The sequence below is a fragment of the Oncorhynchus tshawytscha genome, linkage group LG24 (assembly GCF_018296145.1).
Source record: "Oncorhynchus tshawytscha isolate Ot180627B linkage group LG24, Otsh_v2.0, whole genome shotgun sequence".
Classification (NCBI taxonomy): Eukaryota; Metazoa; Chordata; class Actinopteri; order Salmoniformes; family Salmonidae; genus Oncorhynchus; species Oncorhynchus tshawytscha.
In genome coordinates, this window is record NC_056452.1 from 13,917,993 (window position 1) to 13,979,716 (window position 61,724).

General features: G+C 42.5%; 1 pseudogene; it reads left to right on the top strand.

Moving 5' to 3' along the window:
* Window positions 1-28,985: 28,985 nt before the first annotated feature.
* On the top strand, window positions 28,986-59,562 carry LOC112223251 (annotated as a pseudogene).
* The last annotated feature ends 2,162 nt before the right edge of the window (window positions 59,563-61,724 follow it).

Below are 61,724 nucleotides of genomic sequence, written 5' to 3' on the forward strand. Positions count from 1 at the left end.
CTCATTCATTGAATCAGATTGGTCATTCATCACAAAGCCCACTGATATTGCCAACAACTTGAATGGCTTTTTCACTTGCAAGATTTGCAAACTTAGGCATGATATGTCAGCAACAAACGCTGACACTACACATCCAAGTATATCTGACCAAATTATGAAAGGCAAGCATTGCCATTTTGAATTCTGTAAAGTGAGTGTGGAAGAGGTGAAACAATTGTTGTTGTCCATCAACAATGACAAGCCACTGGGGTCTGACAACTTGGATGGAAAATTGCTGAGGATAATAGAGGACGATATTGCCACTCCTATTTGCCATATATTTAAGCCTACTAGAAAGTGTGTGCCCTCTGGCATGGACGGATGCAAAAGTAATTCCGCTACCTAAGAATAGTAAAGCCCCCTTTACCGGCTCAAGAAGCCACCAAATCAGCCTGTTACCAACCCTTAGTAAACTTTTTGAGAAAATTATTTGACCAGTATACAATGCTATTTTATAGCAAACAAATTGACAACAGACTTTCAGCACACCTATAAGGAAGGACATTCAACAAGCAAATGATTGAGGATTGGCTGAGAGAAATATATGATAAAAAAGATTGTGGGGGCTGTTTTGTTAGATTTAAGTGTGGTTTTTGACATTATCAATCATAGTCTGCTCCTGGAATAACGTGTGTGTTATGGCTTTACACCCCCTGCTATATTGTGGATAAAAGGTTACCTAACAGAACATAGAGGGTGTTCTTTAATGGAAGCCTCTCCAACATAATCCAGGTAGAATCAGGAATTCTAAAAGAAAAAGAAACACACACCTATTAAGACGAGGTGCTGGCTAGCGGAGTAGAAAACTTGAAAATAAAAGAGAGCCGCACACTCTAGGAGCTCAGATGCAAACATTTTTGCATCTGAGCTCCTAGAGTGTGCGGCTCTCTTTTATTTTCAAGAATCAGGAATTCCCCAGGGCAGCTGTCTAGGCCCCTCACTTTTTTCAGTCTTTACTAACGACATGCCACTCACTGGCTTTGAGTAAAGCCAGTGTGTCTATGTATGCGGATGACTCAACACTATACACAGCTACTACAGTGACTGAAATGACTGAAACACTTAACCTCCCTGGGATATGTGGGACGCTAGCGTCCCACCTGGCCAAAAGCCAGGAAAAATGCAGAGTGCCAAATTCAAATAAATTACTATAAAAATCAAACTTTCATTAAATCACACATGCAAGATAGCAAATTAAAGCTACACTTGTTGTGAATCCAGCCAACATGTCAGATTTCAAAAAGGCTTTTTCGGCGAAAGAAAACGATGCTATTATCTGAGGATAGCACCTTCATAAACAAAGAGAGAACCCATATTTCAACCCTGCAGGCACGACACAAAAACGCAGAAATAAAAATATAATTCATGCCTTACCTTTGACGAGCTTCTTTTGTTGGCACTCCAATATGTCCCATAAACATCACAAATGGTCCTTTTGTTCGATTAATTCTGTCAATATATATATCCAAAATGTCCATTTATTTGGCGCGTTTGATCCAGAAAAACACTTGCTCAATGTGACTACAAAATATCTCAAACGTTACCTGTAAACTTTGCCAAAACATTTCAAACTTCTTTTGTAATACAACTTTAGGCATTTTTTTAAATAAATAATTGATCAAATTGAAAACGGGATGATCTGTGTTCAATACAGGAAGAAAACAAACTGAAGCATGCTTTCTGGTTACGCGCCTCTATCTAACAGTACACTTCAAGTGACCCTCGTTCAAGATGGCCGTACTTCTTCATTACACAAAGGAATAACCTCAAACCATTTCTAAAGACTGTTGACATCCAGTGGAAGCGATAAGAACTGCAACAAGGTCCCTTAGAAATCTGGATTCCCAAATGAAAACTCATTGAAAAGAGAGTGACCTCAAAACAAAATATCTGAATGGTTTGTCCTCTGGGTTTTGCCTGCTAAATAAGTTCTGTTATACTCACAGACATGATTCGAACAGTTTTAGAAACTTCAGGGTGTTTCTATCCAAATCTAATAATAATATGCATATCTTATCTTCTGGGGATGAGTAGCAGGCAGTTGAATTTGGGCATGCATTTCATCCGGACGTGAAAATACTGTCCCCTGTCACCAAGAAGTTAAAGAGCTGCTGTTAGTTTCAGGGTAGTGGCATGGAATAAGTTATTCCTAAATATTTGAAAAACTAAAAGGATTGTATTTAGGATAAATCATTCACTATACCCTAAACCTCAACTGAAACTTGTAATGAATAATGTGGAAATTTAGCAAGTTGAGGTGACTAAACTGCTCGGAGTAACCCTGGATTGGAAACTGTCATGGTCAAAACATGCTGATACAGCAGTAGCTAAGATGGGGGGGAAGTCTGTCCATAATAAAGCACTGCTCTGCCTTCTGAATGCACCAAGCTGTTTGTATAAACTACTAGCACACGGCTCAGACACCCATGCATACCCCACAAGACATGCCACCAGAGGTCTCTTCACAATCCCCAAGTCCAGAGCATACTATGGAAGGCGCACAGTACTACATAGAGCCATGACTAAACAAAACTCTTTTCCACATCGGGTAACTGATGCAAGCAGTAGAATCAGATTTTTAAAAACAGATAAAAATTCACATTATGGAACAGAGGAGACTGTGAAGAGACACATACACAGGTACAGACACGCATACGCACACAAACGTTAGCACACACGTACATTGTAATATTGTCGTATGGTGGTATTATACATTTTGTATTGTAGATATGTAGTGGTGTAATAATGTTATATGAAGTAATGTTGTATCTTTTGTTTTATGTGTAATGTAAGTGCCTTAATGTGTTTGGACTACAGGAAGAGAATGGGTATCGCTAATAAATACAAATACAAAATACAGATAAGGAGGTTAGGGGCTCACAACAGGTGTTGTGTGATTGATTCTTCAAGTTACTGATCCGCTACAGCAAATCCCATAAGTGAGACATCTCAGTCATGTTCTCATAGAACCAGGGTTACGCAAGTAACCCTAAGTTCTGTTGCTTTGAAACCAGCCTTAAAAGTACTTTTGACATATTCTTATGATATTATGTTGTTGACACAGCACATGCAGTTTTACACCACTTGTGGTATAATAATCCTGTGTAGGGTATAACTTCCAAGATGGCGCAGCAAAAATACCTGTTTGTTATCGTCCCGTGTAAGTATTGTCTTTTTCGTATTTCTTTTGTATACATTTCAATGTCTATTTTCCATTTTCGAAATAACTATACATTCCTGCAACCTGCCTCACCCAATGTGGTACAGATCAGCTTGTAACGGCTCTCGTTTGTTGAATGAAAAGTGAACCAAGACACAGCGTGAAAAGTGTTCATGATTTTAATATTCAAAAACACTCAAACAAAATAACAAACGTGAAAATGAAAGCGAACATTTCTGTCAGGCGAAAAACAAAGAAATAGAAAACATAGACTTTCCCACCTGAGTCACACCCTGACCTAACCAAACATAGAGTATAATAAGGATCTCTAAGGTCAGGGCGTGACACAGCTATTTCTTTTAGACCTTATAACTGGAACCTCCATCAGAAGCTAGCCAGCTAATTAGCTACTAGCTATTTAGTCATTGTTAGCCTCTGCTAGCGGTCTTTACCTTTAGCTCAGACTCCTGCTGCTTTAGCCTGGATAGCCCGGATAATACCTGCCAGTCTGCACAGAGCGATACCAGCCCTTAGCATATTGGACTGCTTTTTTCCACTACATCACCGGATTTCTGCCGCAAGCTCTGGACCATTACATGGGATATTCGAAAGTTAGCTGGTTGCTACCGAGGAGCTATTGTGGCTAACGACCTTGTCCAGAAGCATGCACCAGTTAGCCCCGAGCTAGGCCAATTTCCCAGCTACCAAACGAAGTACACCAACTACAACACTTCTCTTGTCAATTGGCCTGGACCCTTTGTCGACACGGAGCCCGCCGATCCATCACGACTGGTCTGCTGATATAACTCGGCCGATGTGTTCTCAACCGGGCTCTGCGTCGTGGATGTTTGGTGATGATCCATCTGCTAGCTCCGGCCTGCTAGCTCCCTGAACGCCGTGTCTCCCGCTCGCTCAATGTAATCGAGATACCGAACGGTTCCCCGTTTCATCTAGTGCTGCTCATTGGACCCTATGGTCACTCGGCTACACAGCCAATGCCTGCTGTACTGTCCATTAACACGGCACTTCATTTTGTTTATCTGTCTACCCCAGCATCAAACTCAGGCCCTGTGTGTAGCTAACTGACCCTCTCTACCCATTCATCGCCATATACCCGTTGTTTTCCTAGCTGTTTACCCGTTGTCGTCTTACCCGTTGTTGTCTTAGCTCTCCCAATCAACACCTGTGATTGCTTATGCCTTTCTCTAATGTCAATATGCCTTGTATACTGTTGTTTAGGGCAGCTCTCATTGTTTTATTTTACTGCAGAGCCCCTAGTCTTGCTCAACATGCCTCAGATAGCTACTTTGTCCCACCCCCCACACATGCGGAGACCGCACTCAGAGATGCAACCTCTCTCATCATCACTCAATGCCTAGGTTTACCCCCACTGTACTCGCACCCTACCTTACCCTTGTCTGTACACTATGCCCTGAATCTATCCTACCACGCCCAGATATCTGCTCCTTTTATTCTCTGTTCCCAACGCACGAGACGATAAGTTCTTATAGACTTTAGCCGTACCCTCATCCTACTCCTCCTCTGTTCCTCTGGTGATGTAGAGATTAACCCAGGCCCTGTGTCCCGCCAGGCGCTCTCATTTTGTTAACTTCTGCAACTGTAAAAGCCTTGGGTTCTTGCATGTTAACATCAGAAGCCTCCTCCCTAAATTTGCTTTATTCATTGCTTTAACACACTCCGCCAATCCAGATGTGCTAGCCGTGTCTGAATCCTGGCTTAGGAAGGCCATCAAAAACTCTGACATTTCCATCCCCAATATTTCACTGGTCATCCCCAAAGCCAACACCTCCTTTGGTCGCCTTTTCTTCCACTTCTCTGCTGCCAATGACTGGAACAAACTGCAAAAATCACTGAAGCTGGTGACATATATCTCCCTCACTAAGTTTAAGCGTCAGCTGTCAGAGCAACTTACCGATCACTGCAGCTGTACACAGCCCATCTGTAAATAGCCCATCCAACCAACCAACTACCTCATCCCCATATTTGTTTTTGTCTTTCTGCTCACCAGTATTTCTACTTGCACATCTATCACTCCAGTGTAAATTGCTAAATTGTAATTACTTCGGCACTATTGGCCTATTTATTGCCTTACCTCCTTATTTGCTCACACTTATTTACACACACTGTATACATATTTTTCTATTGTGTTATTGACTGTACGATTGTTTATCCCATGTGTAACTCTGTTGTTTTTGTCGCACTGCTTTGCTTTATCTTGGCCAGGTCGCAGTTGTAAATTAGAACTTCACCTCAACTGGCCTACCTGGTTAAATAAAGGTGAAAAAATATATATATTTAAAGAGTGGAGGCTGGTGACGTGAAACATTTAGGAGGATGGAAGACCCACAGTATAGGCGCGGACCAAATGGACACGACAAAGGTTGTTTCAAAAATCATCGAAGACAAATTATTGTAGAACCCTTTCCTGCACCCTCATGAGTGGAATGTTATTAATATTTGTAATTTCATAATTAAATCAACATTTAAAAAAATGTAACTCTGAAAATCATGTCAAATGTCCATGTGTGAAGTGTATACTTTTGTTTCAAAGTAGATTTGTTTACGACTACCAAGAAACACTGTCACCCTGATTTAGCCCACTGTAGTAAAAGATTAACATGAATTGTAAAAATTCTATGGGGAATGGAAATGAGAGGGCTACTGCACAGGGTTGGAAAGGGATCACAGCAGTGATTGAATGAGGTATTGAGGCATGAGTTGAGGTGTTCAGAGGCTTCAGTGCAGGACAGGCTCATCATCGATGAATGGTGTAGGAGAAGAGCTCGACTCTTCAACTAAGGGCAGGACAGGATTTTCCTGGGGAGGAAAAAACAACAACAATACAGTTAGACAAAAGAACTAATAATGAGTTAGTTCAAGCAAGGATTAAAATCACCTTAAAATAAACATAGCAGACACATGCTATTACAACAGAGCCATCTGCCATTTGGGCAACAAATTTCTCCATAAAATTAAACTCAGACATCTAAAAATTCACAAGGTCAAATAGACTTCCCGAGAAACGTTCCTGAATAAAGCCCTGATCATCCACATAACCGATGATGACTGACAACTGCGAGCGACAGCTGATGTTTGTTGTATCTTCCATTTGCAATGTGAAAAAGAATCACTGATTCAACCTCTCTTTTAATCTCACTTTTAATGGATGATGCAACGGAAGCCATCAAATCATTCTGAATTGATTTCGACATCCCAGAGAAGACAGTAGAAACTTCCATATGCTCAGCAAGTAAAGCATGGTAACGTGTAATTACCTCTGCAAGCTCCTTGTAGTGGCCAAGTGTTAGCTTAACTTTCCCTCCCGTAAAAGCCAACTCTTACATGCCCGAAAATGCAGTAGTGTTGATGAGCTGCTTGAGACATCCCTGTTTCTTCTTACCTTGCCATTGTGTTGCGCAGTTTGAATACGCAGAACTTCTTCCAGTACATGATTAATGCAGCTTTTTCCCAGAAGCTTGAATCTGATGTAGACTATGTAAGGGGTTCCTTAACAAAATTGTCGTTAGTGTTAGCTAGCTATTCTGGCAGAGAAAGCTACACTCTGCTAGCTACTAAAATTAGTGAGACAAATTTAAATAAATTGATCTCATTTTAAATAAAGCTCTAAAACCAAGAAAAATATATATAAATCTACCTCCTCCAACTCCTGTAGTTTGAACAAACAAATTTGAATAGAATAATATCCTAAAATCCTCAGCTATCCATATTACTATCTCAATTTATCCAACAATGTCATCAACTCACCAAGTTTCTAAATCACACATGCGTAGTACTAGGTTCATTCTCTGATTCTTTGATCGGATGGACAACATGTCAGCTCATACTGCAAAAGCTTTGATTGGTTGGAGGACATCCTCCAAAAGTCGACATAATTACTATATAGGTCTATGAAAAGTGGGTGAGGTTTTCTTATAAAATCAATGTAGCCAGAGAATGGAAAATAGCTGTCCTCCGGTTACACCACGGTGATACCCTAGAGGGTGCTGTTGAGACTACTATAGACCATCACAAAAGTTTTAATTAGGTATTTGGTAACATGTGAATATATTTAGTATAGTTTTATCTAAAACTGTTAACTTTTTTCTGTTTTATAAATTTGGTATTTTTCTAAAATTCACTAAGAAGGATGGTCCTCCCCTTCCTCCTCTGAGGAGCCTCCGCTTATGGCAGTGGGGTTAACGTGACAGCCGAGTTGAGACGTTCGCTCCTAGTTAGGCAAGCTATGTCAAGCTATGTACATTAACAACTTTTTGTCTTGTGATAAATAATCTGCCGTGCTTTGCATCAGAGCCCTATACACCTACTCTTGTAAATAATTGAAATTGAAGTGATTAAGTCAACCTCCAGTGAGTGACAGATGTAGGATTAGCGTAGCTGGCTTGGGTTGTGGTGAGCTCAGTGAGCGAGTGACACTGGGATCACAGGGTCTGGAGAAGAATCAGCTCATGGAGTTATGTAATGCGGTTTGGTTGTGTCGATGAGAGGCTTTGGGGGGTTTTGGGATGTCAGTGTCACATGTATGGGTGAAGCTGCCATATGTTGGATTACTGGTGGATAGTAATAATGGATACATACGGTATCACATGAAAACAGCCCTCTATGATGGTAACTGCAAGACATAGTCAGTGAGGTTCTGTGCATGATAGGTAGCACACAGAGATTCAAAATGGCTATCATCACAAAATGTTAATAATAGCTGTCATGCTCCTTCAAAGTTCAAGCAATGTTGTAACATGGATTTGTGTTGCAGCATGGTAAGGGTGCACGTGCACGACATGGGAGAAGATAAGCTCTTTTGTAACTGAGACTAATGAGTCAAGGGTCACTTTAATTTCAGATATGTCATACACATGCCACTCTGAAAAGCTCGGACCTAAAGGACTTATTCATGGTTAATGTATCAAGAGTAATCGTAAGGGTTACAAATATACTCTCAAATATAAATGTTTGTTTGAACTTGCAATGTCTATTCCAGGGGCAGCTTTAGCAGTTTGGGGGTGCGTTTCAAAATGCTGTTAAAAATGAAATATATAGGCCATATACAGCTGTTTTTAACACTTGTGCATCACAATTCAGTCAGTGAGGGCCCCCTGGGCAGCTGGTGCCTGTTTCAATTGACACCTATGAAACATAGCAAAGTCTGCTTTTGGTCCATTCTACTCATTCCCCTTACGCATATAGAAGTTTGATGGTGCTGGGAACCAAACATGGCAGAATATTACAAGAAAAAAAGATTGAATGTGTTCTTAATATTTGGCTATTTTGTTAAGTAAAGAAACTCAACCAGAATAACATTTGAAAAGTGTCATTTTCTTCAGATTCCAGCATGTTCCTAGCTGTACCCCCTGTGACTGGAAAGGCTTGAATTCAAATAGGTCTATTAGCAGCAGTCTGAGCCCCTAGGGTGAGTGTGTCACCACTGCCCCGGCCTCTCCCTTGACACCCACGCCACGGTCCCTGTGAATAAAACCCATTACAGTTTTTTCCAAGCAATTTTTGGATCTGTGTTGAAAAGTATCTATAGCAATGGTCAAATACATTAGCAGAACATCTGATGATTGTCTTCCCTCAGTACCGCTTGCATATCTTAAACCACCTTTTGCAAAACTTTAAATACAAACGTCATCAGTAAATTCACTGATAATGATGACTATATGTGAGATTTAAAAAAATGGACAGATTGTTTCTCACACAAGGTTATTGTTGCACACACAAACTTCCCTTATTTATAAGATGTATATGTTTGGTTGTAGGCCCACCTCTTTCAAAATGTGTTAGCTGGGGCTGGGGTGTGTCACCAATCAAGCCCCCGAGCGCACAGGAGTTGAAAATTTACTGACCTAGATTAGAGATAAAACTAGCTAGTTTTAGAATGTTGTGTTGTACAACAGCTGACTAAAGACAGGGCATTCAGATCAAGACCATGACATGTGCAGTTGAATGTTTCCATGGTAACGGTGTTGCTTAATTTCATGATGAAATTTTAAAACAAAGTTGCCACTTGTGGAAAACGAGTGTCATGAAATACATATACCAGAAACAGGATACAGTTTTAGACTTGTCAGAAATGTCAGCAAGCCAGGCTAACTGTGTACAGCAAAATAGCAAGCTAGCACTCTTTGGCTTGCTAGTTAATGTAAACTCACCCCATTCCGTACAAATGTGCGCAACCGCGACATTCAAACGAGGCTGCAAAGAAAAATGATGGGACTGTAGTGACTGTGTTGACTTCAACATCTTGGGTGTGAACTACGTTTCTATTCAAGCGTTGATCGACATGGTAATGGCTCTATAGTAATGGAGAAAAATTTGAAAAACTGACCCTCCGTTACATCGTGACGTGTCATGCCATAACGTACAGCACGCATAAAGCAACTATTTCTGTCTTACAATCTCTCTCCACCAGGTGTAGCACTTCTCTCATCGTTTAAAAACAAGAAATGGACAGTGACAGGGTAAGGGGGATACCTAGTCATTTTTTGCATCATCACTGTAAGCGATCGTCACTCTCAAAGCCATTGTTTACTTCTGAAGATCACTTTAGCACCGCCCTAAAACCCGATTCATATTCGACACAAACCTTCAAATAGGTATGTAATGACACATTATATAAACTCTTTATAGTGTTTTATTTACATTTTAGAGGCGATAAGGTGATAAGTTGGACAGATCGAGTGAAAAAAAGGCATTTTCCCACACATCTCTCCTTCCCACTACCACGCATTAGTTTCGCTTCCCCACCCACCATTTTTAAAAAGACCCGAAGGAGCTCATTGTCTTCTTCAATCATGCAGAAACGGGCAGCGTGGAGGTCTCGGCATGAATTCTGTTGGAAAGGGGAGAAATTGTGCTTTACAATGGTATTGACATTACAGTTGATCTGGATGTATTACGTTTTTTGGGCACTAAAATAAGGTCAATTGTACTGACCAAGGCGAGTGAGTTTACGTTAGTTGCTTTGCTGAACACAGAACGTTAGCGCACTGCTCTTTGAATGGCTAAATGGACCTGTCCCGTCGCAAGACTTTGACTAAAGTTGATATGTTGAATCTCGAATACTCCAGCCAATGACATTCTAAAACTAGACTGTTCAGATCAAACAAACAGTTGCGTGGTTTCTCATATGTATCTGAACTGGGCTTTGTGGCTATTCCGTGCCGGTACGCTTGTATGAACTGAAGTAGCTAGCTAGCTAGCCAATATTAACATGGTTTTCAGACCACAAACATCAGAAATGTAATAAGGTCAGGTAGCGTTGTCACATAAGATCGCTAGTTATGGCTAACTAGTGAAGAAACATTTTATATGAAAATGAAACAAACCAATGTCGAAGTCTGCTAAAAAGCTACTAACCAATGTTAGCTAGCTAATACAAACTATTGGACGTGTATCTTGAAAACAATCAAAACAAGTAATCCAAAATACTACTCACATACATATTTACAACCAAATAGCAACATTTCACTTTATATCTAGAAAGATACATAGCAAGCTTGCTATGTCTTACCTTTTCAGCAGGAAAAAAGTTCAAGTTCTTTCCCAAATTTCTGCCTGAGAACCGCTGCATCATTGCTGCTGGGTCAGGTCGTCAGGCCATTGCGTCTGCAAATGTCTGTAAGCTAGCTAACTCCACTAGCCATTAACCAAGTGTTGGCCATGGGCTAAACTACTAGCTAGCGATCACACCCCCTCCTCACTGACGGAAAGCACGCCACTCATTGTGCGTGCCACAAAATGAATATACAGTGCCTTGCGAAAGTATTCGGCCCCCTTGAACTTTGCGACCTTTTGCCACATTTCAGGCTTCAAACACAAAGATATAAAACTGTATTTTTTTGTGAAGAATCAACAACAAGTGGGACACAATCATGAAGTGGAACAACATTTATTGGATATTTCAAACTGTTTTAACAAATCAAAAACTGAAAAATTGGGCATGCAAAATTATTCAGCCCCTTTACTTTCAGTGCAGCAAACTCTCTCCAGAAGTTCAGTGAGGATCTCTGAATGATCCAATGTTGACCTAAATGACTAATGATGATAAATACAATCCACCTGTGTGTAATCAAGTCTCCGTATAAATGCACCTGCACTGTGATAGTCTCAGAGGTCCGTTAAAAGTGCAGAGAGCATCATGAAGAACAAGGAACACACCAGGCAGGTCCGAGATACTGTTGTGAAGAAGTTTAAAGCCGGATTTGGATACAAAAAGATTTCCCAAGCTTTAAACATCCCAAGGAGCACTGTGCAAGCGATAATATTGAAATGGAAGGAGTATCAGACCACTGCAAATCTACCAAGACCTGGCCGTCCCTCTAAACTTTCAGCTCATACAAGGAGAAGACTGATCAGAGATGCAGCCAAGAGGCCCATGATCACTCTGGATGAACTGCAGAGATCTACAGCTGAGGTGGGATACTCTGTCCATAGCACAACAATCAGTCGTATATTGCACAAATCTGGCCTTTATGGAAGAGTGGCAAGAAGAAAGCCATTTCTTAAAGATATCCATAAAAAGTGTCGTTTAAAGTTTGCCACAAGCCACCTGGGAGACACACCAAACATGTGGAAGAAGGTGCTCTGGTCAGATGAAACCAAAATTGAACTTTTTGGCTGCAAAACGTTATGTTTGGTGTAAAAGCAACACAGCTCATCACCCTGAACACCAAAAACATGGTGGTGACAGCATCATGGTTTGGGCCTGCTTTTCTTCAGCAGGGACAGGGAAGATGGTTAAAATTGATGGGAAGATGGATGGAGCCAAATACAGGACCATTCTGGAAGAAAACCTGATGGAGTCTGCAAAAGACCTGAGACTGGGACGGAGATTTGTCTTCCAACAAGACAATGATCCAAAACATAAAGCAAAATCTACAATGGAATGGTTCAAAAATAAACATATCCAGGTGTTAGAATGGCCAAGTCAAAGTCCAGACCTGAATCCAATCGAGAATCTGTGGAAAGAACTGAAAACTGCTGTTCACAAATGCTCTCCATCCAACCTCACTGAGCTCGAGCTGTTTTGCAAGGAGGAATGGGAAAAATTTCAGTCTCTCGATGTGCAAAACTGATAGAGACATACCCCAAGGACCAGCTGTAATCGCAGCAAAAGGTGGCGCTACAAAGTATTAACTTAAGGGGGCTGAATAATTTTGCACGCCCAATTTTTCAGTTTTTGATTTGTTAAAAAAGTTTGAAATATCCAATAAATGTCATTCCACTTCATGATTGTGTCCCACTTGTTGTTGATTCTTCACAATAATACTTTCGCAAGGCACTGTAGGGGGTTCTCAGGCAGGCTAGGAGTACACTATTGTTACTGTTTCATCACATTGGATGAATACTAGTGATTTGTTGGAGCTTTTGAACATACATTTTTTTTAACATATTGCAGCTTTAAGTGTTCTGTTCACAAAATATAACGAAGGTTACATATTTTTCTCACGGTAATGTGAGCTATATGGATCACTCCAATATATTGTTATCACTCCACGGTAGAGATGAGGATTTACAGATTTACTCCCTTGTACACCTGTGTCATGGCTGGGATCTGCCAATATATATAGACCCCATGGCTGCGACACACGTTCTCTACATCATTTGAGGTGCCTCTAGCACCGTAGAGGATTGGAGTGATCCATATAGCTCACATAACCGTGGTTACATACATAGCCTTTGTTATGCTTCACTATATTGGATCACTCCAATATATTAGTATACCCGTACCAGATTTAGTCGGTGCTAGAGGGACCTGGCCAGTCAGCGGCGAAGTCCCAGCGCGGGACCGACACGCAGGGGCCGTCAATGTGGAAGGGGGGTCCTGGCACTGTCCCCGGAAGGGAAGACGACGCCCAGGACCACTGAACCAACCGCAGAGGGAGGTGCCACATTTAACCGATAGTACCTAGCAAATGTGCAAGAGGAAGCCCAGCTAGTCGCAGCGCAGATATCAGTGAGGAGCACTCCTCTCAGTAGAGCCCAGGACATAGCCACACCTAGTGTTGAATGTGCCACCACAGACATCAGCACTGGCCTGCCTGCCAGGTGGTATGCTGTCAGTAATCGTGTTCAAGATCCAATGAGACAGCCTTTGCTTTGATAACCCAGACCCCAGGACACTCTCACCATAGCAGACAAAGAGCTGGTCTGTTGTTCTTACTGACCGTGTCCGCACCACATAGGCAGCCAGTTCCCGCACAGGGCACAGCATGCCGGGGTGAGGCCCTGACTTCCCCCACCACATGCCTGTCTGACATAACCTTCGGAAGGAATGAAGGATTGGGGCAGAGAGATATACTCCTCCCACCAGGGTCCATACAGTAGCACTCAGAACTTACTGAAAGAGCATGGATCTCACCCACCCTCTTCATGGAAGTAATCGCTATCAAGAAAGACACCTTCATAGAGAGGTTTTTCAGGAAGGCAGACACCAATGGTTCGAAAGGCGGCTTTGCCAAAGCTGCCAAGATCACATCCAGATCCCAGCTCACCATTCAGCGGGTCCTAGCTGGACGCAGGCAACGAACCCCCTTCATAAACCTAGAGACCAAGGGATGGCGCCCCACTTGCCTGTTCACGCACCCCACATGGCAGGGCAAATATAGCTTCCAAATACCCTCAGTGTAGAGACTGCAAGTATTGAAGGACATACTGCACCCCGCATGACTTGGGCACAACCTCAATACCAGTGCACCAAGAGCAGAACAATCGCCAGCGCAACTGGCATGCCGCGGTTGTATCCGGTGTCCTTGTGCTCTGCATGGTGTACATTACACCCTCCTGTAGTCCTAACATGGACCATTGGTGCCATTCAGGGGCCAAGCCCACAGACTGAGGCGGTGTGGTCTTGGATGCCACAGAGTCCCCCCGACCTGAGACAACAGGGACAGGAGAAAGCTGAACCAGGGTGGTCTGGGCCAGTATGGGGCCACCAGCTTTAGACGATGCTCCGCCATCTTGGTCCTGTCCAGCACAGCCTGGATCATGGGACAAGGTGGGAATGCATGAAGCTCCAGCCCTGGCCAATCATGAGCCAGAACATCCAATCCCAGCGGCCCTGGGGCTCCGACATGTAGTACCACAGGGGGGCAGTGTGCATTCTCCCGAACTTGTCCCACAGGTGCTGCACCAACTGGGGTTGTAGGCTCCAGTCACAAGGTGGCGGGCCCTCCCTCGAGAGCATATCCGCTGCTACATTCAGGATGCCATGTACATGCACTGCGCGTAGAGACGCTAGACATCCCTGAGCCCAGAGAAGGAGCTCCTGTGCCATAAGATGGAGGCGGGGGGACCTCAGTCCACCCTGATGGTTGATGTAAGCCATCACTGTGGTGTTGTCCATTCTCACAAGGACATGTTTTCCCTTCAGATGTGGAAGGAAAGACAGAAGGGCCAGCAGTACAGCTCAGAGCTCTAGTGTATTGATGAGCCTGTCCCTCCAAGGGGGTAGCCAACAGCCGCTGGCCAACCTGTCCTTGGTCACACCACCCCAACCGTTCTGGGAGGAGTCTGTGCTGACCAACTCTCAGCATCTCCGTCCCGCCTGAGAGAGAGGAGCGACAGCGCCACTTCAACAATTCCCTGAGGCACTGTGCGGTCACCCGCAGCTGGCGGTGACGGTGACGCTTCGGGTGCAGCCGGTGGGAGTTGAACCACTGTTGAAAAGGCTGGAGATAAAGCAGGCCCAGGGGAATTAGCAACAAGGCCACCGTCAGCAATTCCAACAGGCGTTGTCATGTCAGGGAGGTTACCATCCGCCCCTGCCAAAAGTGGTCGGGGCAAGATAAGATCGCCTGAACCCTTCTGGTGGGCAAGCATGCTCTCATGAGGATTGAGTCCAGTTCCATGCCAATAAAGACCACCCTCTGGGTGGGCATCAGGCGACTCTTCTTGATACAACCGCAGATGTGGGTCAGGAGCATGTCTCTGTCTGACAGGACCTGGGTCCTGGTCGTGGCACAAATTGGCCAATCATTCAGGTAATTGAGGATCAACAATCCTCGGGACATGAGTGGTGCCAGGACAGTGTCCTTGCACTTTATGAATGTGCTGGGTGCCAAGGAGAGACCGAAGACAAGAACCATGAATTCGTAAGCCGTTCCTTCGAATGTGAATCAGAGGTACTGCCAATGAGCTGAGTCCATTGAGCTGGGTGAACAGGAACATGGAAGTACGCACCCTTAGGTCCAGCGTCACAAAACACTGGTCCCTGTACACGGCCTGCAACACACTGGCTTTGGACAGCATGTGGAACCTCAGTACCTTCAAGTACCCATTGAGGTTGCAGAGGTCCACAATCGGTCGAAACCCTCTGTCTCTTTTTGGTACCACAAAATAAGTGGAGTAGAACCCACTTAGCCATTCTGTCGTCTCAATCCTGCGGATGGCACCCTTGTCCAAGAGTGAGGAGATCTCCAGCCACAGGGCTTTCTTCAGGGGGGTCAGCAACCATGGTGACATGAAGGCCCCTGAAGGACGGGGCCAGAATTGGAGTTGGTACCCCTTGAGCATTGTAGACAACACCCACGGGGACTCTCCACCCTCCTCCCACTTTGCCCTTTGAGACCGGCCACGCTGTGCCCCTCCCCGCTGTTGTCCCTCAGCCCGAGTTGATGGGGCAGGAAAGGGACCCCACTGTCATTCGTGTGCAGGCGGGTGGCAACGGTCTGTCTGCCTGAGGAGGTGGAATGAACCGTCTCAGGGTCTCCCTGTCCCTACGAACCTCTCCTGCAAGGCCTCGCAGAACTCAGCAGAGATGGGGACAGGTGGAGAATCATCACTGTCCACCAGTTTGATGTCCAGTGCAGTGGCTACCCGACTGATTAGGCTCCTCATAGCCTCTCAAGCCGCTGGGGGCGATTAAGCCCCGCTGCCGGCTTCTGATGGCCTGTCAGCCTGGTAGCCCCGCTCACGGTGGAGAACAGTGCCAGCATTGTCCCCCAGAATAATCCTATCACTGGCCAACAGGGAACAGCTGTCGTCGCCTTCGAAGCTATCAACCTCCTGACGCAGGGCATGCACCCTCCGTCCAAGGTGGTCCCAGCAGTTTGCCTCCTGCCCCCATCCAGGACTGGCATCAGCTATGCTCTACCTGCGTTGGCTCCCGCCACACTTCCTGGGAGGGGTACTGGGCGCAGTACAGGGACCAACAGCTCGCTGGCGCACCACTCCTAATGGAAGGAGCTCGTCTCCAGCCTGAGCCCGAGCCTGGCCACCCACTCGCGCATGGCCTCCAATCGCACTAGGGGCAGGAGTTCTGAGAACACCACACAAAACAGGCATCCAGTAGCACACTCCACCGCCCTCCCTGCGTGGCTCAAACCCAGGCAGTGCATACACGAGGTATGCGGATCCCACCATCACACCTGTCACAAAAGCTCAGCCAAGCCAACAAGGCCAAGGAGCATGGGTCCGACGCCCTGGGAAAGCTTATGTCATGACCCGCTTGGAGGTATAGGAACCTGGTGAAGGATAAACTATCCAGTACCTCTGCAAAAAACAGGGAAGACACGTGTGGTAAAAGCAGGCATACAAAAAAACAGCAACCAGTTAATGGATTGGATTTTTATGTTATTTATTTTATGCCAACTGCAATATTACATAGCCGTTTAATATCCAAGCAGTAAAAACAGCATCATATGATGGAGTAACCCTGTTAAGGAACTCCAAAGCTAATGTCTCGATATAGTGAAAAGCCCACCATGATACTCTTACACTCTGCAGGGGAAAGACCAAGAAAGAAAAAAACCTGCATGGTAATTAGCAGAGAACCAGCCGTTTAAGCAATTCAGAACACACACATAGAACAAGCCAGTTGGCAAGTTGTGTAAGGTAAATTACAGTTTGTGGCAGCAAGAGCCACCATACTAACAGGCTGACCACACCGCTCGCATCACGTGCGTTGCAAAATAAATTTAGAAATCTGTGTTATTCAATTATTGCAGCCACACTGCTTGAGTGTCTGCGTTGCCAAGGGCTAAAATAGAAATGCATTCTATTTCTGACGCAGATCGTGCTGCAAGTCCTGCCTCTCCCATCTCCTCATTGGTTTATAGAAGCAGGTACCCACGTGCCATCTCCTCATTGGTTATACTCACGTGGGTGACTGAAAGACGAACGAGGTCAGTGGCGGTAATGCACCTAATTTATGAAGGTTGCCAATTGCAATATAAAGTCAAGAGAAGAAAAAGCCTGGAAGGAAGAGAGTTGACTAGAAACGATTCGGTTGACCATTTTGTGGGTGGATTAATTGGCGGAGTAGAGGACCTTGTGCATTTCAGGTAAAATAACAACTCAATGTTTATATCCTAGGACAAATTAGCTAGCACAGCAAGCTAGATAAATAGGACAACTTAGCTAGCAAGTGCAAGCTAGCTAGCTAAATTGCCATAAAGGTTTAATAATGCTTTTTCGACCTGTCCCCAAATTAATGTAATTGGTTCAGAGTTAGTTTTGATATTTTAACCTGCGTGTCGTGATCACGTTTGGTGTGGGGGGACAAAATAAATGTATGCACGATGGCGTACGAGCACAGCCGGTTTTGGTTCCATGTAATGGATGCACACAGAGTCATAGGGTCGCTTAGGGTCCCAGGAACTCAGTCAGGGTCTAAACTTACTGTTATAGTAGAATGCAAAAGGTGCAATTTTTCTCTTGTTATGTCAGTCGCTGACAGTCACTCAGGCATGCAGGGCCCTGACATCCAGTGGGCCCTGTGAGAGCTAAACTCATGACTATGATTATATTTCCATTATTAGCAGCATCTAGGCTGTCCACTTTGAAGAAGCTGAGACAGAATAGCTATATAAGGAATGGAACATATAGGACCAGGGCCCTGCTACCATTTTAACCTATACAGCTGTCAGATGTGGGCGTTAAGTAGCAAGAACTGAGATGGAATGATGATGGAGAAAGGTCAAGGGAAGCTATTTTCATATAGAGGGAGGGGACTCTATACGTTATGCAAAGACAGAATCCTATAAAGGCAGGACTCTGTAAAATGAGAATTTAGTCTTCTCCATGGAGGGGCTTGGCTCCGTTACATTTGTAATAAAGTCTTTCCATGGAAGGGCTCGTCTTTGTTACTTTGTATTAAAGTCTATTTTGAATTCACAAGTTCTAGTAAGAGTGTTATATTTCTGAGTCAATATCAGATACACTCAGATATCATACACTCAGATATCATTAACATGGCAGTAGTCATAGCAAAATGTGTAGAATTGCAGGAAATCAGCTGTAAAACTTAACCTTTTTTCTCTGCCCCATGGCAAAATTTGTAGAATAACATGAAATGTGTCATGAAATTGTCACACTCTGATCTGTTTCACCTGTCTTTGAGCTTGTCTCCACCTCCCTCCAGGTGTCGCCCATCTTCCTCATTATCCCCAGTGTATTTATAGCTGTGTTCTCAGTTTGTCTTGTCAATCTGTCTTCTTGCTTGCTCAAGTTCTGTTTCCCCGGTTCTGACCATTTTGCCTGCCCTGACCCCGAACCTGCCTGTCGTTCTGTATCTGCCTGACTCTGACCCGTTTGTGAACCTCTGCCTGTCCTGAGCCTGCCTGCTGTTTTGTGCCTTATTGACTCTGCCCTGGATTACGGACCTCTGCCTGCCTTTGTCTTTTGCCTGCTCCCTATTTGAGTCAATAAACATTGCGTTAATCTTTTTGCAGGCAGTAGTGTTCTTTTGATGAATCTACTTGTATTTATGTTTTGAGAAGGCAACTACATTTTGAAAACGCATTTACTGTTTTGCACAAGGCCCCAGAGTTGTGTGTCTTGTGAACTCTGTTTTGAAAATTGACAATTGTTCCAAAAAAATGCTTGTAAACAATTGAGGAAAACTGTAATTAACATACGGAGGCTGCTGCCTGCCATGTGACCATCCCGGCCAAGAAAAATTAGCCCGCAGCTGGGGAACCATACACTGAGACCTACTCCCCAATGTGTACCTGCCTGGCCCTCCCCTTTATATGTTTCCCCCCTGTTTTTGAGGCACCCAGAAAATATGTAATCAGGTTTTGACCATTAATGCACTAAAAAATTCCTACTATTTTGCTGAAATTGTGAAAAAAATTGAAAGAGTGAGGATGACCCCCAAGGGAATGTCAGCCCCTTCTGTGGTCCAAATTAGCATATCCACACACACCCCGGCCAGCTGGGGGCTTTCATTCACATACTATGAAACAAGGAACAACCCAACAACACACACATTCCTTTCAAGAGAGGAGGCTGACTGACTATGGGAGCCAGAGTGTGTAGTACATTACTGTACAGTCAGCCATGTTCTGTGTGCCTGCCATATAGGTTAATTAGCCCCACATCACACTCCCAATGGTTGGGGCTCTGGCAGGGGCTCTTGGTGACAGTAAAACGATGGGCAGTCGTGTTGAAGAGGCTATATAAAGCACTACCATGTCAAGCTGTACGGCTCTCCGGCCGCTTTCATTGCTCAAAGTACTCGCTATTAGTTACCAAGATGATATCACTGAGTGATAGAGACTTTTAGCTCGGAGGTCTCTAGCTATTCAATCAGCCTACCTTCGCTTTTAAATACATTAATAGAACATTCTTCCACTGCAAATCCACCACCTTGTGAACAGTGTTTGATGCCAGAAGGCAAGATGGATTATTATCATATGTACAATTGCATCACAATTAGGCCTAACCTTTATAAAGCCAACATTACTACGTGGTAAACATAGCCCTGAATCCAGGGGCCTTGCACCAAGGTAGAACAATATTATCAATATATTCTAACATGAGAAGCATTGGCCAACTTTATCACAATGAAATTCAGTATCAATGGTTTCTAGAATAACTTTAGTTAGCTCTATCTTAGCCTAGTATAGTGCCCTGTGTGGTGAAGTCATGAGAAAAGACCAGCAGCTCTTTGGTCTGTCTGGGAGGGAACTGGCATCTGTCATCAACTGCTCTAATAGCCCTTTCACTGGGAGAGAGCAGGGATTTGATTCTCATCTCTTTAGCCCTCCATCCACCCCTCCCTTCTCTCCATCCATGCCAGCTGGAGTAGCATCTTTCTATTACTGATATCACTGTGTCCCAATTGGACACAGGCCCTTCTCCGGCCGAGACAGAGTCTCCTGTGTAAGGCAAAATGGGGGCCATTGTAGAGGGGGGCTCTGGGGAAAAGAACATCCACACAAAGACAGGCTGGGTTGGAGGCGTGGGGTGTTCGGGGAGACAGCACCTCGTCCAACCTGTCTGGCTATTCCCCTTTAAGCCAGGCACAACAACAACCAGGGAAACCTGACCTCACAGGACACCTCACTTGTGTGGGAGGTCCACTTTCAAAACATAGTCATGATAGGACTGATGTTATTACCCTATTAGTGATAATCATGATGACATGGTATCATGTTGAAAAGAAAATAGTATAGTATGGCACAAGCTAATATAAGCTAAAAGTAGCCAGTAACCCTCAAGATTGTCAGTCAAATGGAGTTTCAGCGTCTTGCATTTAATGGCATGCACGTCACTACCTTTCAACTCCAATGGTTTGTATGGTACTAAGGGCACTTAAGGATGGGCCATTGGCAGAACTTTAATATGGCGCCTGAGACTGGCACACAGAGGACATTGCTGCTGACAAAGACAAGTGAAACTGGAGACACACAGTGACAAGTCCCCATTGCTACAGACAAGGACCTTACTGAGAACCCCAAAAAATGAATGACCCTATTACATAAGAATTTCTTTCTCAAGTCATTTATTCTCTTTGGTAATCTAATGTGGTATAGTTACATTATGTAATATGTCAGATAACACTTGTTGTTCTTAGATTTTCCAACATTAATTTAACTAGTCATGGTCTAACGGCGGTATATTCAAAACACCCCTGAAGGGGGGCAGTAGACCTATTGTGGCATTTTCAGTGTCATATGTTAAACCATTAAATTAGTAATTGTGTATCAATATCAGCTGTATTGTTATTCTACACCTAACCTATCCTCTGAAGATTTGTTCGCGTTCCAAGTTCTCAACTAAACTGTGACAAAGGAGCGCAACATAAGTGTGAAAGGCGTGACATCTAGTGGCGAAAATTGGCGGTTTGAACGAAAGTAACCAATGGGCCTGTTGTTTCATCAAAACTGTCTCTCTTGACCAATCAGTGTATACGATGTTTTTCTCGTAGTTTAAACAAAAGATGGCGTTCATTGTCTTGTAAATCCAACATTAGGCTACATTTATCTATTAAATTCATATATTGTCGACGTTTCATGTAAGTATTTATTTAACTGGTTATTTATCTAGCTAGCTACGTATCATAGTCTTCACATTGAGTATGCCAAGGCTCTCGGTGCAAGCTAAAACAGTAAACTACTGTTTTACTTTGCTGTGGAAGACAGCTTGCTAGCTAGTCGTTGTTACTAGGTATGTCTCAAATGTACATTGCAATACGTCAACAACTTTCCTGCAAACAGTCTACACGGTGAACAACAAAAACCTATCTAGAAAGGCACTCTGGGTACGGTAGTTTCATACTAGTAACGTTATGTGCATGATGCATAATTGCTCTGGTAAATTACATGGCGTTATAGTCTTTCTAAGTTCTTCAACATGACCTTTCCAGAATTTTGTTTAGTGATGGCTTCAATATACTGTTGTTACTCGCCAAATAGTGAAAAGCGACATCTCACCAAAGTAAAGATGTCGGTAGTGTGTGAACGACCTGTTATCTGTTAGCTTCGATCCCAACTAAGGATTCTGAGGGGACATTGCGTTGGTAGCGTGGTAAGTTTGGAAATTAAACTTTTGTTCTCGTATTGTATCCCGTGTTATAGAGCAGCTTTTCAGGAACACAGAACACTTTTTTCACGAGGATATTACTTATTTAGGTCAAGATAAGGTGGTCTTAGTCCCTTTCGGAGACACTCTGACAGCCAAATACATGAAAAAGTGAATCGATTCTCACTTGCGATGCCTTTCGTATCACATCAAAATAATTTCACAAATGCAAAATACATACTTTGTACACTGTTTTAACCAGCTTTATCCCAATTGCAGCCAACAGTATTTTTCAGCGACCACACGTTTCTGGCGGCCTTCCGTTACAGACGGGTGTTCAGAGCATTTCAAATAGCTAATTAACACGCGATGTGAGATGGCAGTGTGGGAACGCTAACCTTAACCCTATAAAATTGTGTATCAATTTAACGCTGATATGAAGGATAAGGTCCTTGTGCCTACAAAATCAGGTGGGGCACTTTATAAAACTCCCCCATACAAAGAGGCTTTCCTCCAATGACGTAAGTGTAATGGAATGGAATTGAGTCACGATCAAGAGCTAGGACTTACTATGAGATATCTTCTTTTCAAGTGATCAGAAAAGGCAGATAGGTTAGCGGACAGGTCAATGATTCCCATGTCAATAAGAAACCAAATCATCTGTCTGGAATCTTAAATTCCAAATAAAATTGTATTTCTTACATGCTTCCTAACCACCGGTGTAGACCAACAGGGAAATATTTTCTTTCGGGCCTTTTCCAATAATGCAGAGTTAAAGATAAAATAAAAATATAAATAGTGACACAAGGAATAAATACAGTGAATAATGAGTAAAAATAACAACATGTCCTGTATACAGGGAGTACCAGTACCGAGTCGATGTGCAGGGGTACGAGGTAACTGAGGTAGATATGTACATATAGGTAGGGGTAAAGTGACTGGATAGAGAAGACTGAGTTGTAGCAGCAGCAGCAGCATATGTGAAGCAGTAGCAGCAGAGTGGGTGTGGGTAGAGTCCAGGGTGTGCATAGTCAGTGCAAAAGAGTTAGTTAAAAAGGGTCAATGCAGGTAGTCCAGGTAGCCATTTTATTAGCTATTTAGCAGTCATGTGGCTTGGGGGTAGAAGCTGTTTAGGGTTCCTGTTGGTATCAGACTTGGTGCACTGGTACCGCTTGCTGTTCGGTAGCAAAGAGAACAATCTATGGCTTGGGTGGCTGGAGTCTTTGAGGCCTTCCCCAGACACTGCCTTGTATAAAGGTTCTGGATGGCAGGGAGCTCAGCTCCAGTGATGAGCTGGGCTGTATTCACCACCCTCTGTAGCACCTTGTAATTGGGTGTCTTACCATTGCTGTACCAAGCAATGACTCAGCCAGTCAAAATGCACTCAATGGTGCAGCTGTAGAACTATTTGAGGATCTGAGGGCCCATACTAAATCTTTTTTTAGCCTCCTGAGGGGGAAGAGGTGCTGTCGTGCACTCATCACAATTGTGTGGCTGTGTGTAGACCATGTTCATTTCTTAGTGATGTGGTCACCGAGGAACTTGAAGGTCTTGACCCGCTCCAGTACAGCCCCATCGATGTGGATGGGGGCGTGCTCGTTTCTCCGTTTCCTGTAGTCCACGATCAGCTCCTTTGTCTTGCTGACATTGAGGGAAAGGTTGTTGTCCTGGCACCACACTGCCAGGTCACTGACCTCCTTCTTATAGGCTGTCTCATTGTTGTCGGTGAGCAGTCCTACCATCGTCGTGTCATCCGCAAACTTGATGATGTTGTTGGAGTCGTTCGTGGCCACACAGTCGTGGAACAGGGAGTACAGGGGGGGACTAAGCACACATCCTGAGGGGCCCCTGTGTTGATGTTCAGGGTGGCGGAAGTGTTATTGCCTACCCTCACCGCCTGGGGGCGGCCTGTCAGGAAGACCAGAATCTTGTTGCAGAGGGAGGTGTTCAAAATTCAACACTTTGTCCAATATCTCAAGATACAGTGGTCATGTTGTTATATTTTCAGGGCTGATATAGAACACAGAGATTATTCAAATAAAAGTAAAATACACACACCAGGGGTGGTAACAGAGTAGATATAACTGGGATTTTCGTGAACAAAAAAGCAGAGTTACTATTTACCTATTAGTAACATTTTGTCTGTATATATCACAGGTATGTTGTATTTTTAGTAGCCCAACTGATTAAGCCTAGAGAGACAAATAATACCTCCAACCTTGTGCCCTTGCCACCTGCATGCGCACACAACACACACATTGCTTAACACAAGACACAAACTTCTCAGCATCTGCACACATTTACACAGCACTCCCACCATCACACACACCAGGTTTAGAAAAGCTGATAAAACTTACTGTTAACTTCCCCAAAAAATCCTATTGGAAAATAATGCTTTTTATATTTATTGCTGGAAATACCAGTGCATTGAAATACATTTGACCATCATGCTTATTGATCTATAGGTTAATTTGCATAATGTAGTGGAATTAAATTGTGCTGTGTGTATTTTTATCCAACACAACTATCAGCGCACAGCATACAGAGCCTGTTTTGAGCACGATTTCTCCTGCAGCTCCTAAACTGGTTGCTGCTGGAGTAAAATGTGTGCTTTTATAACCTCATTCATTGCGCAACAATTCTAAATGCAATCGCATGATAAAAAAAAAACGTTTTGGTGCATGATTAAAAATACCTAGTATTGTTATTGCCTCCTATTTACCATTTCAGTGCAGGCAACAAGCTAACAGCGCATCACCCACCACTTTACAATGAGAGCTGGGGGCAGTATGCATTTTGAAAACATACTTAATTGTTTGAAACCTGAATGTTTTATTTATGAGGCATGTTTTACCTTTATTCAAAGTAGCCTATAGGGAAAATCCGACCATGGAAACGTGGAGGCAATTATTTTATAAAGACTTCATAGTGAGTTTCTAGTTTGATTAAGCTTAGGCTACAATTTATCCTACAATTTCTACAGTTCTGCTTGCCCGTTCTGATTTTAATTTACGCATTTTCGTGGAACACCTTCATTTCATTAATAACGTTTTCGTTTCTCAAAGTCATTGTCACGTGGTTAGTCATACAAATCTGACTTAAAATGATACAAATCAAGAAGTTAAAAGTCAACTAATGCGAGATCATCAGCCTCTACCGTATGGACACATTGTGATCCGTTGGCGGCTAAATATGTTAACTCGTAGCCTATAGGCCAATGCAGTATTGCTTTTTCACACTGAGGATTGGTGATTATGGAGGGGGAGTTTGATGGAAAGATTTTGCAAATAGCTTACTTTGAGAAACTATAGTTTTAATATATTATCATTTGCAATGGATGTTAAAACCTCTTTAAGCTAGGGGACAGTATTTTGATGTTTGGATGAAAAACGTGCCCAAAGTAAACTGCCTATTTCTCGGGCCCAGAAGCTAGAATATGCATATAATTGGCAGATTAGGATAGAAAACAATCTAAAGTTTCCAAAACTGTCAAAAAATTGTCAGTGAGTATAACAGAACTGATATTGCAGGAGAAAACCTGAGGAAAATCCATCCAGGAAGTGCTGTTTTTCTGAAACTACACTTCCATTGCAATCCTCCATTTAAAGGGATATCAACCAGATTCCTTTCCCTATGGCTTCCACAAGGTGTGAACAGTCTTTAGACATAGTTTCAGGCTTTTATTCTGAAAAATGAGCGAGAATGATCACATTGTGTCAGTGGATAGCCAGATGTCTTCAGATTTATGCATGCGCGCGCCTGGAGCGAGACCTTTTCTTTCTCTCTTCTATTGAAAATGCTACCGTCCGGTTGAAATATTATCGATTATTTATTGTATAAACAACCTGAGGATTGATTTAAAAAAAATGTTTGACATGTTTCTACGAACTTTACGGATACTATTTGGAATTTTCGTCTGCCCGTCGTGACCGTATGAGCCTGTGGATTTCTGAACAAAACGAGCTAACCAAATGGAGGTTTTTGGATATAAAGATAATCTTTTTCGAACAAAACAAACATTTATTGTGTAACTGGGAGTCTCGTGAGTGCAAATATACGAAGATCATCAAAGTTAAGCGATTAATTTGATTGGTCACGAAAGTCAGAAAAGCAATCTACTTTGCCTGCTAGCTGTTTGTGATGCTTTGTCTGCTGAGAGCTGTCCTCACATAATCGCATGGTTTGCTTTCACCGTAAAGCCTTTTTGAAATCTGACACACCAGGTGGATTAACAACAAGTTGTGTTTTGGTATATTGCACTTGTGATTTCATGAAAATGAAATATTTTTAGTAATTTAATTTTAATTTGGCGCTATGCAATTCGTTGGATGTTGACAAATTATCCCACTAAAGGGATCTGTGCGCCAAGAGTAAAAAAACAACAACCTCTCCTACATTTCTGTGCAGTGGTGGAAAAAGTACTCAATTGTCATACTTGAGTAAAAGCGAAGATACCTTTTTAATAGAAAATGACTCAAGTAAACATGAGTCGCCCAGTAAAATACTACTTGAGTAAAAGTATTTGCTTTTAAATATACTTAATTATCAAAAGTAAATGTAATTGCTAAAATATACTTAAGTATCAAAAGTACAAATAAAAGTATAGATTGTTTCTTATTCCTTATATTAGGCCAACCAGACAACACAATTCTCTTGTTTTTATTTATTTATTGATAGCCAGGGGCACACTCCAACACTCAGACATAATTTACAAATAAAGCATTTGTGTTTAGTGAGTCCTCCAGATTAGAGGCGGCAGGCATGACCAGGGATGTTCTCTTGATAAGTGTGTGAATTGGACCATTTTCCTGTGCTGCAAGGCATTGAAAATGTAACTAGTACTTTTGGGTGTCAGGGAAAATGTATGGAGTAAAAAGTACATTCATTTTCTTTAGAAATGTGATAAAGTACAAGTTGTCATATATATAAATTGTAAAGTACAGATACTCAAAAAACGTACTTAAGTTGTTCTTCAAAGAATTTTTACTTAAGTACTTTACACCACGCTCCCTCAACGTCATCAGGACAGAGAAACCAGACACATGCTCATTGCTCACATGGCGCACTCCGAACAAAAGACAATGAAAAAATGGACACATCTCGTAAATTATTGTTATGAAATAAGCCAAAACCAAATGTAGCAGGTTGGGAACTCTGCAAACAACGTTTCCACTCTGAGAACGAGAATGGTAAATGACTGTAATTAATATATGCATTGACAGAAATGAATGTGCCCAAAATTGCAGGCTTCCAAAAAAGGTATTGGCCTATAAGCTTGTGATTTGAAACAATCCACAGCTATTTGTTTAAAGAAGCTAATGATCCTTGATTCCTTTGTGGCTAAGTCATGCTTTCTGGTGAAGTATTTGATTTGTTTCTGTATAGAAAGGAGTAATTACACTGTATCGAAAGAACAAAATGTAAACGCAACATGCAACAATTTCAACAATTTTACTCTGTTATATTCATATAAGGAAATCAGTAAATTGAAATAAATTCATTGGGTCCTGATGTATGGACCTTTACTGGCCCAACGCTCTAACCACTAGGCTTTCCGCCCCAGTAGCCATTGAAGGTGAGCATTTTCCCTCTGAAGTCGGTTACAATGCTGAACTGCAGTCAGGTTAAGACCCTGGTGAGGATGACAAGCACCAAGATGAGCTTCCCTGAGATGGTTTCTGACAGTTTGTGCAGAAATGTCTGGGTGGCTGGTCTCAGACGATCCCGCAGGTGAAGAAGCCGCATGTGGAGGTCCAGGGCTGGCGTGTAACCACGCTCCGTAACCACGGTCTGCGGTTGTGAGACCAGTTGGACGTCCTGACAGATTCTCTAAAACGAAGTTGGAAGCGGCTTATGGTAGAGAATTTAATATTCAATTCTCTGGCAACCGCTGTGGTGGATAATCCTTCAGTCAGCATGCCAATTGCACGCTCCCTCAACTTGAAACATCTGTGGCATTGTGTTGTGTGATAACTGCAAATTTTGGAGTGGCCTTTTCTTGTCCCCAGCACAAAGTGCACCTGTGTAATTATTTTGCTGTTGAATCAACTTCTTGATATGCCACACCTGTCAGGTGGATGGATTATCTTGGCATATGAGTGCTTTAACCATATTTAATAACACATGGTAAATAGAAGGTATGTCATCTTTGTCAGATTGCGTCTCTTTATACGCAGAGCCAGGATGAGAAATGGCATAGCGGTGGTTCCAATAGGGAAGCATATGGAAATAAGTGTGCAAAAATGCTACAAACAGAACAAAAATATAAGCGCACGATGTAAAATGTTGGCCCCATGTTTCATGAGCTGAAATAAATCACAGAAATGTTCCATATGCACAACGTATTTCTCTCATATGTTGTGCACAAATTGCTTTACATCCCTGTTAGTGAGCATTTCACCTTCTGCTACCATTTCTGTCAAGCCGTCTTCTTCGCATACAATTTGATGCATATGTTCGATAAATCCACCGTATGCACCACACAGAACGCACTGCAACTGCCTCTTCAATACAATGCTGCAAGGCAAAAGCAGCGTTCCATTAGAAATGAATGTACTTCTGGTGTACCAAAACGCAATGACGCTGTAAGTGTGATGGAGGCGTTGGTTGCTGTTAGCTTCGTCTTGCAACTAAGGGATTCTGTTGGGATACAGAACCAGAATCCCTTAGTTGCGGTCAAATAAGCTAGTTCTTTGTGTGTGCAAGGTGTAACTTATCCAAAATAAACTACTTTTGAACACTTTTTCTGTTTACCGCCAGACTACTTCTGGTTCATGTTCATGCGTTGGATCTGCACTACGAGCTTCATTGAGCATCCGACGCTACATGCATGGGCTAGCATCAAAGTGAGCCAGCAGTGTCACCAGGCACAACTTTGTGGCTACAGTTTCACCAAGACGTACATAATGGAGCTGATCCATCTTATGACATTTTCATATGCTAAAAACTCTTGATTTCCATGTATTGCATGTGTTTGATAATGTGTTTAGCTCTTGTCGGTATGAAGGTGGTCAATTTGAAACAAGCCATACTCCAGGCTTGGAAGGAGCCTAGTCCCATGTGGCTCCCTTTCCACCTCAACCTGGCAGGTCAGCTGACTTGTGTTGATCATCCATGTAAATGTATGCGATGTGGAAAGTAAACAGTTAATTAAAATGATTTCAGGGTATGAAATAAGTCATTTCTTTATTTCCCTATGTTCCAGAGGCTCTTATGGAGCAGGCAATGATTGGCCCTTCTCCCAACCCGCTCATCTTGTCCTACCTAAAGTATGCCATCAGTTCCTGGGTATGGTTGACATTTTGAAACCCATCGTTTATCCTATACATAGCGTCAAAATAGACATATATGATCTGTATTCTTTGGTTGTAGCGATATTAAAGGGTTAATCTTCATATTCTGCACATAGTAGGAAAGGCAGTGTTCAAGATTGGCTACTGTGCTTGATTTATTATGCACAATAATTACAAATGGAAATGTCTTTCCTCAGATGGTGTCTTATTCAAGTGTACTCTTAGCCATCAGTTTGGCCACGTTTTTATATCTTTCTGGCTAATACCAACTGTCTGACCACTACTAGACATGCATACTTTCATCGGCTGACAACTTGTCTGACAAATGCCCCTGTTTGATGATTTCTCCAGGGAGATCTGTGTCAAGTCCCTGTTGTAGATTCTGGACATGTGCTCCCACCGTCTCAGGTGCACATCCTTTCATTAGTCCTTCCTTTAAATTGGGCATTGGTGTTAGCCCTGGAAAAGGTTTATCCTGGCTCTGCGTATAAATAGATGCAACCTGACAAAGATGACATACCTTCTATTCACCATTTGTTATTAAATATGGTTAAAATACTATTCGGTATGAGTCTGCTGCTCGAATAATTTTCTCAGGGCTAAAGAGAGTGAGTGCATTTCTGATGTCAAGTCACCTTTTCATATTGAAAAATAATCTGCAGAATAATCCCAAACCTCAATTTGCATGGTAGTGTGGTTGCTGACAGGCTGTGCCTGGTACTGCGAGAGGCTCGGGGAGCTGGGGCCGGCGGCCGGCACTGAAGCCAGCCATAGGGCCTGCCAGGAGAGGCTAAGGGACCTGGTGAACAGCACCAAGAACAGGGCCCTGGTCCACATCGCATGCCTGGAGAACCAAGGTCAGTCAGCAGCTACGGAATCTTCTAAGGGATTTTCCTATCACTACCTGTGCTTGGCTGTATATTATTGTGATTAAACTGAAATGACAGCAAAATATTAATATTGTTGTTGTAGCATTTGATTGAATGGATTTCATTGGTATTGTTAGAGTTGCGTAAATTTGAATCTGGTATCAGGATAAATATAACAATGAGTCACTGATTTTATACTATGTATTTTTTTATTAGCTAAGTAATAAATGGCAAATGCAACTTTCGTATATACGGGCTCACTGTAATGCCACGCAGGGCAGAACAGAGAACTGACAGGATGTACATAAACAGTTGTTCTTATACTGTGATAGTTCCAACGCGTCTGTTGCCCTGTCTATCACAGTAGAGGCTGGGCGTGGTTTAAACTTGCCCAGCCTATCGCAGGCACTCCCCACCTCTTGGCGCTTCTTGGAGTCCTCCCTCCGTCGATGTATAGATCCTTCCTGTTCTGGTATCACCCCCTAGTTATAACAGTTGCTCAGTTCCTGCTATTGTGTTGTTCAGTATTTTTCCATCTCAGTTAAACCTCGTGATGACCACCCCTCCCTATCACAACTTTGTAAGATACAGCAAGTCACACCATGTGCTCAATATTGTTACATACAAACACAAGGACAAAGCATCTGCTGGGCTGTTATCTACAGTTTTGCAACATGCAGGTCACACCATGTTACTCAGTTCTTGTCACACACAAACAGGCAAGTAGCAAGTAGTTGTTTAATCTCATAATGATGCTCCAGTGCACAAATGCAGACACCTCATACAACCAACATCAGATAATATTTAATCATATGCTAATGGCTATAATGTAAAATACAGAATCCAACAGTATGTTTAACTCCACATCATATCTGAGGGCTTGGCTCCGTCCATTGTATGTGTATTCTTTCAGTTAGTAGGATAAATCTTACTTTGTCTTATACCGATTTTCTGCTTTTCCCCTGATATGTTTTAAAGGCCTCCTAGACCAATGTGGAGCAAGCTTTTCTCAAAGTGACAGAGGGCCTCAGCAGTCTAACCAATCAGACACTGAGAGGCAAGCTGGAAGTGTGTATTTCATTGGTTGAAGAGGTGAGAATGTAGCACTTTTGGAGCAGAAGCCATTGCCTTTGTAAACAATAATTGAAGCCACAATGGCTGTTTTTTAAAAATAATCATCTGACCTATCTTCCCCCTCAGTATTCCTACGATAGTGTTGGAACAGTCCGACCCCCTGCATCACTCATCGTTCCCCTCGGTCCACGCCTTCATCATGCTGGAAGGTACCATGAACCTGACGGGGGAGACTCAGCCACTGGTGAAACAGCTGATGATGATCAAGAGGGTGCAGGTGAGCCTTGATTGGTCTAGAGCACGGTTTTGTAAATATTGGTCGGGACCCAAAGTGGGTCCTGGCCATGTGAGAGGTGGATTTCGAGTAGTGAGAATAAATCTATAATCGCACACTATTTATACTTAATTTGGATCATGGGAGGACAGTCAATTTATAATTTGGGTTCTTGAACTGAAAAGGTATAAGAACCCCTGGTCTAGAGTTAACGTATGCAAAGCATATGCAAGTTTCACTTTAAATTGAGGTAAAATTGTAATTCAGTTTACTTCCTAAATTGAAATGGAATACTGACCCCCCCCCCATTGTGGTGCGTTCCCCTGTGCAGCGTATCCCTGCGCCACTCTTTGTGTTGGAGATCTGAAGACATGTTTCACTGGCCTCATAGTCACCAGAGGGCACTGAAGAGCTGAAGTGGACCGCCTTCACCATCCTCGAGGTACTTCTCACAATGAAGGCCGGATAGTTACAGGATGTGAATGTTTTATTTTCCTTGGAGCCCGTGAACCATCTCTCATATCTAGATCCCCCCCAGGTTCTCCTCAGACTGAAGAACTATCCCCAGGGAGAGATTGTACAGTACAGATATAGTGACTGAGTTATTCTTGACATCATAACAATCAATGGTTATAATGTCTGTTTCAAGTTTATTTACAAGTAAAAAATACATTGGTCATATTACTCAATCACCACTGAATGAAATGAATGTAGGCTAGTGAATACTGCTGGTCTAGTCTCTGTCAATCTGCAGCAGGACTTCATGGACGACGTGAACATTGCCTTTAAATACCCTCTGAAGCTCACACCACTGCTGGACATGGCTGACCAGCAATGCATGTGAGTGATCCAGAACATAAGAAGCATGGTATCATGTTTTATGCCATGGCATTGTTGAATTCTCGTTTCTGATTGGCTTGAAGGGCATGCTAGAGCGTGCATTATTTCCCTATAAAGCACAGTAGAATTCAATGGTTATAGTTATTGCTTACATGTTCCAAGTGTGAGCTGCTTTTGAAAGCAAAAGTCGAATTTCAAACATTGTTGAATTCGATTTTCATAATAGCAAGTTAGGACTTATGGTTTGGTTAGCTAAATAGCAAGTCTGTTTGTTGGTTACCAAAGCAACTAATGTAGCTATCTAGTAAACATGCTAGCTACTTCAGTGGATGTTCAACACATTTCTACCTGTAAATTAACACATCTCTAGTGGCAAATGTGTTAATTTATAGCCATGTAATAAAAGGGATAATCAAGGGAAAGGAGATACCTAGTCAGTTGCTCAAGTTAATGCATTCAACCGAAATGTGTCTTCTGCATTTAACCCAACCCCTCTGAGTCAGAGAGGTGTGGAGGGCTGCCTTAATCAACCTCCATGTCATCGGCGCCTGGGAAGCAGTTGTTGTTGGCAGTTAACTGCCTTGCTCAAGGGCAGAACCTTGCCGGGCTCGGGGGTTCTACCTAGCGACCTTTCAGTTACTGGCCCAACGCTCTTAACCGGTAGGCTATCTCCCCCTTTCACACATTCCTATCACTACCTCACTGTCTGTCTGTCAGTGTATTTTTCTCTCTCTCTCGTGTAACCTTCGGGGTGAGGACAGGGTGTACTTCCCACGGCTGAAGACTGCAGAAAATGCCAACATCCAACCCAGGCCTCATCCTGTGAGCCGAGCCCACCGTCACCAACATCCTCAAGGTCCTCCTTCTCCCCATGCCATCCCTACCTAGCCTTAAAGTCAGCAGGGTCATGATGTTCACCAGGAGGTCCATTGCAAAATGTGTTGCTGCGGTGTGTTTTAATGAACACAACGCTGACTTTTACCCGCTACTATATCCCTGGATTAGTACTGATGATAAGACCGTTAGTTCACCTTGTCATGAAGTCATATCACACTGTCATCACTGTATCTGTCTTCCCCTGTTGTGTTAGACAGTGGACGTAGACCACTCCCAAGTCTCCAGGGGGCTTGCTGGTTGTGCCGTGACACATGCTGTCTGGAAAAAGCCTGGACCCCCTCCTGGCTGCATATCGCGGCCACGGGAAAACTCACATCCTTTGCCCGGATGTTCATCAAGTGAGACAGACATCAACATACTGACATGTATTATATTAAAGTCCATTAGGACAGTTCAATCCACTGTATTGACAGACTCAAATTATGTTACTGTGGAGAGTCTTAAAGATGCAATCTGTAATTTGGTATTGGTTACTCCAGCCCCATTCCTCAGCTTAATAGCAAACCAAGTGGCGGGGCAGCCGTTTTGGTTGAAAAACTAATTACGGATTGTGGCTTTAAAGTCCAAATGGGAATGTCCAAATGATGGAAGAGGAACATAATGTTTGCAGGAGATGATTTATTGATGCTCTGTCTTTGCTCTTCAGGCTGAATGAGTTTCTGAAGCACTTCAGTGGAGAAGGATGTGAGTACATGAGTTAAGAATGTTTCACAGTTCCAGTGTTACTGAGTATGGGACTTTTTGAATGAGATTTTACATTAATGTTGAAGACATGCTGAGTGTGGGAGCTGTTGAAACCAATTTAATATTAACATTGGGCACTATTTGTTCTATCTCGTTGCTGCTAAGACGGCCTCGGTGCGAGCCCTGCTGTTCGACATATCCTTCCTCATGCAGTGTCACGGGTTGCAGACCTATGGATCAGAAGTTGGTCTCACACCTAGTACTAATGCTATCTATCATAGGGATGTAGGTCAGTATTCATAAAGTGTCACAGAGCAGGAGAGCTGATCTAGGATCAGGTCCCTCCTGTCCATGCCAAATAACAATTACACTTATCCTGAAGAGTTTGCATCATTGTCCTGCTCTTTCAGCACAACACCACTAGGTGGCCAACCACCCAATAGCTTTCTGCCTGTGCTGTCTGTGGCACAGCTGCAAGCGGCTTTGCCACATTTATATGATGTGTAGTATGATTCATGTAACATATGTGTCATGGTCAGAACCTGGTCCTCATATAAATGGATGTTATGTCCCCCGCTCCCTATTATTATATGATATGACTCCATGTTGCGACCCCTCAAGGTGATCCTGTCGGACCTCAGCCCCTCAGAGGAGAGCAAGACCCTGAACCCAGACCACCCCTGCTTTAGGATGGAGTTGGGCAAGGTGGAGAGCCTGGTGGCCCTCCTCAACAATGCCACTGAGCTGAAGCTAGTGTGAGTGATATTTCACTCTAGGGTCAGAATCAGACTGGCTTTGTGTTTCTCAGCTGCTGGGTGAAAAAGGAGGAAGGAACAAGCCCATGCTATGGTTAAAATGTTGTTCCCCATGTTCATTTTTTTTGTTTTTTTTTTAATTTATGAGCGTAATTTAAACCAGTGAGTCCTTTCTGCACCTTCTCTTTTCCCTCCTAGAAATCTTGGCATGACTCATTGTTTTCCTGAAGCTGTACTGATTGTTTCGTACCGCTGTGTGTGTCAGTCAAATGAAGTGGCACGAAATCTGCCTCAGCACACCTGCAGCCATCTTGGAGGTGTTGAATGGCATGCTGTATGTGGAGGCCGTGCAGGTGATTCCAGTATTGTGTCATGGTCTATTTTGCTCTCGAAACCATGTCGACAGTTAACCGTTGAACCACAAAAGTGAACTTGCTCTTGCCGTAGTGGAAAATGAGTCATAGCATATGACTGCTGGCATTATGACTTGAGGTTGCATGTGTGCTGTTTTTAGTCCCTTCCTCATTTAAACCATTCATAAAGTTAGGTCATTTGTCGTATGAGTGGCCTGGAAGCATGTTCAGAGTTCACACACAGTCTAGAAGATAACAGACAACATTAAGGGCAAGGTGTGCATCATGGCTATCTGTGCTGTGGCCTGGCTGGTAGCCCATGTGAGGATGCTGGGGCTGGACGAGAAGGAGAAGCCCCAGACCATGATACGTCAGCTCATGATCCCGCTGTATGAGGAGAACACACTGCAGTTCTACAACGAAGGGTACACACACACACACACAGATGGATGCTCGGTACACACACACACACCAGACCCGGGTTCAATACATGTGTATTTGATTATTATTTAAAATTTATTTTCTGTGTGATTGACTATTTTCAAATAATGTGGCCCAAATCAACTACTATTGGAAGTATTTTCGAATAATTTCCGATAAATAAATAGCTTACTATTTGATAGTATTTTCAAATACCATGGTTAAATGCATAGAAGTTCATTTGAGTCAGTCTTTTTGAGTGTTTTCAAATACATGCCAATACTTTCCAAGTGTATTTCTAAATACTTTCCAATATTCAACTACATATTTGTCTATTCAAATAAAACATATCTGAATACTTCAAAATGTACAGTACCTGTTAAAAGTTCAGACACTCAACTTTTTCATTCAAGGGTTTTTCTTTTATTTTGACAATTTTCTACATTGTAGAATAATAGTGAAGACATCAAAACTATGAAATAACACACACGGAATCATGTAGTAACCAGAAAGTGTTAAAACAAATCAAAATATATTCATATTTTAGATTCTTCAAAGTAGCCACCCTTTGCCTTGATGACAGCTTTGCACACTATTGCCAGTCTCTGAACCAGCTTCATGAGGAATGCTTTTCCAACAGTTTTGAAGGAGTTCCTACATATGCTGAGCACTGCTTTTCCTTCACTCTGCGGACCAACTCATCCCAAACCATCTCAATTGGGTTGAGCTCGGGTGATTGTGAAGGCCAGGTCATCTGATGCAGCACTTCATCTCTCCTTTTTCAAATAGCCCTTACACAGCATGCGGAGATCATCCTTTCACCTACTCTGCGTCTCACAAAGACACGGCGGTTGTAACCAAAAATCTCACATTTGGACTCATCAGACCAAAGGACAGATTACCACTATACTAATGTCAATTGCTCGTGTTTCTTGGCACATGCAAGTCTCTTATTCTTATTGGTGTCCTTTAGTAGTGGTTTCTTTGCAGCAATTCAACCACGAAGACCTGATTCACGCAGTCTCCCGAGTGGCGCAGCGGTCTAAGGCACTGCATCTCAGTGCTAGAGGTGTCTCTACAGACCCTGGTTCGATTCCAGGCTGTGTCACAACCGGCCGTGATTGGGAATCCCATAGGGTGGCGCACAATTGCCACGTCGTCGACCGGGTTAGGGTTTGGCCAGGGTAGGCGGTCATTGTAAATTATAATTTGTTCTTAACTGACTTGCCTACTTAAATAAAAATAAAAAAGTATCCTCTGAACAGTTGATGTTGAGATGTGTCTGTTACTTGAACTCTATGAAGCATTTATTTGGGCTGCAATCTGAGGTGTAGTTAACTCTAATGAACTTATCCTCTGCAGCAGAGGTAACTCTGGGTCTTCTTTTCCTGTGGCGGTCCTCATGAGAGCCAGTTTCATCAAAACAGTTCAAAGCTTTAGCTCTGTATGGATGTTGCCTGTAATCGATGGCTTCTGGTTGGGGTATGTACGCACGGTAACTGTGTGATGTGATGCAGATACTGGGATGAAGATGTTGTCAATGCGCTAGTTAATGAAGCTGGTGACTGTGGTAAACTGCTTAATGTTTCAAATGAATCCCGGAACATATTCCAGTCTGCTAGCAAAACAGTCCTGTAGTGTAGCATCCGCTTCATCGGACCACTTCCGTATTGAGCGCGTCACCAGTTCTTTTTGAGATTTTGCTTGGAAGTGATTTGCCAAATGGAGGGTGAGGGAGGGCCTTGTAAAGAGTAATCTAGAGTTTTGTCACCTCTCATTGCACAGTTTTCTACTGTGTTATTGACTTGTTAATTGTTTATTCCATGTGTAACTCTGTGTTGTCTGCTCACACTGCTATGCTTTATCTTGGCCAGGTCGCAGTTGTAAATGAGAACTTGTTCTCAACTAGCCTACCTGGTTAAATAAAGGTGAAATAAAAAATAAATAAATAAACAGGTGACGTGCTGCCTCTCGTTCTTCAGGTCGGCAAACAGCTGGAAGAAGTAGTGCGGGTCCGTTTTCATCTGGAGCATGTTGCCACTCATCAGGTTGAGGAGGGACAGGCAGCGGTCCCAGGAGATCTCCCTGACGGTCTACACCAGGAAGGGTCTCAGTGGGTAGGAAGTCTCGTTACAGGAGTAAGTCCGGTAGAAGCAGGTGATCACAACGTCCTGCAGCTGGTGCTCTGTTGCCACCTCCAAGGAGACCACCTTGCGACAAAGCATTAAGACAAAAACCACGTTGGCCGGGGCGAGGGTGCTCTGGTTCCCCCAGCCATGGCCAAGCAGGAAGCGGTCCACACTCTGCAGCCACAGTCCTGGGTCATTGGGACAGGTTCTGGAGCCGGGAGCAGTGCTTGCACAGGAACTAACCCAGGCAACACAGTGGCTCGCCAGTGGAGGCCTGGACCATCACCCTCTTGGGTGTGTCAGGGCCACAAAGTGGGAGCCTTCTTGACCTGCGAGGAGGTGTTGTCAGAGCCCTTTACTAGGTCTGGGGTGCTCTGATCCTGGGTGAGAGTGGACAGGTTGGTGCATGACTGTGGCTTCTCCAGATTCTCGTTGTTGAGGTGGATCATGTTGTTTTGGTTGTTCTAGTTAGGCAGCACCTTCTTGGAGCACTTTTTCCACTTGATCTTGAGCGAGCGGCGCTGCATCTGTTCTTGTCTTTGGTGTTGTTGCTGTACTGAACTGCCATGTCGTGCCCCACTACATTTTCCCACTTATTCAACACCGTTGTGCATCGACATTAGGTTTATGTGTGTTCGTAAATGTGAGAAATATAATACAATTGATTTGTTCCTGTCTTGGCTAAGTAAATGACTTCTGTGTGGCTGCTAGTGCTAGCAAGCCTATTGTGTTGCATTTCAGTCTACAGTGTATGAATAACGTGTTTGCTGATGGGTTTTGCATTGATCTACAGTACCAGTCAAAAGTTTGGACACACCTACTCATTCCAGGGTTTTTCTTTAAAACTATGAAATAACACACATGGAATCATGTAGCAACCAAAAAAAGTGTTAAAACAAATATATTTTAGATTATAGATTTTTCAAAATAGCCACCCTTTGCCTTGATGACAGCTTTGCACACTCTTGGCATTGTCTCAACCAGCTTCATGAGGTAGTCACCTGGAATGCATTTCAATTAACAGATGTGCCTTGTTAAAATGTAATTTGTGGAATTTCTTTCCTTAATACGTTTGAGTCGATCAGTTGTGTTGTGAGGGGTGGTATACAGACGATAGCCCTATTTGGTAAAATACCAAGTCCATAGTATGGCAAGAAAAGCTCAAATAAGCAAAGAGAAACGACAGTCCATCATTTCAACCTCCGTAGAATCGGTCCCCCCCCGATTAACATGTTTTTTTTCTTTAGAATGTTTTACCAGTGTGACGACCCTCCCACTCTGTCTGACAAATTATTTATCTTTGCTCTTGTTTTCCTTAATAGAATGTAAGTAGGCGGAGCTGGGAGGGTCATCAGCAACATGGGACACACCTGGGTCCTGGTGTGTCCCAGGATAAATGCACCACTTCCCCATTCATTGAGGAGACTCTCTCCATGTAGACACAGATTTTGGTTGTGGCATTTTTAGTGTCTGTTTGCGTTGGCACCTTTCAACACCCCTCATTATCATTTATGCACGCAACCACTCACTTACACTACTGATTACTGACACACATGTCATTGTTAATTGTATTTAGTTTACTTAAGGAATAACAAAATATATTTATTAACTTATCTCCATGTTGTCTCCCTTTTTTGTTACGAACTTTGAGCTGGTTCGTGACACCAGATCTAATGTGATGTATTTTCCAACATTAATTTCACATTTCCACAAGCTTCAGTGTTTCCTTTCAATTGGTATCAAGAATATGCATATTCTTGCTTCAGGTCCTGAGCTACAGGCAGTTAGATTTGGGTATGTCATTTTAGGCAAATTTTAAAAAGTGTCCGTTCCTTATTAAGACATGACGGTCAGTCAATCTGGAAAACGGGAACAAAAAGTTTCAAGTGAGGTTGCAAAAACCATCAAGCGCTATGATGAATTGACTATGATGAAACCATCACAGGAAAGGAAGACCCAGAGTTACCTCTGCTGCAGAGGATAAGTTCATTCGTTACCAGCCTCAGAAAATGAAGCCCAAATAAATGCTTCATGGAGTTCAAGTAACACACATCTCAACTGTTCAGAGGAGACTGCATAAATCAGGCCTTCGTTGTTGAATTGCTGCAAAGAAACCATTACTAAAGTACACCAATAAGAAGACTTGCTTGGGCTAAAAAACACCAGGAATGGACATTTAGACTGGTGGAAATCTTCAAGGCACACTTAACCAGCATGGCTACCACAGCATTCTGCAGCGATACTCCATCCCATCTGGCTTGCGCTTAGTGGGACTATCATTTATTTTTCAACAGGACAATGACTCAACACACTTTCAGGCTGTGTAAGGGATATTTGACCAAGAAGGAGCAGGATGGAGTGCTGCATCAGATGACCTAGCCTCCACAATCACCCGACCTCAATCCAATTGAGATGGTTTGGGATGAGTTTGACCGCAGAAAGAAGGAAAAGTGACCAACAAGTGCTCAACGTATGTGGGAACTCTTTAAAGACTGTTGGAAAAGCATTCCGGGTGAAGCTAGTCCGGAGAATGTTCAAGAATGTGTGCAAAGGGTGGCTACTTTGAAGAATTTAAAATTATTTTTGGATTTTAACACTTCTGGTTACTACATAATTCCATATGTGCTATTTAATAGTGTTGTCTTCGCTGTTATTCTACAATGTAGAAAATAGTCAAAAATAAAGAAGAAACCTTGAATGAGTAGATGTCAACCTTTGACTGGTACTGTATGTCCCAGAATGTCTGTGGAAACTGCTTCTGGTGCACATTGTTTACTCCCTCTATTTGAAATGGGAGGGGGAAATAGAAAACAGTTCATGTCTCAAGCTCACTGGAGGGATAAATGCACTACAAACATAAATTGCCCTTTTCATGTAAAGCTCAACATGCAAAACTTTATTGATACGACATGGCGCTGGAGAACAAGGCTGACGTTTGATGTATTCCTAACCAATTGTCTTTTTTTTTGTCTTTGCGTTTATCTTATTTTGTACATAATGTTGCTGCTACCATCTCTTATGACCGAAAATAACTTCTGTGCATCAGAAATGCGATTACTCACCACGGACTGGCAGATCCCTTTTTTTCCTTTTAACGAGTCCGACGAGCCCGACTTGAGTTTTTTACTGCTTCCCCAGGAACAGGCCCAGATCCCCATCATTTGTGTGAAGAGAAGGCAGAGAAAAAGGGGCCAGAGGGCGAGCTGCCTTCTGAAAATTTGTAGGCGATTGTATAAACCCCACTTCCTTCCATTCTGCTAGCAAATGTGCAATCTTTGGAAAATAAAATTGATGACCTACACGGAAGATTAAACTACCAACGTGACATTCAAAACTAATCTCATATGCTTCAGGGAGTCGTGGCTGAACAGAACAGTGGCATCTGGTAAGACAAAGGGCGGCGGACTATGTATTTTTGAAAATAACAGCTGGTGCACGATATCTAAGGAAGTCTCAAGGTTTTGCTCACCTGAGGTAGAGTATCTCATGATAAGCTGTTGACCACATTATCTACCGAGAGAGAATTTCATCAGTATTTTTCATAGCTGTCTACATACCACCACAGACTGATACTGGCACTAAGACATCACTAAATGAGCTGTATTCCACCATAAGCAAACAAAACGCTCACCCAGGCGGCGCTCCTAGTAGCCGGGGACTTTAATGCAGGGAGCTTAAATCCGTTTTACCAAATTTCTATCAGCATATTAAATGTGCAACCAGAGGGGAAAAAACAATGGACCACCTTTTACTCTTATTATTCTATCCTCCTGATTCCTGCTTACAAGCAAAAGCAGGAAGCACCAGTGACTCCATCAATAAAAAAAGTGGTCAGATGAAGCAGATGCTAAGCTACAGGACTGTTTTACAGCACAGACTGGAATATGTTCCCGGAGTACACCACATCAGTCATTGGCTTCATCAATAAGTGCATCGATGACGTCGTCCCCACCTTGACTTTACGTACATACCCCAACCAGAAGCCATGGATTACACGCAACATCCGCACTGAGCTAAAGGCTAGAGCTGCCGCTTTCAAGGAGTGGGACTCTAACCCGGAAGCTTATAAAAAATCTTACGAACCATCAAGCAGGCAAAGCGTCAGTTTGGGATTAAGATCGAATTGTACTACACTGGCTCTGACACTCGTCGGATGTGTCAGCGCTTGCAAAGCATTGCAGACTACAAAGGGAAGCACAGCCGAGAGCTGCACAGTAACATGAGCCTACCAGACGAGCTAAACAACTTCTATGCTCGCTTCGAGGAAAATAACACTGAAACATGCATGAGAGTACCAACTGTTCCGGGAAACTGTGTGATCACGCTCTCTGCAGCCGATGTAAGACCTTTAAACAGGTCAACATTCACTAAGCCGCAGGGCCAGATGGATTACCAGGACGTGTACTGCAATCATGCGCTGACCAACTGGCAAGTGTCTTCACTGACATTTTCAACCTCTCCCTGTCTGAGTCTGTAATACCAACATGTTTCAAGCAGACCCCCATAGTGCCTGTCCCCAAGAACACTAAGGTAACCTGTCTAAATGACTACCGACCCATAGCACTCACGTCTGTAGCCATGAAGTGCTTTGAAAGGTTAGTCATGGCTCACATCAACACCATTATCCCAGAAACCCTAGACCCACTCCAATTTCCATACCGCTCTAACAGATCCACAGATGATGCAATCTCAATTACACTCCACACTGCCCTTTCCCATCTGGACAAAAGGAACACCTATGTGAAAATGCTATTCATTGACTAGAGCTCAGCGTTCAACACCATAGTGCCACAAAGCTCATCAATAAGTTAAGGACCCTGGGACTAAACACCTCCCTCTGCAACTGGATCCGGGACTTCATGATGGGCCGCCACCAGGTGGTAAGGGTAGGTAACAACACATCCGCCACGCTGATCCCCAACACGGGCTCCTCAGGGGTGCGAGCTCAGTCCCCTCCTGTACTCACTGTTCATTCATGACTGCATGGTCCAAGCACACCAAGACAGTTGTGAAGAGAGCATGACAAAACCTATTCCCCCTCAGGAGACTGAAAATATTTGGCATGGGTCCTCAGATCCTCAAAAGGTTCTACAGCTGCACCATCGAGAGCATCCTGACTGGTTGCATCACTGCCTGGCATGGCAACTGCTTGGCCTCCGACCGCAAGGCACTACAGAGGTACTGGGCCGTACGCACTACCATCACTGGGGCCAAGCTTCCTGCCATCCAGGACCTCTACACCAGGCTGTGTCAGAGGAAGGCCCTAAAAATTGTCAAAGTTTCCAGCCACCATAGTTATAGACTGTTCTCTCTGCTACTTCACGGCAAGTGGTACCGGAACACCAAGTCTAGGTCCAAGAGGCTTCTAAACAGTTTCTACATCCAAGCCATTAAACTCCTGAAAATCTGATAAAATGGCTACCCAGTCTATTTGCATTGCCCCCCCACCCCCCTTTTACACCACTGCTACTCGCTGTTGTTATCATCTAAGCCTAGTCACTTTAATAACTCTACCTACATGTACATATTACCTCAACTAACCGGTGTCCCCGCACATTGACTCTGTACCGATACCCCCCCTGTGTATAGTCTCACTATTGTTATTTGTTAGTTATTGTTATTTTGTTATTTTACTGCTGCTCTTTAATTACTTGTTAATTTTATTTCTTAATCGTTTATTTTAAAACTGTGTTCTTGGTTAGGGGCTTGTAAGTAAGCGTTTCACTGACCACCTGTTGTATTCGGCATATGTGACTAATAACATTTGATAACACAATCGCATTGTGTCCACATATGCCGCGTTCATGTGCTAGTCGTAACTAGGAAACTCTGAAATTTTAAACTTGCTAACTGGTTGTAGTTATACACGTGACACATTCAGCAAGTCTGACATTTCAGAGTTTCAGTCTAGCATGTGAACGAGGCATAAAACCACCAAAAGACGCAGCCTAATTGTAAACAAAGCCACTTGTCTGAAGCACCAGCAGCTCAATGCGCTGTTTATTTTTATTTTTTTATTAAAAACCATTTGTACTGGGATGGTCTATCCTTGCATGTAAAAAAAGTCACATGGATATAGATTGTTTTTATTTTGACCAAGCGTTTTTAAATGGCCTACACTTTTCCCCCCAAAATTAACTCTGCAAGAAAAGAAACATCCTCTCACTGTCAACTGTGTTTATTTTTTGCAAACTTAACACGTGTAAATATTTGTATGAACATAACAAGATTCAACAACGGAGACAAAAACTGAACAAGTTCCATAGACATGTGACTAACAGAAATGGAATAATGTGTCCCTGAACAAAGGGGGTTCAAAAGTAAGTCAGTATCTGGTGTGGCCACCAGCTGCATTAAGTACTGCAGTGCATCTCCTCATGGACTGCACCAGATTTGCCAGTTATTGCTGTGAGATGTCACCCCACTCTTTTTGCGGGTGATGTCTGGTGAGGACCTGCCTTACTACAGGCCTACAAGTCCTCAGTCCAGCCTCTCTCAGCCTATTGCGGACAGTCTGAGCACTGATGGAGGGATTGCGCGTTCCTGGTGTAACTCGGGCAGTTGTTGCCATTCTGTACCTGTCCCACAGATGTGATGTTCGGATGTACCGATCCTGTGCAGGTGTTGTTACATCTGGTCTGCCACTGTGAGGACGATCAGCTGTCCGTCTTGTCTCCCTGTAGCGCCGTCTTAGGCGTCTCACAGTACGGACATTGCAATTTATTGCCCTGGCCTCATCTGCAGTCCTCAGGCAACATGCCTGAGGCACTTTCATGCAGATGAGCAGGGACCCTGGGCATCTTTTCTTTTGGTGTTTTTCAGAGTCAGTAGAAAGGCCTCTTTAGTGTCCTAGGTTTTCATAACTGCGACCTTAATTGCCTACCGTCTGTAAGCTGTTAGTGTCTTAACGACCATTCCACAAGTGCATGTTCATTAATTGTTTGTGGTTCATTTGAAAAAGCATGGGAAACAGTGTTTAAACCCTTTACAATGAAGATCTGTGAAGTTATTTGGATTTTTACGAATTATCTTTGAAAGTCAGGGTCCTGAAAAAGGGACATTTTTCGTTTAGTCATTAAAGTATTCTTTTTTTAAAATAAATTATTTGAATGTGTGTCTGTCTCTGTGTGTATTTACTCTTACTGTATATCATTTAGGGTATGTATCAATCCATTTCTCATTCCTACTTCCTATGTGTCTCAGGAGCTGCTGAAGGAGACTCGCCAGGAGTGGGCCAACCGGGTGGTGCAGCTGCTTTACAGCATTTTCTGCCTGGACACCCAGCAGATCACCTTCACCCTGCTGGGCCACACCCTGCTCACAGACTCTGCCTACTGGCACAGCCTGGCAGACCCGCCCAGCAAGGCCCTGGCCAAGTAAGACTGAGTCCTCCGAGTCTAGTTTCTCGGATTCTCAATGACAATGCTATGATAATGTGCCATGTGCTAGCTAAGTCATATGGGCTTGCTATCTGGCTTAATAGGTGACTGTAGGGGACAGTTTCCAGAACACAGATTAAACCTAGTCTTGGCCAAAAAAACACTTTCAATTGAGATTCCCCATTTAGTCCAGGGCTAGGCTTAATCTGTGCCTGGGAAGCCGGCCCTAGTTAAACATGGTCCCTGTACAGCAGGGTTCCCCATCTGAGCGTCTGCTCAACTCCAATGAGGACGAGCCGGTGGTCCTCTCTAGTCTAGGTGAGACTGCTGCTCTCTGGTGTCAAACAAAGTACATCAGGGACCGGTTCAGCAGGCAGACGTTGGGTAAAGTTGCAGATAGAAATTATATGAAAGAAAGTTATAGAACATGTTAAGATAAAAAATATATATATAATCATAAATAAATAAAAACATAACATGATGCCACGATACTTTAAAATACAATGGGATCAACAACATTGCATTCAACTCATATTACTGGCCTTTATGACAAGGTGAAAAGAAAGAAGCCTGTGTTAAAAAATCCACTCCAAATCATTCTGTTGGCAATAAGGCTGTTAAGTAATACTGCAAGACAACACGGCAAATCAATTAACTTTTTGGCCTAAATTAAAAACTACAGGTTTGGGTCAAATCCAATACAACACAGAGTGAAACCCTCTCTATTTTCAAGTATTGTGATTGCATGTTATGGGTATGCTTGTCATCGACCGGGACTGTGGAGTTTTTCAGGATCAATATAAATATGAATGGAGCAAAGCCCAGGTAAAAAGTTAGAGGAAACCCCGCCTCAGTCTTTTGAATATCTAACCCTGGGATAGTTTTATTTTTCAGCGAGACATTTACTCAAATGTTTATGCCAAAAACACACCAGAATGGCTTTCCAATAGGTGTTCCTGAGTTGTTTAGTCTTAGTCCTGACTTAAATGTGCTTGAAAATGTTTGAATATTGCTGCCCATTTAATGATTCCCAACCAAATTGAATCAGCTTGAACAATTTTGACAAAAAAAAATGAATATATGTTTCCCTATGAGTTGTGCAAAGTCCAATTATGATATTTAATTTTTGTATAAAAAAAAAAACAATTTGGAACATTTTCTATAACTTTCTTTCACTTTGAAAATGTGGAGTTGGTTGTGTAGATCTGTATGAAAAATCTGTAATTTAATAGATGTAATTTTAAGGTAGCAAAATGTGAAAAAGGTTAAAGGGGGGTGTAGACATTCCATATATATGGAGAGCCAAGTTTCAAAATACAATTTCTACATGGCGTTTTACTTTTTACTGTCCCTTCGGGGTTGACTGCATTCACCCAGATTCCATGAAGGTTTTTAAGACCCGAGTAGGGTTCTGAACCTCCATCAACTGCAAGAAGACACAAGCTCTCTAAACCAAATGACAGGCAAACAATAACAACTGTTTTCATAAGAAAAAGGGTTACTTTTCCCCCCATATCACCAGGGTGAAATGGGCAATTCTAAAAGCTCCACTAGGTAAGTGTAGTTTACTTGCCTTAACATGATTTAAACCTGCCTTGGGCAAAACTGTGATCACGGAGTACAGCTTGAAATTTGAGCAATCGTGGCCATTCTGTATAGAAACTAAACTTCCCTGTGTCAAATCACACAGTATATTGCATTACTCTTGAAAGCAATAGCACACTTCTGTTGAATGACAAGGTTTAGTGGACTAATTAGTGTCAGGTAGAAACCCAGTGTGCAAGAAGGTGGTGTAGAAGAACATTTTGGAAAAACACACACTTTAAATATTACATACACACTATACATGTGTATGTATAGTGGAGGGAACAAGGTCATTTAGGAACTTCTATTTCCCTGCTATGGACTTGAAATAGGAGGAAGTGTCCTCATAGACTCACTCATATGATAAAAAATGTTTTCATTTCTTACACCAGTACTTCAATTGAAATCCATAAGGGAAGAGGACCAGTGAAAACTTAGGGTGTTAGCCAATTTTGACATGTGGCAACTAGTGTTATCTCATAGCTGTGTGAATAAGGTTAGGATTAGGTAGGTTTAAAATCTGATTTTAAGAAGGTAAATTGTAGAAATAGGTGGGGTTTAGCCATAATTATGACTTTGTGACTAATAACTAGTGATGGGCAAATTAGAGAATTGGGAAGTAACCTTATTCAAAGAATATCTTTATGTCAGAGCAGTGACACAAATACACTGAGTTGATTTACATGCACACAAATAATTGGATTTTAAACTGATTATGACAGTTGGCCGAGTATGGCATTAGTCATATAAACGCCTTACTCTGCTTATCTTAATCGGTGTACGGTCATAATCGAAGTAAGCATACTCCAATTAAAACACCTGGTTTTCTGAGCAATCTTTCCAATTATTAGGACATGTAGATGCCTTAATCAGAGTTACAGCGGTGCATTTGATCTGCGCATGTGCTAGCTCGAGCATCGTGAGCTTCCTTCTTTTGCACGAGTGAAGTGAGTTTGGGAAAACTGAGTATGCATCTTAGAAATAGTTTTCACATACAAACTTTATGTCCAAACTTTGTGTCACAGAAACAACATGGTTGCTGTGGTAGAACGTTTATTGGCTATTTTCGGCATTTATCAAAGTCCCATCAGGTAGCCTGATGTCAGATGTGTCCATGTAAACATGATTATTAGGGAAGTCATTCTTCTTGCAAAAATATAAACACAACATGTAAAGTGTTGGTCCCATGTTTCATGAGCAGAAATCAAAGATCCCAGAAATTGTACACAAATTTGTTTACATCGCTTTTAGTGAGCATTTCTCCTTTGCCAAGATAATCCATCCACCTGACAGGTGTGGCATATCAAGAAGCTGATTCAACCGCATGATCATTACACAGGTGCACCTTGTGCTGGGGACAATAAAAAGCCACTCTAAAATGTGCCGTTTTGACCACACTACACAATGCCACAGATGTCTCAAGATTTGAGGGAGCGTGCAATTGGCATGCTGACTGCAGGAATGTCCACCAGAGAGCTGTTGCCAGAGAATTTAGTGTTTTAATTTCTCGACAATAAGCACCCTAGAACTTCATTTTAGAGAATTTGGCAGTACGTCCAACTGGCCTCACAATTGCAGACCACATGTAATCACGCCAACCCAGGATCTCCACATCCGGCTTCTTCACCTGTGGGAATCGTCTGAGACCAGCCATCCGGACAGCTGATGAAACTGTGGGTTTGCATAACCAAAGAATTTCTGCACACTGTCAGAAATAGTCTCTGGGAAGCTGCGTGCTCGTCATCCTCACCAGGGTCTTGACATGACTGCAGTTTGGCGTCATAACCGACTTCAGTGTGCAAATGCTCACCTTCGATGGCCACTGGCACGCTAGAGAAGTGTGCTCTTCACGGATGAATCCCAATTTCAATTGTACCAGGAAGATGGCAGACTGCGTTTATGGGGTTGTGTGGGCGAGCGATTTTCTGATATTGTTGTGAACACCATGGTGGTGGCGGGATTATGGTATATGAGCAGGCATAATAAGCAGGCTTCATACTCGTCGCCAAACCCACTGGCTCCATGTCATCTACAAGACCCTGCTAGGTAAAGTCCCCCTTATCTCAGCTCGCTGGTCACCATAGCATCTCCCACCTGTAGCACACGCTCCAGCAGGTATATCTCTCTAGTCACCCCCAAAACCAATTCTTCCTTTGGCCGCCTCTCCTTCCAGTTCTCTGCTGCCAATGACTGGAACGAACTACAAAAATCTCTGAAACTGGAAACACTTATCTCCCTCACTAGCTTTAAGCACCAACTGTCAGAGCAGCTCACAGATTACTGCACCTGTACATAGCCCACCTATAATTTAGCCCAAACAACTACCTCTTTCCCAACTGTATTTAATTTTTATTTATTTATTTATTTTGCTCCTTTGCACCCCATTATTTTTATTTCTACTTTGCACATTCTTCCATTGCAAAACTACCATTCCAGTGTTTTACTTGCTATATTGTATTTACTTTGCCACCATGGCCTTTTTTGCCTTTACCTCCCTTCTCACCTCATTTGCTCACATTGTATATAGACTTGTTTATACTGTATTATTGACTGTATGTTTGTTTTACTCCATGTGTAACTCTGTGTCGTTGTATCTGTCGAACTGCTTTGCTTTATCTTGGCCAGGTCGCAATTGTAAATGAGAACTTGTTCTCAACTTGCCTACCTGGTTAAATAAAGGTAAAAAAAATAAGCTACGGAAAACGAACACAATTGGATTTTATGAATGGCAATTTGAATGCACAGTGATGTTGTGCAATTCATCCGTCGCCATCACCACATGTTTCAGCGTAATGCACGGCCCCATCTGTACACAATTCATGTAAGCTGAAAATGTCCCAGTTCTTCCATGGCCTGCATACTCACCAGACATGTCACACATTGAGCATGTTTGGGATGCTCTAGATTGACGTGTACGACCGTTTGTTCCACTTCCCGACAATATCCAGCAACATCGCCCACCCATTGAAGAGGAGTGGGACAACAATCAACAGCCTGATCAACTCTATGCGAAGGAGGTGACGCGCTGCATGAGGCAAATGGTGGTCACACCAGATACAGATTTTTATTTTTTTTGTTATCCACACCCTACCTTTATTGTTACCAACAGTATCTGTATTCCCAGTCATGTAAAATCCATAGATTAGGGCCTAATTAATTTATTTCAATTGACTGATTTCCTAATAGGAACTATAACTCAGTAACATCGTTGAAATTGTTGCATTTATATTTTTGTTCAGTATATTAATCTGACGTCACAATAATCGTAATATTGTGTGCATGTAACCGTACTCACTGACACAACTTCCATATGGGGTCTTTAACCTTGGCTGCCTATGAACCACAATAACCCCCCTACTCTTTTGACTTTGCTAATGAAGACACTTTTTCCTCTTTCTCCATTCCTGTTGATTGTCACTATAATGACCTTTAATCTTTTCCCTGTCTCTTGTGGTTGTGTTGTAGGTGACCGCTCCATGTCCACCTCCCTATCGGCCTCCCAGCTCCACACGGTCAACATGAGGGACCCTCTCAACCACGTCCTAGGTTAGAACCATGCGCCGGTCTCAAAGCTTTAGCACCTATTTGGCATTGTGGCTTACCAGTATGGCTTACCAGGGCATGCCTTTAATGTTTTAGTGCTTCTCATAACGATTTCATTCTACCTTATATGTTTGATTAAGTCGCTCTGGATAAGAGCGTCTGCTAAATGACTAAAATGTGATTTAGTGGAGCCCAGGACGGATCCACTCTGCTCTCTCTCTTTCTCCCTCTAAAGCCAACCTGTTCCTGCTGATCTCATCTGTCCTGGGCTCCAAGACAGCGGGGCCACACATCCAGTTTGTGCAGAGCTTCATGAAGGAGTGTGTGGAGTGCCTGGAACAGGGCAGCTGCGGGAGCATCTTGCAGTTCATGCCTTTCACCATGGTGAGTGGGAGAGAGGGGAGTTGACCGTGGGGGAGATGAACTGTGGTAGTCTAGGGGAAGGAGAGTAGTTATGTAGTGATAACAGTTGATTGTTAGTTCTACGCAATTTAGGTAAGAAATGTGACCTCGACATGGGATTTTTACTCAACACATTCTGGGGAGACATATTCCTGCAATGATGAGTTTTTTTTTCATTTCTTTTGATAACGATAATTTTACTATTTCTACCTTCTATGTTTAAAAAAAATTCTTAGTACATCTGGCCCCAAGTCTCTAGCTGACCTCATTCTTGCATCCACACTTTTATGATGCTGTGATCACGGAGTACAGCTTGAAATTATGATGCTTTTAATGTATGATTTAAAAAAAGTACTTCTCATTCCTCTTGTTTCTTTGTTCATACTTTTATTGAATTGTATTATTTTATGATTTGAAGAGCTACAGTTGAAGTTGGAAGTTTACATAAACCTAAGCCAAATAAATTTAAACTCGGTTTTTCACAATTCCTGACATTTAATCCTAGTAATAATTCCGTTTTATGTCAGTTAGGATCACCACAAGAATGTGAAATGTCAGAATAATAGTAGAGAGAATGATTTATTTCAGCTTTTACTTCTTTCATCACATGCCCAGTGGGTCAGACATTTACATACACTCAATTAGTATTTGGGAGCATTGCCTGTAAATTGTTTACCCTGGGTCAAATGTTTTGGGTAGCCTTCCACAAGCTTCCCACAATAAGTTGGGTGAATTTTGGCCCATTCCTCCTGACAGAGCTAGTGAGTCAGGTTTGTAGGCCTCCTTCCTCGCACATACTTTTTCAGTTCTTCCCACAAATGTTCTTTTGGATTGAGGTCACGGCTTTGTGATGGCCACTCCAATACCTTGACTGTGTTGTCCTTAGGCCATTTTGCCACAACTTTGGAAGTATGCTTGGGGTCATTGTCCATTTGGAAGACCCATTTGCGACCAAACTTTCATTTCCTGACTGATGTTACTTCAATATATCCATATCATTTTCTTGTCCTCATGATACCATCTATTTTGTGAAGTGCACCAGTCCCTCCTGCAGCAAAGCAACCCCACAACGTGATGCTGCCACCCCCATGCTTCACGGTTGGGATGGTGTTCTTCGGCTTGCAAGCCTCCCCCTTTATCCTCCAAATATAACGATGGTCATTATGGCCAAGCAGTTTTATTTTTGTTTCATCAGACCAGAGGACATTTCTCCAAAAAGTACGATCTTTGTCCCCATGTGCAGTTGCAAACTGTAGTCTGGCTTTTTTATGGTGGTTTTTGGAGCAGTGCCTTCTTCCTTGCTGAACGGCCTTTCAGGTTATGTCGCTATAGGACTAATTTTACTGTGGATATAGAATCTTTTGTACCTGTTTCCTCCAGCATCTTCACAAGGTCCTTTGCTGCTGTTCTGGGATTGATTTGCACGTTTCACACCAAAGTACGTTCATCTCTAGGAGACAACTCGTCTCCTTCCTGAGCGGTATGACTGCTGTGTGGTCCCATGGTGTTTATACTTGCGTGCTATTGTTTGTACAAATGAACGTGGTACCTTCAGGCGTTTGGAAATTGCTCCCAAGGATGAACCAGACTTGTGGATGTCTACAATTGTTTTTCTGAGATCTTGGCTGATTTCTTTTGATTTTCCCATGATGTCAGCAAAGAGGCACTGAGTTTGATGGTAGGCCTTGAAATACATCCACAGACACACCTCCAATTGACTCAAATTATGTCAGTTAGCCTTTCAGAAGCTTCTAAAGCCATTACATCATTTTCTTTCTGTTTAAAGGCACAGTCAACTTAGTGTATGTAAACTTCTGACCCACTGGAATTGTGATACAGTGAATTATAAGTGAAATCTGTCTGTAAACAATTGTTTGAAAAATGTCATGTCATGCACAAAGTTGATGTCCTAACCGACTTGCCAAAACTATAGTTTGTTAACAAGAAATTTGTGGAGTGGTTGAAAAACGGCATGTAAACTTCCAACTTCAACTGTAGTTGAAGAAGTGTGTCGTGTGTTGTCTGTCTGTCGGTCGTGGGCATCACTGACCTGACACTGCCCCTGGGGAGGAGCGTAGCAGCAAAGGCCAGCTTAGTCTTATGGTACTCTGATGGTTCCCAGGGCTCAGCTCACCCACCTCTGCCTTCTCCATGGATTATATTTCTCCAGTCACTCAGGGGCGAAACCAGCTTCACAAATAAATAAGCATTTTACTTAGTCATGCATTAGCGTCAATGTGAGACTAAGAGAAGATCTGACAAAGTGGAAGTTAGGATTCACACTTCAAAGCTTGGGACTCCACTTAGATGGTGTTTCATCACTTTGGCATAGAAATGCCAGTTTCACGATACTCCAAAGTTGGTTAACAACTGTTATGTAATCCTGATTGCTTCATCATTCATTCAAATGTAGGTTTTCTTTCATTTTGATAGTCTCTATGGTTTCTCATTTCAATCGTCTCTATGGTCAGTAATACAAAACTGTCAAATTAAATGTTTTCACAATCTTGAAATCATTATTCATAAAAAGTGTACATATTGTCATCTTCATAATAACGCCTCATGAAAATGTAAATGCCTTCTAAATTAAGATATTTTATAGGTGTTTTTCAGTATGCTGATAATTTTCAGAATTCAAATATTTTCACTTAAATACAAAGTATATACAGTACCAGTCAAAAGTTTGGACACCTACTCATTCAAGGGTTTTTCTTTATTTTGACTATTTTCTACATTGTAGAATAATAGCGAAGACATCAAAACTATGAAATAATATATGGAATTATGTAGTAACCAAAAAAGTGTTAAACAAATGTAAATATATTTTAGATTCTTCAAAGTTGCCACCCTTTGCCAAATATAAAATATATTTTGATTTGTTTAACACTTTATTGGGCATGACATGATTCCATATGTGTTATTTCATAGTTTGTCTTCACTACAGGTGTAGAAAATAGTAAAAATAAAGAAGAACCCTGGAATGACTAGATGTGTCAACTTTTGAATGGTAATGTGCGTTAATTGCTTCAGTGCTCCTTGCTAGAGTAACAGGCTACCTACCTGTAACATTGTTTACAGTGACTTCCTCCCGTTGCTTTCTTTGTTTTTGTCGTTATCAAACATATGGCTACTGAATGTCACTATCCCATCACTAGGTTCCTGTGTTTTGTTTAATCATGTCACATGACCTGGATTTTAACCTTATAAAAAGGGGACAGTTTGATAAAGCTTTAAGTCAGATGGTCCAGCACCATCCTCAGATTTTGTGTCTTATTCTCATTTCTGGGTAAGGAAAAAAATCTAGGTCATATGACATGAATAACCAAAACACAGGGCCTTACCCATGACGGATGATCACATGGCATTGTTTTGAGACAGAAAGGGCCTTATTCTTTAGGGCACATCATAGCAGAATGTTTTGCAACTGAAAATGAAAATAAGCATTTGTTATTGGTAGTTAATCCCTGTTTCAGACCATTTTCTTCTGTTTGATGCCAAATGAACATGACCACAATAACCATAATCCCACATGTTCAACCTCTTCACTGTCACATGGTGGTGTGATGCTCTCTGAGTGATATTCCCCGGGCCTTTGAAGGAACACCCCACTGGTGATTCTTAGTGAGCTCGTGCTTATCAGTCATCTAGCCTTGCATAACTTCCTAAATGAAGTCCCTGGAGGGGGAGGGAAATAAGGCATGTCATTAGACGTAACAGTCTAAATGTTACTTTCGGGTTCACAGAAGATGCTTACTCACTGTCTAATAATCCTTCATTTCCTCTGTAGATGGTCAACCAAGCATCTAGACACAAGGCTTTTAAGGAACAACTGCTTTTACTAGACAACCCTTGTCCTACCATATTTGGCAATTGCAAACCTAATTTTTGTTATTATACTTAACACAAATATAACGTAACATGCAACAAGTTCATATAAGGAAATCAGTCAATTGAAATAAATTCATTAGGCCCTAATCTATGGATTTCACATGACTGGGAATACATATATGCATCTGTTGGTCACAAATACCTTAAGAAATATATATTTTTTAAAAGGTGTAGATCAGAAAACCAGTCCGTATCTGGTGTGACCACCATTTGCCTCATGCAGCGAGACATCTCCTTTGCATAGAGTTTGAACAGGCTGTTGATTGTAGCCTGTGGAATGTTGTCCCACTCTTCTTCAATGGCTGTGCGAAGTTGCTGAATATTGGCAAGAACTGGAACATGCTGTCATATGTCGATCCAGGGCATCCCAAACATGCTCAATGTGTGAAATGTCTGGTGAGTATGCAGGCCATGGAAGAACTGAGACATTTTCTGCTTCCAGGAATTGTGTACAAATCCTTTCGACATGGGGGCCGTGTATTATAATGCTGAAAGATGTGATGGCAGCGGATGAATAGCACAATGGGTCTCAGGATCTCATCACGATATCTCTGTTCGTTCAAATTGCCATTGCTAAAATGCAATTGTGTTCATTGTCCATAACTTATGCCTGCCCATACCATAAACACACAGCCACCATGGAGTATTCTGTTCACAACGTTGACAACATCAAACCACTCGCCCACACGACGCCATGCACGTAGTCTGCGGTTCTGAGGCCGGTTGGATGTACTGCCACATTCTCTAAAACTTAACTGGAGGTGGCTTATGGTCGAAAAATAAACATACAATTCTCTGGCAAACAGCTCTGGTGGACATTCCTGCAGACGGCATGCCAATTGCACGTTCTCTCAACTTGAGCCATCTGTAGCGTTGTGTGATGAAACTGCACATTTCCAAGTGGTCTTGTATTGTCCCAAGCACAAGGTATGTAATGATCATGCTGTTTAATCAGCTTCTTGGTATGCCACACCTCTCAGGTGGATGGATTATCTTGGTAAAGGAAAAATGCTCACTAACAGGGATGTAAATTAAACCATTTAGAGAAAGAAGCTTTTTGTGCATATTGAACATTTTTGGGTTATTTTTTTATTTCAGCTCATGAAACATGGGACGGACATGTTTATATTTGGTGAGCGCTAATGCATTGCATTTGACAAAATAAAATGTACCAATAACTCCAAAATGAAGTATAACATACAGATACTTGCAAGCAATTGTCTCTGTAAAAAACAGTACATTTTCATAGAACTTATGAAATACAAATGGTGGATTCATGTATAACCCCTAAAAAAAACTTCCTCAATGACACCCTGGGACAAAAGTTGATAACAGCTTATGAAGCTTACTACAAGGGTTGCTCACAAAGCATACAGGCAAATTATTGAGTAGGCTTGCAGTGCATTTGGAAAGTATTCAGACCCCTTGACTTTCTCCACATTTTGTTATGTTACAGCTTTATTCTAAAATGGATTACATTTATCTACAAACAATACCCCATAATGACAAAGCGAAAACGGGTTTTATACAAAATAAAAAAACAGGGCCTCCCGAGTGGTGCAGCGATCTAAGGCACTGCATCGCAGTGCTTTAGGTGTCACTACAGACCCAGGTTTGATCCCAGGCTATGTCACAACCGGCCGTGACCGGGAGTCCCAAAGGACGTTGCACAATTGGCAGTTCTGGCCGGGGGCTTTACTTGGCTTATCACACTCTAGCGACTCCTTGTGGCAGGCCGGGCGCCTGCAGGCTGACTTTGGTGGTCAAATGAGCTGTGTTTCCTCCGACACATTGGTGCGGCTGGTTTCCCGGGATAAGCGGGCAGGTGTTAAGGAGTGCGGATTGGCGTGTCAAAAAATGTACATAAGTATTAAAACCCTTTGCTATGAGACTCGAAATTGAGCTCAGGTGAATCCTGAGGTGAATGTCTGCTGCATTGAAGGTCCCCCAGAACACAATGGCCTCCATCATTCTTAAATGGAATAAGTTTGGAACCACCAAGACTCTTCCTAGACCTGGCCGCCTGGCCAAACTGAGCAATCGGGGGCGAAGGGCCTTGGTCAGGGAGGTGACCAAGAACCCGATGGTCACTCTGACAGAGTTCCTCTATGCAGATGGGAGAACCTTCCAGAAGGACAACCATCTCTGCAGCACTCCACCAATCAGGCCTTTATGGTAGAGTGGCCAGGCGGAAGCCACTCCTCAGTAAAAGGCACATGACAACCCATGTGTAGTTTGCCAAAAGGCACATAAAGGTTCTGACTGAGAAACAAGATTCTCTGCTCTAATGAAACCAAGATTGAACTCTTTGGCCTGAATGCCAAGCGTCGCGTCTGGAGGAAACCTGGCACTATCCCTACGGTGAAGCATGGTGGTGGCAGCATCATGCTGTGGGGATGTGTTTCAGCGGCAGGGACCGGGAGACTAGTCAGGATCACGGAAAAGATGAACAGAGCAAATTACAGAGAGGTCCTTGATTTTAAAAACCTGCTCCAGAGCACTCGGGAACTCAGACTGGGGAGAAGGTTCACCTTCCAACAGGACAACAACCCTAAGCACACAGCCAAGACAACACAGGAGTGGCTTCGGGACAAGTCTCTGAATGTCCTTGAGTGGCCCAGCCAGAGCCCGGATTTGAACATGATCGAACATCTCTGGAGACCTGAAAATAGCTGTGCAGTGACGCTCCCCATCCAACCTGACAGAGCTTGAGAGGATCTGCAGAGAAGATTGGGAGTACAGGTGTGCCAAGCTTGTAGTGTCATACCCAAGAAGACTCTAGACTGTAATCACTGCCAACAGTGATTCAACAACATACTGAGCAAAGGGTGTGAATACTTATGTAAATGCAATATATATTAAATAAATTTAAGAACAAATTCTAATTTACAATGATGGCCTAGGAACAGTGCCTTGTTTAGTGGCAAAACAACAGATTTTGACCTTTTTATAGCTCTGGGATTCGATCTAGCAACCTTTCGGTTACTGGCCCAATGCTCTAACCACTAGGCTACCTGGTGCCCCAAAATATACATTTGCTAAAAATTCTAAAAACCTGTTTTTGCGCTGTCATTATGGAGTATTATATGTGTAGATTTGAGGGGGGGGGGGCAATTTAGTCAATTTTAGAATAAGGCTGTACTGTAACAAAATCTGTAAAAAGTCAAGGGGTCTGAATACTTTCCAAATGCACTGTAATTGGAACATGTAAAAAAGCATTTAAATGATATTTTAAGCATTTTATAAATACACATCTAATCATAAATATACTAAATAATAAATAGATCATAAATAAATAAATAAAATAGATCACCATAAAAACATGGCAATTTCAAGTCAGTTTTGGGTCAATCGCTCTGCCCATTTGCTTGGGCTATGTTCCTTAGACTGCGGACTATGTCCTGGCCAAAGCTTTGGAGCTGCAACAGAGTCAGATGTGTGGCTACCTGAACCTCATAGTCCCCAGTGAGACGAGAGGCTAGGCTTGTGGCTGTGGGCTGCACCGCCACCGGGCTCTCCACCACTTGGACCGCTTTCAGCATCTGGAGATACAAAGAACTCTAATTACAAAGAACTCTATAATCAATCAGCATTTATGTCGGAACAGTATTTGACTCCAAGGGATTTTATAATACTGTGTATGCGTGCATGGTGTATAAGTCGTTTTACAGGGAGCCTCACCCTGTTGATCTGGACACGGAGATCTCTGATATCAGTCAGCAGTGCAGTGATTCTCTCTGTGTTGGCCAGGTGTTGTACGACAGCTCTTAGCAGGTCCTGGTGCACCTGTAGTCCCTCTGACATACGTCTCAGACAGGTCTCCTGATGGAGAGACCTCAAATGTCAAAGCAATGCCTTATTTCTAGGGCTGATATCATTTTCAGATGCCATATTTCTTATAGTTTCTAATCCAGGCCTACAGTTGTTCCTGGGCAGGTCTGGCCGTCACTATAGTACTATAGGCTCCAGGTAGTAACATATTTCATCCTGAACCTGGTCTTCATATTCACGTGAATTAGGCATAGAGACTGTAGTGCAGAGTCTGACGCTCACCAAAGTAAAGTTATCTGTCAAGGCTTTGAGTGTGGGAGCAGAGGGGATGCCAAGGTTGATCGCCAGGTATTGTAGTTTCCTGTTCTCACTGCTCGAGTTAAGAATCAGGGTCTGAGGGCCAAAAGACAGGATTAGAAAACCAATGTTTAGAATTAGAACAATGGACGTCCATTAAGTACTTATCTAAACTGAGTGGAATTTCCAACTAAACTGATTCCACCTATCAAAAATGGATACATTTTGTGCGTAATAGTAGGCCTATATAGGCTACAGTTTACATTTTTTGTGCACGATCAGACCACCATAGACATAAAAACATCGTCCAGAATGGTAACAGCTTCTTCAATGCTTGTGTATGCTATTAAATGTACATTTTCCTGTAATATGGAGAATGATAATACATCTGATTGGATTTGGCCTATACAGCTCACTCTCCCCACAGATACACAAACGGTGGTGTCTGGTACAGCCTGCCACGGGAAGAAGTAACGTTAGTGGGCTTAGCCGAGGCCGATCCACTTACCTCAGAATGAATGCACGATGTGTGTGTCTCAGGAATAGCATCCAACACCTTTTTGATCAAACTCTTGCTGTTTTCTACGGACAGGTTGAATTCTGGATCGTCGACTAGTTGACCCGCCTCGCCAGAATACTCCAAGATCGGTGCGCTTTGACCGTAGCTGGCCATGTTGCAGAGAATGGCGAAAACTGTAGAGAACAACGTTGCCTCTGTTATAGCTTCCGAACCTCCGGTTTAATGCAATGTCGAAATCGGGGTTGTGATGAAACTGTGTGATCATTGGTTGATATGAATATGCAATATCTGTCCCATTTGCCCTAGCAAATTACCCACATCCCCGTGAGTATAACCTAGTTAAAAATAGCAACAGAGGAACAGGAACCCCTGTCAAAAATACCTGCACCTTTAAAAATAAATCCATAGCTATAACTTCAAACTATCTTTTACGGTGATAACTCAATGATAGCCTTGATTCCATCAACTATTTGACTTGCTCTGAAGTATCCTTCTTTCTCTGAAATAACTTTTGTCTGAACTAAAAAAGTTGAAACATCCTAATTTTACATTTTTTTTTTGTCGTTTTAAAAGCTGTCCATCTAATAAATTGTCTACTATAATATATTCCACGTTTTACTTTACTTGTTGCATTCTTTCTCATATCCAGTTGTTGTGAAGTCAGTCAGTCTACCAGCAGTGAAGGAGGGACTTGTACTACTCACCTATCAGAATGTTCATTGCCTTTGGGTTGATGGCACTTCAAGGAATTTGCTGATACAATTGACCGACCAGTGAACGCAAGTTGTTAGATACCATCATAGCCTTTACCCACTATATTTATACTAGTTGATGGGAATTCCCTTTCTATCACAATACTAGCTGTACAGTATCGAGTTGAATCAGTCATCTTTTCTGGTGAAAGTGTTGGAAGTGTAAAAATATTGCAATTGAATGGGAAGTATTATAAACACATTTTAATTGAATACATATATACTACATGTATAGTAATATGAACATGAAAATAATCTTGAAACAACTTGAACATCTAAAACATCTTTAAAATGTGTTGGCATGGTGTTATAATTCGGCAGCTGTGTTAAGTGACAATGGAGCCTGGGTTGGCAAATTATGACAAATGACAATAACTTAATGTTCATATATACATACATTTTCTGATTTTGGTTAGGAAAAGCTGTGTAGACCAGCAATATTGAAGTCATTAAATTCTGGAGAGAAAAAAAACTATCTGGAATTCCTACATTCCAAAAACTGAGCCTGTCCTCAGGGAATGTTAATTAGAGGAAAACATACTACGTATCTGGAAAGCCCAATGAAACAGAACTGTCCTGACATACACTGAGAATACAAAACATTAAGAACACCTGCTCTTTCCATGACATAGACTGACCAGGTGAATCCAGGTGAAAACTTTGATCCCTTATTGATGTCACTTGTTAAATCCACTTCCATCAGTGTAGATGAAGGGGGGACAGGTTGAATAAGGATTTTTAAGCCTTGAGACATGGATTGTGTATGTGTGCCCTTTAGAGAGTGAATGGGCAAGACAAAATATTTAAGTGCCTTTGAACAAGGTATGGTAGTAGGTGTCTGTGTCAATAACTGCCACGCTGCTGGGTTTTTTCACACTCAACAGTTTTCTGTGTGTATCACGAATGATCTACCACCCAAAGGACATCCAGCTAACTTGACACAACTGTGGGAAGCATTGGAGTCAACATAGGCCAGCATCCCTGTGGAACACTTTAGACACCTTGTGGAGTCCATGCCCTGACGAATTGAGTCTGTTCTGAGGGCAAAAGCTGTTCTTAATGTTTGGTATACTCAGTGTATACTGGAGGGGGGACCACCGAGAGTTCCACAGTAGATTTCATCACAGGTCTGAAAATACTACATTTTAGAAATCCACTATAACAAAACATTACATTTCAGGAATTACATCACCTTTATGAAACAAAACACATCTCACATGTGCAGTGGATTCATTAATATCCTCATTTCCTAAAACTCTGGATTTGATAGTGTGGTCACTGTGGTCAAATAATAACTTCCACTTAGTTTCACTTCTGTTCTCTTAGTCTCGATTGCCATCAGTGAAAATTCTTCTTAAATGGAAGTTAGGATTTGCCCCGATGTGAGCAAGTGGAGTGAGTGACGTCAAATAAACATGGGATTGGCCTCTGTGGGGTTTCATACAAGTCTGCCATCTTGTGGCCTCTTGTTACCCAAGCCTCAGTTTCTGATTTACTCAACAGTGGCATTCATCAGCACCAGGAAATAGGTTCCTCTCAACCTATAGGTGTGCTTCCTAGTCTTAATTTGCTTCTTCTAAGGGGGAAATCTCAAACTGACATTCAGCCACGGCTCTTCTCTTATATGTGACTAAATCATTATGTATTTGTGTTTTATTGACTGTTGTTTTGACTTATGTATTCCTTTCAACATTATTTGTACAAATTGACCAAAGGCTGTCTTATGGATTCCAATTCTATACTAAATACCTTGCAGTGTTTTGTCAGCCCTTCTCAACCATGTCTTGTATAGTTGTATAGTTCTCCTTGTAACAGATCTGGTTTCTCTTCATGCTTTGACACTAAAACTGAGCCTGTGATCAGTCAATGTGGATTGTTACATCTGGCCATGCATGGAGAGCTCCACCAAACCAGACCCCTGAAATCCACACGGCCTCTATCTTCATTCAACCAAACCTAGACATGAAAGGAGGCCATTATTCACTGCCGTGCTCAATGTAAATGTTACTGACATGG